The following is a 71,701-nucleotide window of genomic DNA, read 5'->3' on the forward strand; positions in this document are numbered from 1 at the left end:
TCTGAGCCCTCCGGAGTGCAGCATCAGCGCTGCACTCCCACCCTTGTGCCGCCATTCCCGCCAGTGCCTCGCTTCCCGGGGCACAGGCGTCATACTCACCACCGCATCTTCTGTCTATGTTAGGGGGTGGCGGCAGTGCTGAGGGAGCGAGCGGTCGCCTCAGGGGCTTGTGATCGACACCCTCAGGAGCTCAGTGTCCTGTCAGCGGAGGTAGGAGCCATTACCCTCAAGGGTTGGATCCTACTCTCCCCCTAAGTCCCACGAAGCAGGGAGGCTGTTGCCAGCAGCCTCCCTGTACCTAACATCTTAAAAAAAAAAACTAGAAAAGCCCCTAGGAGCTCCCCAAGCTGTGACCGGCTCTACCGGGCACATTTCCTAAACTGAGTCTGGTAGGAGGGGCATAGAGGGAGGAGCCAGCCCACACTATTAAACTCTTAAAGTGCCCACGGCTCCCAAGGGACCCGTCTATACCCTATGGTACTAATGTGGACCCCAGCATCCTCTAGGACGTAAGTGAAAAGAGCAAGTAAATGTGCACCTTGACAAAACCATATTTCACAGCAGGTGGGGTAGATGTAACGTGCAGAGATTTAGATGTAAGAGGGGCGTGTCCTAACTCAGCTCTAAATTGTGTAAGAATAAAGCTGTGCAGCATGTGTGGGCTACATGCAACAGTAGCCAGTATTTAGCCTGCATGCAAAAATAATTAATGTATTTGCACCCCTGGCACTGCAACATGGCTAGTTCCAACTACAAAGTTACTTGCTCGTTTTGCTTTGCTTCCACCTCAGAATCAGTTATGAAAAGAACCGGCAGAATAATCTTCTAAATAGTGTTGTTCCGCAGACTCAGGAATATGTTTTATTCTTAGATAACGTTTTCCTGTTGTTTTCAATATCGTCCTGCTTATCTTTGAGGAGTAAAAGGCCACGATGAAGTTGCTCAATTTCAGGGTCAGCCACATATTGGAATTGCACCATTTCCTCCAATTTGGGTTCTATTTGGTCCATGCAAGTCCCCGTCACGTCTGACTTTAGCGTTGGGATTACTTTTCGGACCACGTATTGGGTTGTTCATATGATGTTCTTGGGTGCATGTACCTTCTCTGGTGAAGAATGCCTCTAATCCAACAATAGGTATTGGTCACATTTTTTGAGAATTAGTTCTGTTAAGCCTGTTGATCTTAATGTAGCTTAATTTCTGTACGAAAGAACACTTAGGGTAGGATGTACTGGAGTCCGAGTTTGCCCTTTGTGCGGGATGCCGGCTGAACTCAGACTTTTTTTTAAAGAGGCAATAATTTACAAGGTAAAGCCATGCCTTGTAAATGACTGCCCCTTTAAAAGACCGTCTGATTTCGGCCAGCATCCCACGCGTCGGGTGAACTCGGACTCGAGTACATCCCGCCCATTTGATGGGGCGTTATATGGAATAGCATGAGATTATAAACTTTAGTGGGTCAAGGTGACAGGAACTCTCATTTCACACAACCAACAGAGGCATCCCGGCCGCCAGTATGTCCAAAGAATCCCCTTGTTGCGCCGGTATTCCGGCTACCGGCATTGCCAGATGTCAGGATTCCGGTGTCGGTATCCTGAACGCCAGGATCCCGACATCCGGTAAATTAAACGTATAGCATAAGGTCCAATCAACCCTCCCTGCCAAGGAAGCGCGACAAAGTGCAGTGTATACAAGACACATCTTGCTGATGGCTACAAGCTGCCTGGTATGGCTACTGCACAAATCACAAGCCCTTATACCATACAAATCTGGAATCACTAATTGTAGTTCGGAAATAGAAGTTGAAGTAGGGAAACCTCATTATATGAGCCAATCCTCTCACTGAATACATGTGTTTTATCAATTAAGTTCCTAAGGGGAAGTTTTACTCTGTGTAATGATCTACGGATGATTTCCAGCCATTGGATCGGGCTCACATATTTTTTCTAATATTAAAAATCGGATTAGCGCACATCTTTGAATCTGGCGACTCTGATCCTGTCTGACCACCCACTTGTTGGGTAAGGTCCATTGTTTACTCTTTCCCTCCTTTGCAGTTTATTGCCTGCTTTTAGTAACCATGGGGGTAATTCAGTTGATCGCAGCAGCAAATTTGTTAGCAGTTGGGCAAAACCATGTGCACTGCAGGTGGGGCAGATATAACATGTGCAGAGAGAATTAGATTTGGGTGGGTTATATTGTTTCTGTGCAGGGTAAATACTGGCTGCTTTATTTTTACCTCAATTTAGATTTCAGTTTCAACATACCACACCCAGATCTAACTCTTTCTGCACATGTTACATCTGCCCCACCTGCAGTGCACATGGTTTTGCCCAACTGTTAACAAATTTGCTGCTACGATCAACTCTGAATTAGGCCCCATAGCAACTCGCTCTACCCTACCCTTCACTTCCTCCTTACCCTCCGCCTCATATTTGGTTGTATTATTATGTTAATAGTTATTCTATATCAGGGGCATAGCCAGAAGTTTGTGGGCCCCATAGCAACATTTTGAAGGGGCCCCTGTCCCAGTGCTACTAGAGAAACACCTCTCCGCAATAGTTGTTCATTTTATGCCCCATAATAGTACCCTGCAATAGTTCATTTTCTAATCCATAGTAGTGCCTTAGATAATGTATTCCCTATAGCAGTGTACTAGTTTATGTTATGAACATTAGTAATGCTCTAGTTCATATTATGTCACATTGTAGCGCTGCCAATTCATATTATGTAACACAGTACCTCCAATTCACATTATGTCATAGAGTCCCCAGTTCATATTACGCCACATTAAAGTGCCCCCAGTTTATATTGTGCCACAGTATAGTGTACCCACTTCCTATTATGCCAAACTATAGTGCCTACACTTTATATTGTGCCACATTACAGTGCCCCAGTTCATATTATGTAACATTATAATGCCCTCCAGTTCATTTTTAGACCACATTACAATGAGCAGGTCCAGGGGCATAACTAGATATATTGTAGGCTTCATGGCAAAAGTTTGTAAGGGCCACTATGTGCCTCCCAATGGTGAGAAATGTATATGACACATGTAACTTTGACAGGGAAGGTGGCCCCTCTCAGCTCTGGGCCCCATATCAGCTGTACCCCCTGCACCTATAGTAGCCATTGTTTTACGTTATCCTTTGTATTGATGTATAGTTTAAGCCCTGTACTATATTGGCCTTATAGAACCATATATTTAAGATAATAATAATAATCAGCATAAACTCATTTATCATTGCAATCATACACCTGTGGTTATGTTCCTGAGACATATGAAGTTTTGTAGAACAGGGGATGGCCAAAAGTTTGAGCTCTGAGGGCTACTCGCCAATAAAAAGTAACTGTTGGAGGTCAACCATGTCATATGGAGGGAATTCAACTGCAGGCAAAGGGTACGAATTGCCGATGCTGTAGTGTTTAAACACCGGCAACAGCAGGCCGATTTTCACCCTTCTGTGGCATATTCGCACCCCTGTTCACCCAACAGTGCTCGATACCATATAGGGTAGTAAACACTTTTCAGCACGGTCCTGTTGGCGGGCGATGTTGTTCGAATTCGGCCAGGCAAGATACTCACTGGCAACTGAATTCCCCCCTAAGCACACATAAACTGTTCCTGTTTGTAGGGAAGTAGCACATTTGGGAGATTACATCCGCCACCTTGTCTGCGCCCATGACACTCCACGAACACGCCCAAAATGCGGGTCTTCTCTGTGCGTGTGCTAACACACCTCCCTGTCCCCACCCACTAAAATTTCAATACCCTTCTCCATGCGTGCGCCCAAAATTAGAACTGCATCTCTACACAGACACATTTGCAACTTATGCGCAGTGCAACTTACACGCATGCTCAGTACCAAATAATTACACCACTATGTCCGACATCGGCAGCGCATCCACCGCTGAAACAGGCCCATTGTCACCTGATTAGATATTAATTGTGCAGAATAATATGTGCCACATATTAGGCGATACCTGCCCAAAAGGTAAAACAACCAAACTGGGATTTGGTATGATATTTTGACAGGTAAAATGTCGACAATTGGGTTGAAACCTGGAATTTGATGCACATAATGCGATTCAAAACATTTTAACAGTGTCGGCACGCCAGCTCCGACCTAACAGTGTCTTTGCTCTGATTATTATTTCAACTGTCGAAATGGGAATTGCATTCCAAATTTTGGGATCTCTGCGGTGTAGCTCTTATTTGGTGGTCAGATGGAACAACCATAGCTGATTGTAACTGGGCATCTACAAATCATATAGAAAAGACCCTGAAAAATTAACATTTAATATGTATATTGTAGCATCACTGCCCATTTTGGAGATAACGCACTTGGCGTGGATAATGTTAACATTAATAAAGGAAGAGGTACTACAAAAATAGCTGAATTATTTTATTATAAAAACTGCACAGTGTTAAACCACTGATGAATAACGGGTTCACGATGGCTAGGTATAAAGGGGGAGGGGGGATTCTAAGGAATAAAGTTCAAGAACAAATTAATGAGCTCAGATCCATATACAAACTTAAAATGTGCGCATCTTCTGGTTATTGATTTCCTGATCTTCTCATTACACGCATATGATATGCTTCTGTCCTTACGAGCTTCTACGTTCAACTAACAAAGCTATACTTCAATCCTTACATGACAATGAAAACAAGCTGTGGAACTGCAATGGCAATATTGGACATGTATTTAGTCCTATTTTCCGAAAACCTTAATAACGCAAGCATTTCCAGATTTATTCCGTTGATCTTCAAGAATGTGAGCCACCAGCACCCTACTGTCCCCTCTCCAGCAGTTGCTAGATAACTACGTTCATCGTCGTTTCTATAAAAAGGATCTTCCATTCTTGGCTCATGTTTTTTGTGATAGACCACTTTGTAGTATTTGATCATCATTTCCAATCACTGGCCGATACTGTTTGATCGTCCATTCCGAGTTCCTGGGTCACCAGCTTCATTGACCGCTGTTGAGTCAACAATCTGGTTTTGTAGGAACTTGCGAACATCTTTGATCATAGGCCGCAGTACCTGAATGAGGGCACTCAGAGCTGCCTGGGTCCCTTCCATGGCCTGTGCCTGACGTTCCTGAGCACTGGCCTGGAGTTCCTGCGACCGGCGAATCATCTGCAAGATGTCATTCTGCTGTTCAAGGTGCTGAGCGATCTCCTTCACATGAAGGTTAGTCACTCGCTGTTCTTGCAGGAGCCGAGCAGAGTTTAGAGCGATTCGGTTCTTCAGTTCCTGAGGTTTCCCCGTGACTTCAGAAGGAGAGATCATTTCGACTGAGGCCTCAGACGTTACGGTCGTGGGAGCCTCGGTCGTGCAATACTCCACTACGTTTTCCTCCAAGGTGTGATAGGTGGTTTCTGCAGGGACTGAAAGAAAGACAAATGTTAGAATATAAACTGACATCTCATCTTCAGTGATGGTGAACAGATGGGATGTAGACAAATGTATTTCGGTGCCGTATGCTTGTGTCTTCGTTCACGGTTCTTTGGAATTCTACTACTGAAATTCTATCCAGGATTAAAATTGGTCAGAGAAATCCACAATCAAGAAAGACACTCTGAATTGTAACCTTGTTAATATTGTGCAATTTATATTCTGAGCGTTTGAACCTTAGGTTTGGGGCTAGTTGTCATCAAACTTGAGCCATTGATGTTCATTTTGTAGGAAATACGCCTATAACTTTGGCAAATTGTATTCATCGCCCAAACTATATTTTTGCTGTGAAGATTATGTTTTAGATGCCAGAATATGGACATATGGTTGCATATGTAAAAGCTTGATACATAAAAGAGTCTTGTTCTGGAATGTATTTGCCAGAAAACCCATTTTACAATTTGGAAGGACGTTTCGGTGACTGTGGCTTGTTTCTTGATCACAGACAGATGGATGAGGCAAATGCTAAAGGTGAAACTTAAGAGAAATATATTTTGTTACTAGAAATTCTGTGTAAAATGTACTTACACCATTTTATACTGAAATGCTAAATATTTGAATCTGCACTAAAATACACTCGAAACGTTAAAACTATTGTATTTATTTTGGCTCGATTATTCCTTCAATTATTGATATTATTTTTTAATGTACTATTTGTTCTGTTTGTTTGTTCCTTGCATTTGAAAGCCAATGGCGCTCAAGCTTGGCATGGTAACAGACTGGGCCCACTCACTTTGTGACAGCGTCACGGTGCCAGGGGAACTGATGGACACTTGGGCTGGTATTTCCGCCGAGCATTCCTGGACGGGCAGGCTGAGGATGGCGCTTTCACCCAGTAAATTGCAAATGCGCTGTTGTAGCGGGGTGAGCATTATGGGTGGGGTGCCCACATCGCCCTCGCCTTCGACTGTAGCGCGCGCCTGCGACATCTTCCTGCGCACCTCGGTCTTTAGGTCAGACCACTTTTTCTTCACCTCTGCCAGCTCGCGGTGGCACGTGCTGATGGCGTTCACCCGCTTCAAGATGTCATACCAGGCGTTGCTTTTGGTCAGCAGTGGAACCCCAGCATTGTAATGGTTAATTAAGATGTGCTTCTGCTTCTCCATCTCGTCCATGATGATCTCCACCTCCTGCTCTGAGAAATTGGTCTTCCTCTTCTTGGCTGGCGTAGCCATTAGCCCCGCCGACGATGTGGAATAGGCCGCAATACGTAAATTGCGTAAGTGGGGCGGCAAGAAACCTACGCAGCGTAACGGCTTCCAGAATCTGCCTCTTTATCGCGTCTGTACGTAAGCACTCTTGCGGAGAGGGAATGCCCTACCCACTCATACGACCCGATCGGTCATTGGTCAATGCTGCTGTCAGTCATAGCAACGCCTCTTTCTTTGTAGGCGTTGAATGGCTAAGCCGCCGCTTGCTGTTGGTGACTGGCCATCATTTACGTCCTTCACTAAATCTGTGTTACAATTGGCTAATACTATTGCTCATTATTATACTGTTTCTTTTCGAATTTCCCTCCTAATCGCGGCGCTGCTATTGGCTGCTGTGCCTGTCCATTATATCATCACAGCCAATGATCTATGCTGCTGGCTCTCCGTGACTGACGGGGCGGTTCCGATTGGTTAGAGGCCCCACAGATGCGTATGTGCTACGTCAGGGAGGTGTGAGGTGATGCATTTCCTGTCACCATATACCGGCTGCGAGCTCCGTGCCAGACCATCAGCTGCTGTCTCCGTCACTCCGTCTATGGCCCGTCCCCGCTCGTTGGTGTCTCCGCTCCTCAGCGGCGTCTTCTGCCAGTGTGACACGAAATCCGGTGCCCCTCACACCCACGACTCACCGTCCCCATCCTCCCTGGCGGCCGCCCTTGCCGCAGATCCATGCGGCGGAGTCCTGTGCGGCGGCCCCGAGCATGAGCGCCGGCTGCAGATCCTCTTCCAGGTGCTGGATGTCAACCAGGACGGGGCCATCTGTATCAATGACCTGACTGTGGGCCTCCAGCGACTCGGGGTGCACCGGACGGAGCTGGAGCTGCTGGTAAGAGCGGGGGAGGCCGTGACGGGGAGCTGGGGCACCAGTGCCATGTCAGTGGGGGCAGATCTGTGGTTAAGCAGCGGCCAGTGGTGGACCGGGTATGCTGGGTTTTGTAGTCCCACCGCAGTAGCAGTTTTATCTTGCTACTGCCCTACCTCTGTGCTCAAATCCCTCTGACAGTCCAGGTTGTGAGGATATCCATGATTGAGCGCAGGTGAATTAACTACTCCCCTCAGTCATGTTTCTTTAACAATCTGTGCCCAAGCATGGATATCCTTAAAGCCTGAACTGTTAGGAGAGGGGGGGGGGGGGGGTTTGGGCCGGGTCTGGGGAACACTGGGTTAAGTTTAACATTTGTCAGAAGTCGCCCCCCCCCCATCCCCTCCAGGAGAGGTTCCCCATGCCCACATATGCAGAGCCTCATGCTGATTGCACTATTCATGTAGCTATCTTATCTGTGACTAATGTATATACTCCTAATTACCCCAGGCATGTATTTGTCAGTGTGCAGTCACTCAGAAGTCGTCCCACATTACATTCCTCAGTGCTGTGCCTATCTTTATTATACATTGTTGGATAGTTGTATATCTGTGTGTGTGTCTATCTATCTATCTATCTATCTATCTATCTATCTCTCTATCTCAGCATAATGGTGTTAAGCCTTCTTGGGGACAACTGGAGGTGTATAAACCAATCAGATTTTATAGCTGTCATGTCACTAGCATTATAGGTACAAGCTGGTTGCTATAGGAAACATCCACACTTGTCATGTTTAGAAGGTTTGAAATATCTCCCATTTAAGTGTGAGATGTTTTGTTTGCACTGATGAGCCACATTCTGCATTTGACGTGATCTCTGGAATGTTTCCTGAGACAACGCTGGCTTTAGGGGTGGCTGTTTCGCACCTATGAACAAACGCAGGATGTGTTACGTTAAGATGGTTAGTGGTGTTATTTTCATTGTTATAGGTGAAAATTTGGTATAAGTACATGTTTTCTCTTGTTCTTGGTGCTTAGATTTGTTTAATGGTCTTGGGGTGGGGATTTACTTCAACATAATGTACCACTGGCTGCGTGCATATCAGCCTATTATAGTAGTGTAGACATCACAAATTTTCCCTCGCACCTCTATGAAGGGCGAGGGGAAAACTTGCAACGCTGCTTGGGCACGATATGCTGTTCCAAAATGGTACAGAATTGAATATCCCTCTTATGGTCCGTACACATTAGACGATGTCGCTCTATGAGCGACATCGTCTAATGTTTCCCCCTCCCGGGCCGGTGGCTGCCTGTACACACTGAGCGATATGACCGCTCATATCGCTCAGTGACGTCACGCCTTCGCCAGCCCTGCATGAAGGTCGTGGACGACAGTCCACATCCTTCATGCATGTCCTACCGACAGCGACGATCGTTGCCGACCCGTGGGCCTGCGCATCGGTCGTCGCTGGCGGCATACACACTTGACAATAAAATGAGCAACGTCGCTCAAGGAGGGGGGAAATGAGCGACGTCGCTCATTTTATTGTTAAGTGTGTATGGACCTTTAGACAAGAAAATTGCACCTTTTGGAATGACAAGTCAGCATGTCATTATCATATTATACATATATTTTTTTTTATATAATCACATATCTATACTTGAAGTGCCTTGGTAGCTGATGTCATGGGGGAACTTGGTGTGGTCAGGTGATTTACTCTATTCAGGCTGCTGTTCATAGCGTATAGTACCACCAGTCCTTATGGATTCTCTTTGCATTTCACATGTGAATCTTATTCCCCTATATTGTGGCAGCCCAGCTAATCGCACAGTAGGTAGAAAGCATATGACATAATACAAATACTATATTAATAGATAGAAAAAAAAGCGTCCCAGAGGCAGCTCTCATTCCAGAGATGCTTGAAATAACTGAGGAATGACTATCATGCCTTGAGAATGCTAAGGACTTTACCATGCACCTCCTTAATCGTTAGGGAAGCAGTTTGTTTTGTGTGTGGTGGGAGGTATAAATATTGGAGACTCCTGGGCTTTCCGTGGAAATAATTGAATAGCTTCTGGAGCAAAAACACAGTTTATTCCCATTGGTAATTGACTCGCACCCTAGGGAATATCCAATTTCCATGGTGTTTACCCTGTGGCTAATTGTTGGCGCTGCCCTATTCAATTAGCTGCAGGATTTTCCCTATCAGCCTCAGAAGCTGCAAGGAAAAATCACATTTAAAATGCATCCTCTGCATTTAATGCAGAATCGGTGGGTTTCTGCGCATTACTACAGAACTTACCGCACAAGGAAATGGCTAAATAACTGAATAGCTCCAGGCGTTAAACCTAGAGCTTTCCCTGTGCTGGAGACCTAATTGAATATGCCCCTATGGTTGCCCCACCTTGGGATCCCTTAGCTAATTGAATAGCGCGCTGACAATTGGCTATGCACCTAGGGGTCTATATTTTAAAAATGTTATTAAATGTGATACTAGTCCGTTCTGACAGTGTGGTACTTATTGGTTCACATTTGCTAATAACCCCTTTGACGCTGAGTCTTTCATCACGCAGATGCTCAGCCTATTTTGACACTTCTTGAGCTGGTCACATTCCAACACCAGTTTCTGTAAAAAAAAAAAAAAAAAAAAAATTGTATGCCATAGCCACAGAAAGTATTCCTCCTTTTTTGGGAAGCTGCTTAAAATTATCTTGTTTATTGCTTTTAGATGGCTTACTTCCAGTTTCAAATGCAATCCACCTTTCCTAAACTGCAAAAACACAGGGAGGGTGTGAGAATCAGAAAGACAGAGATTTTGCTGTGTTTATGTTCACTGGCAATGGTTACATGATGGACAATCCTGTTGTGCCATTCCCCCGTTTGCCCCTCCCCTTTAGAATTTAAGCCTTTATGAACAGAACCCGCTTTCCCTAATACTATCATCTACTCCATATGATCACTGATGTGGAAATGTTTATACAGGTTGAGTATCCCTTATCCAAAACGCTTGGGACCAGAGGTATTTTGGATATTGGATTTTTCCGTATTTTGGAATAATTGCATACCATAATGAGATATGGCGATGGGACATAAGTCTAAGCACAGAATACATTTATGTTTCATATACACCTTATACACACAGCCTGAAGGTAATTTTAGCCAATATTTTTAATAACTTTATGCATGAAACAAAGTGTGTCTACATTCACACAATTCATTTATGTTTCATATACACCTTATACACACAGCCTGAAGGTCATTTAATACAATATTTTTAATAACTTTGTGTATTAAACAAAGTTTAAGTACATTGAGCAACAGAAAACAAAGATTTCGCTATCTCACTCTCACTCAAAAAAGTCTGTATTTCGGAATATTCCGTATTTCGGAATATTTGGATATGGGATACTCAACCTGTATACCATTTACTTGTCCTTCATTGTCATGTACTATATGGGCCCTACACACTGGGCGAGAATACTGAAAGATATGAACGATCTCGTTCATTAATGAACGAGATACCGTTCATATCTTTCAGTGTGGAGGCACCAGCGATGAACGATGTGCGGCCCCGCGCTCGTTCATCGCTGGTGCCCCGTTGCTTGTGCATGCAGGCCAATATGGATGAGATCGTCCATATTTGCCTGCACTGCTATGGAGCTGGGTGACGCGGGGAGTGAAGAAACTTCACTCCCCCCCGCCCGGTCGGCCGTCTCCGCCGTCGGGCAGCTCGGCGGCGGTGTGTAGGGCCCATAAGTCACAATTTTGTTGTGCTCCCTTGTTTATGTACTTTGTAAGGTGCTGTAGAACCCTTGTGACACCTTATAAATACAGGATAACAATTCACAGAAGCTTAATTCTTTCTATCTCCTGACTGAAACCAAGCAGAGAGAAGACCTTATTCATGCCGTGTCCTCTGACCAGCTCTGCTACATAGGGTGAATCCAGTAAAGCTGTGGAAATCTTTCTTTTCACTTCCTCCATGCAAAGCTTGTACTTTTTTCTCACATGGTACTCCTTATTTCTCTATCGTCCTAAGTGGATGCTGGGGTTCCTGAAAGGACCATGGGGAATAGCGGCTCCGCAGGAGACAGGGCACAAAAAAGTAAAGCTTTACTAGGTCAGGTGGTGTGCACTGGCTCCTCCCCCTATGACCCTCCTCCAGACTCCAGTTAGATTTTGTGCCCGAACGAGAAGGGTGCAATCTAGGTGGCTCTCCTAAAGAGCTGCTTAGAGAAAGTTTAGTTTAGGTTTTTTTCTTTACAGTGAGTCCTGCTGGCAACAGGATCACTGCAACGTGGGACTTAGGGGGAAAGTAGTAAACTCACCTGCATGCAGAGTGGATTTGCTGCTTGGCTACTGGACACCATTAGCTCCAGAGGGATCGAACACAGGCCCAGCCGTGGAGTCCGGTCCCGGAGCCGCGCCGCCGACCCCCTTGCAGATGCTGAAGCGTGAAGAGGTCCGGAAACCGGCGGCTGAAGACTCCTCAGTCTTCATAAGGTAGCGCACAGCACTGCAGCTGTGCGCCATTTTCCTCTCAGCACACTTCACTGGGCAGTCACTGAGGGTGCAGAGCGCTGGGGGGGGGCGCTCTGAGAGGCAAATATAAACCTTATACAAGGCTAAAAATACCTCACATATAGCCCATAGGGGCTATATGGAGATATTTAACCCCTGCCTGACTGGAAAAATAGCGGGAGAAGAACCCGCCGAAAAAGGGGCGGGGCCTATCTCCTCAGCACACGGCGCCATTTTCTGTCACAGCTCCGCTGGTCAGAACGGCTCCCAGGTCTCTCCCCTGCACTGCACTACAGAAACAGGGTAAAACAGAGAGGGGGGGCACATTAATGGCTATATATATATATATTAAAGCAGCTATAAGGGAGCACTTAATATAAGGATATCCCTTGTATATATAGCGCTTTGTGGTGTGTGCTGGCAGACTCTCCCTCTGTCTCCCCAAAAGGGCTAGTGGGTCCTGTCTTCATTAGAGCATTCCCTGTGAGTTTGCGGTGTGTGTCGGTACGTGGTGTCGACATGTATGAGGACGATATTGGTGTGGAGGCGGAGCAATTGCCAAATATGCAGATGTCACCCCCCAGGGGGTCGACACCAGAATGGATGCCTTTATTTGTGGAATTACGTGATGGTTTATCTTCCCTTAAACAGTCAGTTGAGGACATGAGGCGGCCGGACAATCAATTAATGCCTGTCCAGGCGCCTCAAACACCGTCAGGGGCTGTAAAACGCCCTTTGCCTCAGTCGGTCGACACAGACCCAGACACGGGCACTGATTCCAGTGACGACGGTAGAAATTCAAACGTATTTTCCAGTAGGGCCACACGTTATATGATTTTGGCAATGAAGGAGACGTTACATTTAGCTGATACTACAGATACCGTAAAACAGGGTATTATGTATGGTGTGAAAAAACTACAAACAGTTTTTCCTGAATCAGAAGAATTAAATGACGTGTGTGATGAAGCGTGGGTTGCTCCTGATAAAAAGTTGATAATTTCAAAAAAGTTATTGGCATTATACCCTTTCCCGCCAGAGGTTAGGGCGCGCTGGGAAACACCCCCTAAGGTGGACAAGGCGCTCACACGCTTATCCAAACAAGTGGCGTTACCCTCTCCTGAGACGGCCGCACTTAAGGATCCATCAGATAGAAAGATGGAAGTTATTCAAAAGAATATATACACACATGCAGGTGTTATACTACGACCAGCTATAGCAACTGCCTGGATGTGCAGTGCTGGAGTAGTTTGGTCAGAATCCCTGATTGAAAATATTGATACCCTAGATAGGGACAATGTTTTACTGTCGTTAGAACAAATAAAGGATGCATTTATCTATATGCGTGATGCACAGAGGGATATTTGCACACTGGCATCTCGGGTGAGTGCTATGTCCATTTCAGCCAGAAGAGCCTTATGGACACGACAGTGGACAGGCGATGCGGATTCAAAACGTCACATGGAGGTTTTGCCGTATAAAGGGGAGGAGTTATTTGGAGTTGGTCTATCAGACTTGGTGGCCACGGCTACTGCCGGGAAATCCACTTTTTTACCTCAAGTCACTCCCCAACAGAGAAAGGCACCGACCTTTCAACCGCAGCCTTTTCGCTCCTACAAAAATAAGAGAGCAAAGGGCTTGTCGTACCTGCCACGAGGCAGAGGAAGAGGGAAGAGACACCAACAGGCAGCTCCTTCCCAGGAACAGAAGCCCTCCCCGGCTCCTGCAAAAACCTCAGCATGACGCTGGGGCCTCTCAAGCGGACTCGGGGACAGTGGGGGGCCGTCTCAAAAATTACAGCGCGCAGTGGGCTCACTCGCAGGTAGACCCCTGGATCCTGCAGATAATATCTCAGGGGTACAGGTTGGAATTAGAGACGGATCCTCCTCATCGTTTCCTGAAGTCTGCCTTACCAACCGTCTCTTCCGAAAGGGAGAGGGTGTTGGAAGCCATTCACAAGCTGTACGCTCAGCAGGTGATAGTCAAAGTACCCCTATTACAACAAGGAAAGGGGTATTATTCCACTCTATTTGTGGTACCGAAGCCGGATGGCTCGGTAAGGCCTATTCTAAATCTGAAGTCCTTGAACCTCTACATAAAAAAGTTCAAGTTCAAGATGGAGTCACTCAGAGCAGTGATAGCGAACCTGGAAGAAGGGGACTTTATGGTATCCTTGGACATCAAGGATGCGTATCTACACGTTCCGATTTACCCCGCACACCAGGGGTACCTCAGGTTCATTGTTCAAAACTGTCACTATCAGTTTCAGACGCTGCCGTTCGGATTGTCCACGGCGCCTCGGGTCTTTACCAAGGTAATGGCCGAGATGATGATTCTTCTTCGAAGAAAAGGCGTATTAGTTATCCCATACTTGGACGATCTCCTAATAAGGGCAAGGTCCAGAGAACAGCTGGAGACAGCTTTAGCACTATCTCAAGAGGTGCTAAGACAACACGGGTGGATTCTGAATATTCCAAAATCCCATTTAATCCCGACAACTCGTCTGCTGTTCCTAGGAATGATTCTGGACACGGTTCAGAAAAAGGTTTTCCTTCCAGAGGAAAAAGCCAAGGAGTTATCCGATCTGGTCAGGAACCTCCTAAAACCAGGAAAAGTGTCAGTACATCAATGCACAAGAGTCCTGGGAAAAATGGTGGCTTCTTACGAAGCAATTCCATTCGGCAGATTCCATGCAAGAATATTCCAAAGGGATCTGTTGGACAAATGGTCAGGGTCGCATCTGCAGATGCACCTGCGAATAACCCTGTCACCAAAGACAAGGGTGTCACTTCTGTGGTGGTTGCAGAAGGCTCACCTATTAGAAGGCCGCAGATTCGGCATTCAGGATTGGATCCTGGTGACCACGGACGCCAGCCTGAGAGGCTGGGGAGCAGTCACACAAGGAAGAAACTTCCAGGGAGTATGGACGAGTCTGGAAAAGTCTCTTCACATAAACATTCTGGAACTAAGAGCAATCTACAATGCTCTAAGCCAGGCGGAACTTCTCCTGCAAGGAAAGCCGGTGTTGATTCAGTCGGACAACATCACGGCGGTCGCCCATGTAAACAGGCAGGGCGGCACAAGAAGCAGGAGTGCAATGGCAGAAGCTGCCAAGATTCTTCGCTGGGCGGAGAATCACGTGATAGCACTGTCAGCAGTGTTCATCCCGGGCGTGGACAACTGGGAAGCAGACTTCCTCAGCAGACACGATCTTCATCCGGGAGAGTGGGGTCTACATCCAGAAGTCTTCAACATGTTAATAGACCGTTGGGAAAGACCAATTGTAGACATGATGGCGTCTCGCCTCAACAAGAAACTGGACAAATATTGCGCCAGGTCAAGAGATCCACAGGCAATAGCTGTGGACGCACTGGTAACTCCTTGGGTGTACCAGTCAGTGTATGTGTTTCCTCCTCTGCCGCTCATACCAAAGGTATTGAAGATCATACGGCAAAGAAGAGTAAGAACAATACTAGTGGTTCCGGATTGGCCGAGAAGGACTTGGTATCCGGAACTTCAAGAGATGCTCACGGACGAACCGTGGCCTCTACCTCTGAGAAGGGACCTGCTACAGCAGGGTCCCTGTCTTTTTCAAGACTTACCGCGGCTGCGTTTGACGGCATGGCGGTTGAACGCCAGATCCTAAAAGGGAAAGGCATTCCAGAAGAAGTCATTCCTACCTTGATTAAGGCACGGAAGGAAGTCACCGTGAAACATTATCACCGCATTTGGCGAAAATATGTAGCGTGGTGCGAGGATCGGAGGGTTCCGACGGAGGAATTCCAACTGGGTCGTTTCCTACATTTCCTGCAATCAGGATTATCTATGGGTCTCAAATTGGGATCCATTAAGGTTCAAATTTCGGCCCTGTCAATATTCTTCCAAAAAGAATTGGCCTCTGTCCCTGAGGTCCAGACTTTTGTCAAGGGAGTACTGCATATACAGCCTCCTGTGGTGCCTCCGGTGGCACCGTGGGATCTAAATGTAGTTTTAGATTTCCTCAAATCCCATTGGTTTGAACCATTGAAAAAGGTGGATTTGAAATATCTCACATTGAAAGTGACTATGTTACTAGCCCTGGCCTCTGCCAGGAGAGTATCTGAATTGGCGGCTTTATCTTATAAAAGTCCTTATCTAATCTTCCATTCGGATAGGGCAGAACTGCGGACTCGTCCGCATTTTCTCCCTAAAGTGGTATCAGCATTTCATCTGAACCAACCTATTGTGGTGCCTGCGGCCACTAGCGACTTGGAGGACTCCAAGTTGTTGGACGTTGTCAGAGCCTTAAAAATATACATTGCAAGGACGGCTGGAGTCAGAAAATCTGACTCGCTGTTTATATTGTCTGCACCCAACAAGTTGGGCGCACCTGCTTCTAAGCAGTCGATTGCTCGTTGGATTTGTAACACAATTCAACTTGCACATTCTGTGGCAGGCCTGCCACAGCCTAAAACTGTAAAAGCCCACTCCACAAGGAAGGTGGGCTCATCTTGGGCGGCTGCCCGAGGGGTCTCGGCATTACAACTCTGCCGAGCAGCTACGTGGTCGGGGGAGAACACGTTTGTAAAATTTTACAAATTTGATACCCTGGCAAAGGAGGACCTGGAGTTCTCTCATTCGGTGCTGCAGAGTCATCCGCACTCTCCCGCCCGTTTGGGAGCTTTGGTATAATCCCCATGGTCCTTTCAGGAACCCCAGCATCCACTTAGGACGATAGAGAAAATAAGAATTTACTTACCGATAATTCTATTTCTCGGAGTCCGTAGTGGATGCTGGGCGCCCATCCCAAGTGCGGATTATCTGCAATACTTGTACATAGTTATTGTTAACTAATTCGGGTTATTGTTAAGGAGCCATCTTTAAGAGGCCCTTTCTGTTGTCATACTGTTAACTGGGTTTAGATCACAAGTTGTACGGTGTGATTGGTGTGGCTGGTATGAGTCTTACCCGGGATTCAAAATGCCTCCCTTATTGTGTATGCTCGTCCGGGCACAGTACCTAACTGGAGTCTGGAGGAGGGTCATAGGGGGAGGAGCCAGTGCACACCACCTGACCTAGTAAAGCTTTACTTTTTTGTGCCCTGTCTCCTGCGGAGCCGCTATTCCCCATGGTCCTTTCAGGAACCCCAGCATCCACTACGGACTCCGAGAAATAGAATTATCGGTAAGTAAATTCTTATTTTCCCTGGCCTCATAATTGACCAGTAGTGCTCTTCTCTATCCCTGCAGTACCACCCATGTGCCAGGACATATAAGGTGAGCGTAGGGCAGTGAGAAGCAGCAATCCCCTGTAGTTCCCTCTGTCACCTCACAGGCTCACTCTCCATGACTGCTGTATTCCAGCAGAAGATCACAATGTATTGCTTACCGAAGATAAGCCGCCTTAATGTGCTTTGTTCTTCTATTGTTTCTTTAATCTATTTAAGAGTTTAACGCACAATGATATATTTCCCTATTGTTCTAAGCTCTATACTCATTCACCTTGTCTATTGATTTAGCAATCTGCCTCCCTTTTATACAGGATACTCAGTGATCACGTGCATTGCCTTGGTGTCTTCCTTGCCCCCATTTCCCTTGTGTTGCCCACATCCATATCCTGTTACATACATCTGAGAATATACGCATCTAATACAAGATATGGCTAAAACGCTTATAGCATTTCCTTATTACAGGTCATGACAGCTTTTGCTGCGAGCCCTTACATTGGCTGCCTGTACATTTCAGAGTCAACAACCTGGCACCATACATCTCGCTAATCTGCATATAGCTGCAATCCTATCACCTCTTAAATTCTGCATTTCTGATCCACACACACACTACCTGCTCCAATCCTTGGTCCTGGACTCCTCCCTCCCCCCCCCCCCACATATTTGGGAGTAGGCAGGGCTGTTTGTCTTCCTTGGCAATTGATGAATAAACATTAAAGTTACTTCATGTATATAATTAACAGTTAAGAATAAACACTCTATTTTCCCATTCTTTAGCTTGTATTGGTATCAATGTTTTGTGTAGTAAGCGGCATATGTGCTTTTAGTGTTCATGCAGCTTACTGACCCCCTATGATGGTTCACAACCCGTAATACTAATATTCCCAGGAGAAGTGTGGGACATCGAGGTATCTCTGTCCTCAGGCATCACAGCAGAGCCCTGATAACGAAACTGGGATGATTCAGCTGTTTTGGGCACCCGTAGCTCCCATCTAAAGTGATGAGAGCTATTCAATTGTTTGTGCGACCAGCCCCACAGTGGTCACGAAGGCTGTGTGAGTACCCACTGGGCACTCAAAACAATTCAACTTGTGCTGCCAAGCATCGCTGAGATGCCTGTGTACACCCACATCGGCCATATACGCTAGGGCTAATATTTCCCTCGTACCCTGTAGAGGTGAAAGAAGTAATTTATAAAGCGCTCTTTCTCCAATAGCACTCAAGGGTGCCAATTCAACTATAAAAATACCATCTAAAGTGAACTTTTTAGACGCCCAAACAATTGTCACAATTTCTCTATCGTCCTAGTGGATGCTGGGGTTCCTGAAAGGACCATGGGGGAATAGCGGCTCCGCAGGAGACAGGGCACAAAAAGTAAAGCTTTAGGATCAGGTGGTGTGCACTGGCTCCTCCCCCTATGACCCTCCTCCAAGCCTCAGTTAGATTTTTGTGCCCGGCCGAGAAGGGTGCAATCTAGGTGGCTCTCCTAAAGAGCTGCTTAGAAAAGTTTAGCTTAGGTTTTTTATTTTACAGTGAGTCCTGCTGGCAACAGGATCACTGCAACGAGGGACTTAGGGGAGAAGAAGTGAACTCACCTGCGTGCAGGATGGATTGGCTTCTTTGGCTACTGGACATTAGCTCCAGAGGGACGATCACAGGTACAGCCTGGATGGTCACCGGAGCCTCGCCGCCGGCCCCCTTGCAGATGCTGAAACGAGAAGAGGTCCAGAATCGGCGGCAGAAGACTCCTCAGTCTTCTTAAGGTAGCGCACAGCACTGCAGCTGTGCGCCATTTCCTCTCAGCACACTTCACACGGCAGTCACTGAGGGTGCAGGGCGCTGGGAGGGGGGCGCCCTGGGAGGCAAATGAAAACCTTTTTTGGCTAAAAATACCTCACATATAGCCTCCGGGGGCTATATGGAGATATTTAACCCCTGCCAGAATCCATTAAAGAGCGGGAGACGAGCCCGCCGAAAAAGGGGCGGGGCCTATCTCCTCAGCACACAGCGCCATTTTCCCTCACAGAAAGGCTGGAGGGAAGGCTCCCAGGCTCTCCCCTGCACTGCACTACAGAAACAGGGTTAAAACAGAGAGGGGGGGCACTAATTTGGCGTTAGAAATATATAAAAGATGCTATAAGGGAAAACACTTATATACGGTTGTCCCTATATAATTATAGCGTTTTTGGTGTGTGCTGGCAAACTCTCCCTCTGTCTCTCCAAAGGGCTAGTGGGTCCTGTCCTCTATCAGAGCATTCCCTGTGTGTGTGCTGTGTGTCGGTACGTGTGTCGACATGTATGAGGACGATGTTGGTGAGGAGGCGGAGCAATTGCCTGTAATGGTGATGTCACTCTCTAGGGAGTCGACACCGGAATGGATGGCTTATTTAGGGAATTACGTGATAATGTCAACACGCTGCAAGGTCGGTTGACGACATGAGACGGCCGACAAACAATTAGTACCGGTCCAGACGTCTCAAAAACACCGTCAGGGGTTTTAAAACGCCCGTTTACTTTAGTCGGTCGACACAGACCCGGACACTGAATCCAGTGTCGACGGTGAATAAACAAACGTATTCCTTATTAGGGCCACACGTTAAGGGCAATGAAGGAGGTGTTACATATTTCTGATACTACAAGTACCACAAAAGAGGGTATTATGTGGGATGTGAAAACTACCGTAGTTTTTCCTGAATCAGATAAATTAAATGAAGTGTGTGATGATGCGTGGGTTCCCCCCGATAGAAAATTATGGGCGGTATACCCTTTCCCGCCAGAAGTTAGGGCGCGTTGGGAAACACCCCTTAGGGTGGATAAGGCGCTCACACGCTTAGCAAAACAAGTGGCGGTACCGTCTATAGATATGGCCGTCCTCAAGGAGCCAGCTGACAGGAGGCTGGAAAATATCATAAAAAGTATATACACACATACTGGTGTTATACTGCGACCAGCGATCGCCTCAGCCTGGATGTGCAGAGCTGGGGTGGCTTGGTCGGATTCCCTGACTAAAAATATTGATACCCTTGACAGGGACAGTATTTTATTGACTATAGAGCATTTAAAGGATGCATTTTCTATATATGCGAGATGCACAGAGGGATATTTGCACTCTGGCATCAAGAGTAAGTGCGATGTCCATATCTGCCAGAAGATGTTTATGGACACGACAGTGGTCAGGTGATGCAGATTCCAAACGGCACAAAGGTGTATTGCCGTATAAAGGAAGAGGAGTTATTTGGGGTCGGTCCATCGGACCTGGTGGCCACGGCAACTGCTGGAAAATCCACCGTTTTTACCCTAAGTCACATCTCTGCAGAAAAAGACACCGTCTTTTCAGCCTCAGTCCTTTCGTCCCTATAAGAGTCATATCTGCCCAGGGATAGAGGAAAGGGAAGAAGACTGCAGCAGGCAGCCCATTCCCAGGAACAGAAGCGTTCCACCGCTTCTGCCAAGCTCTCAGCATGACGCTGGGACCGTACAGGACCCCTGGATCCTACATGTAGTATCCCAGGGGTACAGATTGGAATGTCGAGACGTTTCCCCTTCGCAGGCTCCTGAAGTCTGGTTTACCAAGGTCTCCCTCCGACAAGGAGGCAGTATGGGAAACAATTCACAAGCTGTATTCCCAGCAGGTGATAATCAAATTACCCCTCCTACAACAAGAAAAGGGGTATTATTCCACATTATATTGTGGTACTGAAGCCAGAAGGCTAGGTGAGACCTATTCTAAATCTAAAAAAATTTGAACACTTACAAAGGTTCAAATCAAGATGGAGTCACTCAGAGCAGTGATAACGAACCAGGAAGAAGGGGACTATATAGTGTCCCGAGACATCAGGGATGCTTACCTCCATGTCCAAAATTTGCCCTTCTCACTAAGGGTACCTCAGGTTCGTGGTACAGAACTATCAGTTTCAGACGCTGCCGTTTGGATTGTCCACGGCACCCCGGGTCTTTACCAAGGTAATGGCCGAAATGATGACTCTTCTTCGAAGAAAAGGCGTCTTAATTATCCCTTACTTGGACGATCTCCTGATAAGGGCAAAGTCCAGGGAACAGTTGGAGGTCGGAGTAGCACTATCTCGGATACTGCTACAACAGCACGGGTGGATTCTAAATATTCCAAAATCGCAGCTGATCCCGACGACAAGTCTGCTGTGCCTAGGGATGATTCTGGACACAGTCCAGAAAAAGGTGTTTCTCCCGGAAGAGAAAGCCAGGGAGTTATCCGAGCTAGTCAGGAACCTCCTAAAATCAGTGCATCATTGCACAAGGGTCCTGGTAAAGATGGTGACTTCCTACGAAGCAATTCCATTCGGCAGATTTCACGCAAGAATTTTTCAGTGGGATCTGCTGGACAAATGGTCCGGATCGCATCTTCAGATGCATCGGCGGATAACCCTATATCCAAGGACAAGGGTGTCTCTCCTGTGGTGGTTAGAGTGCTCATCTTCTAGAGGGCCGCAGATTCGGCATTCAGGATTGGATGCTGGTGACCACGGAGGCCAGCCCGAGAGGCTGGGGAGCAGTCACACAAGGAAAAAATTTCCAGGGAGTGTGATCAAGTCTGGAGACTTTTCTCCACATAAATATACTGGAGCTAAGGGTAAATTTATAATACTCTAAGCTTAGCAAGACCTCTGCTTCAAGGTCAGCCGGTATTGGTCCAGTGGGAAAAACATCACGGCAGTCGCCCACGTAAATAGACAGGGCGGCACAAGAAGCAGGAGGGCAATGGCAAAAACTGCAAGGACTTTTCGCTGGGCGGAAAATCATGTGATAGCACTGTCAGCAGTGTTTCATTCCGGGAATGGAAATTGGGAAGCAGACTTCCTCAGCAGGCACGACCTCCACCCGGCAGAGTGGAAACTTCATCGGGAAGTTTTCCACATGATTGTAAACCGTTGGGAAATACCAAAGGTGGACATGATGGCGTCCCGTCTGAACAAAAAACAGGACAGGTATTGCGCCAGGTTAAGAGACCCTCAGGCAATAGCTGTGGACGTTCTGGTAACACCATGGATGTACCAGTCGGTGTATGTGTTCCATCCTCTGCTTCTCATACCTAAGGTACTGAGACTTATAAGACGTAGAGGAGTAAGAACTATACTCATGGCTCCGGATTGGCCAAGAAGGACTTGGTACCCGGAACTTCAAGAGATGCTCACAGAGGACTTATGGCCTCTGCCGCTAAGAAGGAACTTGTTTCAGCAAGTACCATGTCTGTTCCAAGACTTACCGCAGCTGCGTTTGACGGCATGGCGGTGGAACGCCGGATCCTAAGGGAAAAAGGCATTCCGGAAGAGGTCATTCCTACCCTGGTCAAAGCCAGAAAGGAGGTGACCGCACAACATTATCACCACATGTGGCAAAAATATGTTGCGTGGTGTGAGGCCAGAAAGGCCCCACGAAGAAATTTCAACTCGGTCGATTCCTGCATTTCCTGCAAACAGGAGTGTCTATGGGCCTCAAATTGGGGTCCATTAAGGTTCAAATTTCGGCCCTGTCGATTTTCTTCCAGAAAGAAGTGGCTTCAGTTCCTGGAGTCCAGAAGTTTGTCAAGGGAGTATTGCATATACAACCCCCTTTTGTGCCTCCAGTGGCACTGTGGGATCTCAACGTAGTTCTGGGATTCCTCAAATCACATTGGTTTAAAACCAGTCAAATCTGTGGATTTGAAGCATCTCACATGAAAAGTGACCATGCTCTTGGCCCTGGCCTGGACCAGGCGAGTGTCAAATTGGTGGTTTTTTTCACAAAAAAGCCCATATCTGGTTGTCCATTTGGACAGGGCAGAGCTGCGGACTCGTCCCCAGTTCTCTCCCTAAGGTGGTGTCAGTGTTTCACCTGAACAGCTTATTTTGGTGCCTTGCGCCTACTAGGGACTTGGAGGACTCCAGGTTGCTAGATGTTGTCAGGGCCCTGTAAATATAGGTTCCAGGACGGCTGGAGTCAGGAAAACTGACTTGCTGTTATCCTGTATGCACCCAACAAACTGGGTGCTCTTGCTTCTAAGCAGACTATTGCTAGTTGGATGTGTAATACAATTCAGCTTGCACATTCTGTGGCAGGCCTGCCACAGCCAAAATATGTACCGTATTTGCCGGCGTATAAGACGACTGGGCGTATAAGACGACCCCCAACATTTCCACTCAAAATATAGAGTTTGTATATACTCACCGTATAAGACTACCCCCTTCCACACACCAAATAAAACGTAAAAAAACATCAGATTTGTGACATACTGTATATTATGACCTGATAAGAGATTTGGATAGGGAGTATTTATCAAGGTATGCATAAGAAGGGGGCGAGGAGAAAGTTGTAAAATGTATAAAAGTATACCCCTGTGTGCATTTAGTGTTACCGGTTTCACATGAGTGCCATTAGTATTAGTGCCATTACAGTACCTGTCATTGTCACCATTGTACGGCCACAACGCGACTGCAGCGCCTCCGGCCAGTCCCTGCATCTCCCTGTAATTGGCACTAGTGACCCGCCGCGGCCGCACTGGATATCGCGCGATACTGGATGGTGAGTAGAATGAGGTGGGCGGGCATCGGGAGGCCACTATGGCAGCTATGTCTATCCCAACTGAAGTGCACCCGGCGTATAAGACGACCCCCCCACTTGGAGGCATGTTTTTCAGGGCAAAAAAGTAGTCTTATACGCCAGCAAATACTGTAAATGCCCATTCCACAAGGAAGGTGGGCTTATCTTGGGCGGCTGCCCGAGGGGTCTCGGCTTTACAACTTTGCCGAGCGGCTATTTAGTCAGGGGCAAACACGTTGGTAAAATCCTACAAATTTGATACCCTGGCTAAGGAGGACCTGGAGTTCTCTCATTCGGTGCTGCAGAGTCATCCGCACTCTCCCGCCCGTTTGGGAGCTTTGGTATTATCCCCATGGTCCTTTCAGGAACCCCAGCATCCACTAGGACGATAGAGAAAATAAGAATTTTACTTACCGATAATTCTATTTCTCGGAGTCCGTAGTGGATGCTGGGCGCCCATCCCAAGTGCGGATTATCTGCAATACTTGTACATAGTTACAAAAATCGGGTTATTATTGTTGAGCCATCTTTTCAGAGGCTCCGCTGTTATCATACTGTTAACTGGGTTCAGATCACAGGTTGTACAGTGTGATTGGTGTGGCTGGTATGAGTCTTACCCGGGATTCAAAATCCTTCCTTATTGTGTACGCTCGTCTGGGCACAGTATCCTAACTGAGGCTTGGAGGAGGGTCATAGGGGGAGGAGCCAGTGCACACCACCTGATCCTAAAGCTTTACTTTTTGTGCCCTGTCTCCTGCGGAGCCGCTATTCCCCCATGGTCCTTTCAGGAACCCCAGCATCCACTACGGACTCCGAGAAATAGAATTATCGGTAAGTAAATTCTTATTTTTAATTGTTTTTGGGTGCCTCTGCATGTCGCTCCCAAACAGACTGGGTTTAGCAGCCTAAAACTGCTAAACCCGTCTAAACTCCTGGCTTTGGCCTGAAGTGCCGAGTTTCCATGCCTTTTTTTTTTTTTTTTTTCTTGCAGCTCAGGAGTCTGGGGGAAAAAAAAATTCAGGCCTACTGGGCACCCAAATAGAGCAGCAGTTGAATTGCTCCATTTTGCGCCCTCTGGTGGTAGCCGCGGGTAAAACGATTGAATTGGCTCCAAGGTACGTAACAGAATGTACAGAAAAGCTCTTTATAAAATACAGAGCATGGAGATACTGAAGGGACATTAAAGGAATGTATGAGTAAAGAGGAAAAGCTCAAGTTTTTGAAGGAATCTAGAGTGCGGGCCTCTTAAACTGTACGGGGAAGCCAGTGCCATAGAGTTGGAGCCACATGGTTAAAAGCGCGAATCCCAGATGAAGTACGAGAGATTCTGTGTCCTGCTAAAAGTCCTTCATCAGATTGTAGTAATCGAGAAGGGCATTATGGAATCAGAAGCTGCTTCAGGTACCTAGGGCCCTGGTCATGTAAGGCTTTGAAAGTCAGTAACACTTGCAATGCCACCAGGCTTGATGTAGTGTACCTTTTTGGGGCCGATATGAAATCCTGGCATGCAGGTGACTGACACCGGAATCCCGATAGCGAGTCCCATCGCGGGCTTGCTGTCCTCGCTACGCTTTGGGCCCACTATTCTATTCACCCTCGGGTGGTGGCGTGGACCATTACATGAATGTGAATACCGTGCCTCGGTCGGTATTCCGACAACCGGCATTTCCCCTGTTGTCGGGATTCCGGCAGCGGTATTTCGACCACCAGGATCCCGTCGTTTGGGAAATTAACTGCGTCCCCGCCCCCTTTTTGAACAGCACAGTGCGTCCATCACGCTGAATTTAAACACCTGTCCTCAATTGTGTTCTTGTGTGTGCATATTTTGTATTATTTGATTTCATGGACCTTTAACAATGTATCGCTTGGCAAATGTTGGTGGAACAAACTATGTAAATAGGCCGTCAGGAGGTACCCAGTCGGAAAATGAGTGTGAACCACTGCTGTAACATCACTCCTTAATACATTAGAGTTTTGCTAAACGCTGGTCTACATGACTTGACCCTGGTGTCTGCAATTAGGAGCCGAGTGGGAAAATTCCTGTTGCTGATCAGTGTAAGAATGCCACATGGCTCCTCTGTCAGGAAGATGAGATGACTCATTACTTAGTAAAAATGTAGCAAGGGGGAGGGAAGCCAGTGAAATTCTTGCTGTTTCAGGGAAGTCTTTAGTGTTGCCAGGATATCATACTGACCGTGTATATGTGTTCACGCCACTATTGTTATACTGCTGAGGGGGGAGGATGGAAAGGACAGATGGTTATCTTGCGGAAACCTCCTGAGTTACAGCTGCTTGATCCTCCTCTTTACCTAGCAGAAGTTGCGTTACAGATAGCACTAACTCTGTGATTCTGGTGATGGACCATGAGGGTGGAAGGAATTCCCTTTTTTTTTCGAATTGCTTGCTGCTCACTGGTTTGAACAGGGAACATGTTAATGTCCCTAGCTGTGATTGGCTAGACCCTGCTGCAGTGTGAATGCAGAGTCATGGCAGCCGGCATTTGCAGAGTGAGGGCAAAGCGGAAGCTCCAGGTGTCGGTATGAGATGCCAGCTGCAGTGCAACTACCTAGTCTTATGTCAAGTGTCTTTCATTTCCATATAGAGGCATTGCATCCCTAGCTGCTGTTGCAGAGACTGAGGAGTATAGGGTGTGTTTCAGGTGACACTGCATCATTGTTACAGCTAGATGCGCAAGGAAGGATGCTGCAGTCTGTCAGGGAGTTCCTAGACATGCATATGCCTTGGGCAGCCTGCGAGGGCTCTGATACTGAGGAGAAAGTCAGTTCTTCCAGTGCAGAGGGGTCAGACCTTCAGGAAGATGATGATGCTGCGGATGACGAGAAGATCATTCTTATGTTGGTGGCTCCTAGGAAGCAGCTGCAACAGGTAATGTTTCCGTGGGTCGCCAGCAACTAATCTGGTTACTAGAGAGCGGCTTCATGGAGATTGTAAGGACTTCTGAGCACACAAGCATTGAAATGCTAATTGGACACGTCTGGGTGTGTACTCATTTGGGAAATGTATTTACTGGATCCCCTTTGTGTTGGAGCTGAAAGTTTGTGTACCTAGTATGCTTTGTTGGTAAGGTCTGGTTTTATCACGGATTACTGGCCTGGGGCTTATACTGCTGGTGGCTCACTGTGTAATGTGCAATAGCTAATTATGCCCTGATTCATTTATATTGGAAAGTGCTGAGTGTTACTCATTGTTGCGCTCTTTCTCCAGCCTGCACCTTCTGCCATTTTATAAGGAGCCAATACAATATATTTGCTATTTACCTGCAAGGTTTGCTCTTGTAATATTGAGGTTTGCAGTATTTCCTATTTGTATTGAACCATTCTTCACTCAATCTAGGAGTTTACCATAAAACGTCAGTGTGCTTGTCAAACAATGCGTCTGAGCCTATACATCACTGTTTGGTCATCTTTTGTACTTGTTCCAGCGCTGGAAAATTCCCAGCAGCTGCATTGATGTAACTTGCTGAAGATCAGCTCACGTGTGCTTTCAGAACTTGCAGATCTGTTCCTCTGTCACCTGCCTGATCTTGATAAGCTTACATCTGAGAGCTCCTCCTAATTATTAACCGTCCCTGTATCGCCTGACTCACAGATCCTGTTCCAGTTTTCAATGAAGGTCCTTTGTATTTAGTTTCTGTTGCAAGTGCTGGCAACTAAGTTGACTTCACTGTCCTTGCTCCTTCTTGTGAATAAACCGAGCCTGCCCAGATATCGTCACTCTCTGCTGGTATAGTGAAATAAGCCCCTCCCTTTCAATATGGCGGATTGCTGCAGAGCAGTTAGTGCATGGTGGAAGGAATGATCTAGTTACTAATCTAGCTACCCCTTTTCCACTAGAGTAGCACGGGTCGCAGCCGTGTCGCCTGACACGGCTGCGACCCGTGCTACAGCCCCCTGCAGACAGCGCTCACCAACCCGGCAATTGCCGGGTTGGTGACGCGCTAGTGATGCGGCAGGGGCGGCGCTGGGAGATCACATGATCTCCCAGCGCCGCCCTCCTTATGCACTGTGAATGGGAGCCGTGTCGCCTCGACACGGCTCCCGTTCACACTAGACAGCTAGCCGGGTTGAACACGTGTTCAACCCGGCTAGCTACCAGGGTAGGATTCCCGGATCACTTGATCCGGGAATTTGCCGGGGGACCCGTTTCCACTAGGGAAAAACACGGGTAAATGCGCGCCCCGTGTTTTAAGGAGCTAGTGGAAAAGGGGTATAGCCAGTGGTTTCAAAACTTTTTTGAATCACGGTGCCCTAGAATATCAGCATTTTTTTTCACTGCACCCCTGGGCCAAAAATTTCTTATTGAGAAATTTAGAAAGAAATATTACATTAAGTAGATCGCGTTTATATGTCATCCTTAGGGTCAGTTGTGTGGTGAGGGACAAGATTTGCTTCTGTTTGGCCACATATTTTATAACTGGCAGCCACCAGAACTGGTTTTGCCTATTATATTGACCATGAATAATTTGAAGTGTCCCGAGGCACCCCAGGGAGCCACGGCACACAGTTTGGGAACCTCTGCTCTAAGCAATTGATCGTGTGTATTCAGCTTAATAACACATAACTTATATGTATGTGTGTAAAAGTGTCTTTAACTTCTTTAAGCGGATTGTTTGTACCTCCCTAGTTCATCTGTTTTAGTCATTAATGTAATAAACATTGAGATGGGGCTTGGGTAATCCTCGGCACTCTAATATAATATTACGGTGTCTAGCATGGTTGGTATAACGGTTAGTGCCTCACAGCACTGAGGTCTTGGGTTCGATTCCAAACATTGCCCTGTGTGTAGTATGTATGTTCTCCCCGTGATTGCGTGCGGTTCATACTTCAACCCCAAAACATATGGTTCGCGGTAGGAAACCCAGGAATTGTGCATGCAAAAACAAAAAAGCTTCTTAAAGTGAGTATTCCCTTGCATCTCAATGGCGTGTGAGGGAAAGCTTGCAATGCTGGCAAGCTTGATGTGCCGGTGTGGACTGGCACGTTGCATCCATCCTATAGAACTAATTTCCTCCCCTTAGTTGGTGTTGTATAATTGTGAGTGCATTTTCTGTTCCACATGCTTACTATTAAATGTAATCTCTGTATGGAAGTCTTGCATAATGTTCATACATTGGGGTCAATTCTATTCAGCGACAGTCGAATAGCGCCGGGAGTTAGCTCCCGTCGCTATTCAATTCAGCTCATGGTAAGTTGGTGAAGGCCCGTTCTCGCCGACTTAACAGGTTGCATTGTCGGGAGAACGGGCATTCTCCGACTTAACTCCCCACCGCGATGCTGAATCCCGACAGAATCAGCCTCGCGGCAGCACTTTTGTCGGTTTTTCCCTCTCATCCCCCTGGGGTGAGAGAAGAATTCCCGACAATTGGTGTCACTTGGCGCTGTATTGAATGGTGCTAACTCCCGGCTATATTTAACTGTCGCTGAATAGAATTGACCCCATTGTGTGCATTCAGGGGAGACAGAGGCTCACCTGTCATACTACAGAAGGGATCCGGTCTGAAGATCAACACTGTCTAGGTTGACAATGTGTAGGTGGACCACTATAAGTCGACAGGTCAAAAGGTCGACAGGGTTGGAAGGGTGACATGAGTTTTTCACGCTTTTTTTTTTGTTTGTTTTTTTGTTTGTTTTTTTGTAACTTTTTCATACTTAATGATCCACGTGGACTACGATTGGAACGGTAATCTGTGCTGAGCGGTAGCGGAGCGATTCACCTTGCCGAAGCATAGCGAGCCATACAAGGGGACACGATGCACTAATTCGGCTTCCCGGTCACTGTACGCAGAAAACGACACCAAAAACAACCACAAACACTCATGTCGACCTTTTGACATGTTGACCTAGTGACTGTCGACCTAAACATTGTCGACCTGATGATCCACACCCCTACAGAATACTCCAGAGTTTTAATAAGTTATTAGGATAATAAAGAATATATTTTCTATATAAATGTACATTAGTCTCTGATACTAGCCAGTGCCTCCCCAGCTATTGTGCTCACCGCACGTGACTGGTTCAGTTATACACTGCTCAAAAAAATAAAGGGAACACTTAAACAACACAATGTCAAGTCAATCACACTTCTGTGAAATCAAACTGTCCACTTAGGAAGCAACACTGACAATCAATTTCACATGCTGTTGTGCAAATGGAATAGACAACAGGTGGAAATTATAGGCAATTAGCAAGACACCCCCAATAAAGGAGTTGTTCTGCAGGTGGTGACCACAGACCACTTCTCAGCTCCTATGCTTTCTGGCTGATGTTTTGGTCACTTTTGAAAGCTGGCGGTGCTTTCACTCTAGTGGTAGCATGAGACGGAGTCTACAACCCCCACAAGTGGCTCAGGTAGTGCAGCTCATCCAGGATGGCACATCAATGCGAGCTGTGGCAAGAAGGTTTGCTGTGTCTGTCAGCGTAGTGTCCAGAGCATGGAGGCGCTACCAGGAGGCAGGCCAGTACATCAGGAGACGTGGAGGAGGCCATAGGAGGGCAACAACCCAGCAGCAGGACCGCTACCTCCGCCTTTGTGCAAGGAGGAACAGGAGGAGCAGTGCCAGAGCCCTGCAAAATGACCTCCAGCAAGCCACAAATGTGCTTGTGTCTACTCAAATGATCAGAAACAGACTCCATGAGGGTGGTATGAGGTCCCGACGTCCACAGGTAGGGGTTGTGCTTACAGCCCAACACCATGCAGGACGTTTGGCATTTGCCCCCCTCTCTCTCTCTCTCTCTCTATTTGCAAATTCGCCACTGGCGCCCTGTGCTCTTCACAGATGAAAGCAGGTTCTCACTGAGCACATGTGACAGACGTGACAGAGTCTGGAGACGCCAAGGAGAACGTTCTGCTGCCTGCAACATCCTCCAGCATGACCGGTTTGGCAGTGGGTCAGTAATGGTGTGGGGTGGCATTTCTTTGGGGGGCCGCACAGCCCTCCATGTGCTCGCCAGAGGTAGCCTGACTGCCATTAGGTACCGAGATGAGATCCTCAGACCCCTTGTGAGACCATATGCTGGTGCGGTTGGCCCTGGGTTCCTCCTAATGCAAGACAATGCTAGACCTCATGTGGCTGGAGTGTGTCAGCAGTTCCTGCAAGACGAAGGCATTGATGCTATGGACTGGCCCGCCCGTTCCCCAGACCTGACCTGAATCCAATTAAGCACATCTGGGACATCATGTCTTGCTCCATCCACCAACGCCACGTTGCACCACAGACTGTCCAGGAGTTGGCAGATGCTTTAGTCCAGGTCTGGGAGGAGATCCCTCAGGAGACCAACCGCCACCTCATCAGGAGCATGCCCAGGCGTTGTAGGGAGGTCATACAGGCACGTGGAGGCCACACACACTACTGAGCCTCCTTTTGACTTGTTTTAAGGACGTTACATCAAAGTTGGATCAGCCTGTAGTGTGTTTTTCCACTTTAATTTAGAGTGTGACTCCAAATCCAGACCTCCATGGGTTAATAAATTTGATTTCTCTAACGTCCTAAGTGGATGCTGGGGACTCCGTAAGGACCATGGGGAATAGAGGCTCCGCAGGAGACTGGGCACATCTAAAGAAAGCTTTAGGACTATCTGGTGTGCACTGGCTCCTCCCCCTATGACCCTCCTCCAAGCCTCAGTTAGATCTCTGTGCCCGAACGAGAAGGGTGCACACTAGGGGCTCTCCTGAGCTTCTTAGTGAAAGTTTTAGTTTAGGTTTTTTATTTTCAGTGAGACCTGCTGGCAACAGGCTCACTGCATCGAGGGACTAAGGGGAGAAGAAGCGAACTCACCTGCGTGCAGAGTGGATTGGGCTTCTTAGGCTACTGGACATTAGCTCCAGAGGGATCACAGGCCCAGCCATGGATGGGTCCCAGAGCCGCGCCGCCGGCCCCCTTACAGAGCCAGAAGACAGAAGAGGTCCGGAAAATCGGCGGCAGAAGACATCCTGTCTTCACCAAGGTAGCGCACAGCACTGCAGCTGTGCGCCATTGCTCCTCAGCACACTTCACACTTCGGTCACTGAGGGTGCAGGGCGCTAGGGGGGGGCGCCCTGAGCAGCAATAAAAACACCTTGGCTGGCGAAAATACATCACATATAGCCCCCAGGGCTATATGGATGAATTTTAACCCCTGCCAGAATGCATAAAAAAGCAGGAGAAAAGTCTGCGAAAAAGGGGCGGAGCCTCTCAGCACACTGGCGCCATTTTCCCTCACAGCTCCGTTGGAGGGAAGCTCCCCTGGCTCTCCCCTGCAGTCACTACACTACAGAAAGGGTTAAAAAAGAGAGGGGGGCACTAATTAGGCGCAGTATTAACAATACAGCAGCTATAAGGGGAAAAAACACTTATATAAGGTTATCCCTGTGTGTGTATGTATGTATATATATATATATATATATATATATATATATATATATATATATATATAGCGCTTTGGTGTGTGCTGGCAAACTCTCCCTCTGTCTCCCCAAAGGGCTAGTGGGGTCCTGTCCTCTATCAGAGCATTCCCTGTGTGTGTGCTGTATGTCGGTACGTTTGTGTCGACATGTATGAGGAGAAAAATGATGTGGAGACGGAGCAGAGTGTCTGTAATAGTGATGTCACCCCATAGGGGGTCGACACCTGAGTGGATGAACTGTTGGAAGGAATTACGTGACAGTGTCAGCTCTGTATAAAAGACAGTGGTTGACATGAGACAGCCGGCTACTCAGCTTGTGCCTGTCCAGACGTCTCATAGGCCGTCAGGGGCTCTAAAGCGCCCGTTACCTCAGATGGCAGATATAGACGCCGACACGGATACTGACTCCAGTGTCGACGGTGAAGAGACAAATGTGACTTCCAGTAGGGCCACACGTTACATGATTGAGGCAATGAAAAATGTTTTACACATTTCTGATAATACGAGTACCACCAAAAAGGGGTATTATGTTCGGTGAGGAAAAACTACCTGTAGTTTTCCTGAATCTGAGAAATTAAATGAGGTGTGTGATGATGCGTGGTTTTCCCCCGATAACTGATAATTTCTAAAATGTTATTGGCATTATATCCTTTCCCGCCAGAGGTTAGGGTGCGTTGGGAAACACCCCCTAGGGTGGATAAAGCGCTCACACGCTTGTAAGGGCTCTACCCTCTCCTGAGATGGCCGCCCTTAAGGATCCTGCTGATAGAAAGCAGGAGGGTATCCTAAAATGTATTTACACACATACTGGTGTTATACTGCGACCAGCAATCGCCTCAGCCTGGATGTGCAGTGCTGGGTTGGCGTGGTCTGATTCCCTGACTGAAAATATTGATACACTAGATAGGGACAGTATATTTTTGCCTATAGAGCATTTAAAAGATGCATTTCTATATATGCGTGATGCACAGCGGAATATTTGCCGACTGGCATCAAGTCTAAGTGCGTTGTCCATTTCTACCAGTAGAGGGTTATGGACACGTCAGTGGTCAGGTGATGCGTATTCCAAACGGCATTTGGAAGTATTGCCTTAATAAGGGGAGGAGTTATTTGGGGTCGGTCTTTCAGACCTGGTGGCCACGGCAACAGCTGGGAAATCCACGTTTGTACCCCAGATCGCCTCTCAACATGAGAAGACGCCGTATTATCAGGCGCAGTCTTTTCGTGGACAAGCGGGCAAAATGTTCCTCATTTCTGCCCCGTGACAGAGGGAGAGGAAAAAGGCTGCAGAAATCAGCCAGTTCCCAGGAACAGAAACCCTCTCCCGCCTCTGCCAAGCCCTCAGTATGACGCTGGGGCTTTACAAGCAGAATCAGGCACGGTAGGGGGCCCGTCTCAATGAATTTCAGCGCGCAGTGGGCTCACTCGCAAGTAGACCCCTGGATCCTTCAGGTGATATCTCAGGGGTACAAATTAGAATTCGAGACGTCTCCCCCTCACCGTTTTCCTACAGTCGGCTTTACCGATGTCTCCTTCTGACAGGGAGACAGTTTTGGAAGTTGGGAAAAACTCGACAGGTATTGCGCCAGGTCAAGGGACCCTCAGGCAATAGCTGTAGACGCTCTGGTAACACCGTGGGTGTACCAGTCAGTGTATGTGTTCCCTCCTCTGCCTCTCATACCCAAGGTACTGAGATTGATAAGATGGAGAGGAGTAAGCACTATATTCGTGGCTCCGGATTGGCCAAGAAGGACTTGGTAACCGGAACTTCAAGAGATGCTCACGGAGGATCCGTGGCCTCTACCTCTAAGAAGGGACCTGCTCCAACAAGGACCCTGTCTGTTCCAAGACTTACCGCGGCTGCGTTTGACGGCATGGCGGTTGAACGCCGGATCCTGAAGGAAAAAAGGCATTCCGGATGAAGTCATCCATATCCTGATCAAAGCCAGGAAGGATGTAACCGCAAAACATTATCACCGCATTTGGCGAAAATATGTTGCGTGGTGCGAGGCCAGTAAGGCCCGACGGAGGAAATTCAACTGGGTCGATTCCTACATTTCCTGCAAACAGGAGTGTCTATGGGCCTGAAATTGGGGTCCATTAAGGTTCAAATTTCGGCCCTGTCAATTTTCTTCCAAAAAGAACTAGCTTCAGTCCCTGAAGTTCAGACGTTTGTAAAAGGGGTACTGCATATACAGCCTCCTTTTGGGCCTCCAGTGGCACTTTGGGATCTCAATGTAGTTTTTTGGGTTCCAAAAGTCACATTGGTTTGAACCACTTAAATCTGTGGAGTTAAAATATCTCACATGGAAAGTGGTCATGCTGTTGGCCCTGGCCTGGGCCAGGCGTGTGTCAGAATTGGCGGCTTTATCCTGTAAAAGCCCTTATCTGATTTTCCATTCGGACAGGGCGGAATTGAGGACTCGTCCTCAGTTTCTCCCTAAGGTGGTTTCAGCGTTTCACCTGAACCAACCTATTGTGGTGCCTGCGGCTACTAGGGACTTGGAGGACTCCAAGTTGCTAGACGTTGTCAGGGCCCTGAAAATATATGTTTTCAGGACGGCTGGAGTCAGAAAATCTGACTCGCTGTTTATCCTGTATGCACCCAACAAGCTGGGTGCTCCTGCTTCTAAGCAGACTATTGCTCGTTGGATTTGTAGTACAATTCAGCTTGCACATTCTGTGGCAGGCCTGCCACAGCCAAAAATCTGTAAATGCCCACTCCACAAGGAAGGTGGGCTCATCTTGGGCGGCTGCCCGAGGGGTCTCGGCTTTACAACTTTGCCGAGCAGCTACTTGGTCAGGAGCAAATACGTTTGTAAAATTCTACAAAATTGATACCCTGGCTGAGGAGGACCTGGAGTTCTCTCAATTGGTGCTGCAGAGTCATCCGCACTCTCCCGCCCGTTTGGGAGCTTTGGTATAATCCCCATGGTCCTTACGGAGTCCCCAGCATCCACTTAGGACGTTAGAGAAAATAAGAATTTACTTACCGATAATTCTATTTCTCGTAGTCCGTAGTGGATGCTGGGCGCCCATCCCAAGTGCGGATTGTCTGCAATACTGGTACATAGTTATTGTTACCAAAAAATCGGGTTATTGCTGTAGTGAGCCATCTTTTCTAGAGGCTCCTCTGTTATCATGCTGTTAACTGGGTTCAGATCACAAGTTGTACGGTGTGATTGGTGTGGCTGGTATGAGTCTTACCCGGGATTCAAAATCCTTCCTTATTGTGTACGCTCGTCCGGGCACAGTATCCTAACTGAGGCTTGGAGGAGGGTCATAGGGGGAGGAGCCAGTGCACACCAGATAGTCCTAAAGCTTTCTTTAGATGTGCCCAGTCTCCTGCGGAGCCTCTATTCCCCATGGTCCTTACGGAGTCCCCAGCATCCACTACGGACTACGAGAAATAGAATTATCGGTAAGTAAATTCTTATTTTCCATTGATAATTTTTGTGTGATTTTGTTGTCAGCACATTCAACTATGTAAAGAACAAAGTATTTATTAAGAATTTCATTCATTCAGATCTAGGATGTGTTTAAGTGTTCCCTTTATTTTTTTGAGCAGTGTATATTTATTCCATATGTCATGTATTGTTATGTACTTGGTTGCAACAAGGTGTCTCCTGACCCCATTCATTGAGCCTTCAGCCTGTAGGCTGTAACTGCACTCAGTGACATAGTTGGACAGTTCCTTGTCGCATTCTCAGAGTAGTCTCCACTGGGATTGGCTGGCTGTGGGAGGCTGGTTATACCAGCTGGATGGACTTTTAATGGGCAGGTCTGAGTTGGCCAATAGCAGCTGAGCACAGACTCCTAGGACTTGTGACCGGTAGCCGGTCTCTGCACTTACTGTAGAGAAAGCTGGTGCTGCAGAGGGAGGACAGGTCTGCCACTGGTGTAGGTGTAAGCAGCACCTCTGCAATGCTGTGTCTGAGCCTGTACGTGCCGGTGCTCGATCACTCTCCTGCAGAGTTTCAGTGCTTTGAGTCCGATGGTCTTCCATCAGAGCTGAAGTCTATTTTTAGTCTGAGCGTTTTTATTCCATCTCAGGAGTTCTCTACATATCGTCAGTGGAGACAGGTGAGTTTTATATCCGCTTCCTTTCCATTCTGGTCATAGGGGATCATTGTCACACTACTCTGGCTGCACATTTAATGCAGTGCAAGAGTGGTGCATTTAACTATAGATTGCTTATATTAAAAAAAAAAAAAAAAACTATAGATCTCTATATATATATATATATATATATATATATATATATATATATATATATATATATATATATATATATATATATACACACAGTTTTTGTGTTTTTTTGTATTGTATCAGACTTTGGATTCAGGCTTGTGTAACTTAATGTCAGGATCTGCTCGCTGGTCATGGGGCTGTTGGCTTGCTCTCCTGCCCTAATGTCACACACCCAACTATCTTTAGATTTCGGCACTCTGTGTGCCCTGAGGGATTCGTGTGACAGCAGCTCTCAGACCGTTTACAAAGGTCACCGTAATCTCCCTGCTGATCCCGGTCATCCTCTACTTGGCACAACCATGGTGTCCCTATTAGCCTGTAGGGTGCTTCAGTGTGCACCTACATTGTGGCTCCTTACTGTGGCACACAGTTTGCAGATGTGTGATTTGTGGCTGCAGATATCTACCACCAGGTAGCATGTATTCTGTCTGCAAATTATCAAACTCTACTGCATGTTATAGATTGCCAGATGACTTGTGATGAGTCTTGAGGTGGCACGGTAATGGGAACAGTGATTTTTAAATTGCTGTTCCTTTGTCAGGTGCACATCAGCCGGTGGGTTTTAGGTTTTTTGCTCATTGTTGGTTGTATCCAGACCTGTCCCACACACTACAGATACATTCTGATATTTAGTCACAGCTTCTAGATGCTCCATGGCAGTCTGTCAGTACATTTCCTCTACAATATTAAGTGTTAACGTAATATCTATAATAATCTTCTTGATTTTATAGTTTGAATTTATTTTTTATTTATTTTTTTCCTCTCCAACAGAAAATAGTGAAAGCTGGAGATAAAGATCGGGATGGGCAGCTGGATTTTGAGGAGTTTGTGCATTACCTCCGTGATCACGAGAAAAAACTGAAACTAGTCTTCCGTAGCCTGGACAAGAAGAACGATGGTCAGTGTCTGTTCTGCAGCTGTGGGTTCCTTGTATGGCTGGCTGCGATGTATGTGGCAGATAGTGCCAGCAGCACTGTAACTATAGGGACTCTACCGTATACTCTTAGCTGATCCAACACCTTGTTGTAACCTGAAAACCATTGTTCTCAGGAGCATGTAATATGTGCAAACTGTGCATTCGGAGGACTGTAAAAGTGTCCAGTTCCTCAGTCTATTTTAGTCAGTTTATATATTTTGTTAAAAAAAAATTTTTTTTTATATATATATATATATATATATATATATATATATATATATATATATATATATATATATATATATATATATATATATATATATATATTTTTTTTTTTTTTTTTTTTTTTTTTTTTTTTATATAGTACTCACTATACAATGTAAATCTTGCACAGTGTCTGCACCCCTTTCTACCTTTCTAATAGGAAGTTATGCCCTGGCAGGGTACAGTTTTAATATACAGTTTTCTGCTGCAGTGTATGTTATTTTGTTCCTGCTCTCTTTCTCTAGGACGGATTGACGCCCAGGAGATAATGCAGTCTCTCCGAGACCTTGGCGTGAATATCTCTGAGCAGCAGGCTGTGAAGATCTTGAAGAGGTGAGCATGTGAGAGGAGTTGTGCTGTTGCACGTGTCCTGTGTCTGTGTTCCCTGTCCAGTAGTGTGCCGTCTTCTCCATCTCGTCTCTCTCTCCCCTGGATCATATCCTGCCTAATGCAATAGATGAAACTGACACTGCTACATAACTTCTGGGCCGTAGTCTGTCTTAACATGCATGAACTGATTAAACCTTTTTGGGTATAAATGTGCTTTCCAGTTTCCTTCCCATGCTCTAAGTGGGTTTGGAAATCTGTTCTAAATCTGGCAGGGAGTAACATTCTTGTTGTGCTATTTTTTTCCCCCTTTGCTCCTGTTTATGTGGCTGTCAGAATTAGGAAGGGCCACCGCTGGGGTCCTGTCACCCAGTAAGTATGCCCTTCTCTTGTCTCTCCCGCAGTGTCTTGTGGCTTGTCCTGTTGCGTGTTGTGCATGTCGCCTTGCGCTGGTCTCCTGTCCTTTTGTCTGACTGTATGCTCTTCTCTTTCAGCATGGATAAAAATGGCACCATGACAATAGACTGGAATGAGTGGAGGGATTATCATCTCTTGCATCCTGCAGAGAACATTCCTGAAATCATCCTGTACTGGAAGCACTCTACGGTAGGTTACCCTCTCTATAGTCCGGGATTTTCTGTAAAGTAGGCGGTCTATCCTGAATTAATTAGAAGTGATTTCAAACCTTGAAGCTCTGGCATCAAACTGGTTCCAGTCAGCCTGTGCTGGTTTACACCACCCCTGCAACCATTAGGGTTTTAAATGTTAATAGACAGAAGCTCTTGCCTCAGATGTGTTTGCAAAAATTTGCATTCACATTCTTGGATCAAGTACTTGCAGGAGCAGTCTGTGACAGCAGATCTGTTGCAGCTTCCATTGTGTAGAGAATGGTTTATACATATTGGATGGAATCTGCCAACACTGACAACATTTCTCTTCTCCCCCTGCAGATCTTCGATGTGGGAGAGAATTTGATTGTCCCAGATGAGTTTACAGTTGAAGAGAAGCAGACAGGAATGTGGTGGAGGCATCTGGTGGCTGGTGGTGGAGCTGGCGCAGTGTCGCGGACATGTACGGCCCCCCTGGATCGGCTGAAAGTTCTCATGCAGGTATGTATGGTGTACAGGTGCAGTGACTGTATGACCATGCTTACACTGCATGACTCGCTGACTGAACTAGTTGAAGTCGATAAAGTGCAAAGTCTTTCACAACCGTCATTGCAGTTCCTGCCCTAGGGCAAGGAGCATTGTGTAACCTTTATTACAGAAGCCAGCGGAAGGACTCCTGTACTTTGTTCTGAACAGTGTCAATTAGTTCTTCTAGTATGTGTGTCCTAGAGCACGGAATTACTTTCCTTTATGGCATGTGGCCATAAAAATGCTGAACACCAAAGCCATATTGGCGGGTGGCTGGGATTGGTCTACTGCGTGACGACCAATCGGCTTCACTGTAACTTCTCTGGAAATGCTGCTTGTAATGACCAGCTCCTCTTACTTTATACCGAGAAGTGGTAAACCTGAGAATTGCACAAAATATCTGTGCACCGGTTACCTTGCCCCTTTAGTCTGCAGCCTTGGTACCCTGGTTTATTGGTGACTGGTGGGGGGTGTGCTGCATTAGAGAGGCACATTATTGGTTAGAGTTGTTTACAAGCATTTATGCGCTATTTCTTTAATTGAAATCTGTGTAAACGGCAGTATGAGTAGTATACGCCTGGATAAATGTGCAGTATTGTCCTCACACACTGTGGTCCGCTCCTGTTTGTCTTTGGAAAGTGACCCCACTAATTTTGGAAATGTCATAGTATGTGCATTTAAGCTGATGGTGGTTTTAGTCTTTGGTTCTGTTTTCCATAAAGAAATGGGTCACATATTTGCTGCAGAAAGTTTCTGAAACATCCATAGATTTATCTCCTCTGCATAATGGTGTTTGCTGATGTAATAATCATGCTGCTCATAGTTGCTCCAAGTCCATGTGTTGCAATCTCTAACGACCCTGTTTTTGGAACAAGTATTAGAGCAGTGACGCTTTGGCAGCTGAGTGACGTCCGTCTTTAGCCTGTGCAGCCTGCTAAAGCCGGTATTTGAACATTCTTGTTTGGATTACATGCCACTCGCACGAACAAGCAAGAGCCGTTGTCTCTGGATTAGCCCCCGTTTCTGAGCATTTGTCTCTTGTTCACTTTTCCAGGTCCACGCGTCTCGCAGCAACAACATGTCCATAGTGGGTGGCTTCACGCACATGATCCGGGAAGGAGGCTTCCGCTCCCTCTGGAGGGGGAATGGCATCAATGTCATCAAAATTGCCCCTGAGTCTGCAATAAAGTTTATGGCTTATGAACAGGTGAGACTGGATGCGAACTACTCCACTATACTCCTGGAAGTTTGCAGTGATTGTGGCGTTGTGTACTGATTGCATTGTCCGCGTCTGAATCGTCCCAATTTTCTATATGTTCCGCAGATTAAACGGCTAATTGGTAGCGATCAAGAGACTCTGGGAATTCGTGAGAGACTGGTGGCGGGATCTCTGGCTGGTGTCATTGCGCAGAGCAGCATTTACCCTATGGAGGTGAGGCCTATGTCCTTATGCACTTTTCAGGCTGTCTCTCTTCAGTTTTTCCGGTCTGTAAGACTTACAACGTTTGTAATGGTTGTAGGTGCTGAAGACGCGGATGGCTCTGCGCAAGACTGGCCAATACCAAGGCATGTTGGACTGTGGAAAAAAGATCTTGTGGAAGGAAGGCATGGCTGCTTTCTACAAAGGATATGTCCCCAATATGCTGGGGATCATCCCATATGCTGGCATCGACCTGGCAGTGTATGAGGTGAGGTTCCAGGTTAAATACATTAACTGTAATACTGCAAGTGTTGCTGGCTTCTGATGTTACATTGATGATCTGTCCAACCTTCATGTTGCTGATGGTTTTCCTGGCTAATAGTCCTTGCTTTCTCTTATAGACACTGAAGAACGCCTGGTTGAGTAGATATGCCACAAGTAGTGCTGACCCTGGAGTCTTTGTGTTACTGGCCTGTGGAACCATGTCCAGTACATGTGGGCAGCTCGCCAGCTATCCCCTGGCTCTGGTCAGGACTCGCATGCAAGGGCAGGGTAGGTTCCTAATGCTTATTCTGGCTGTTGCGTGTTGGAGGGGGTCCTAGATCAGGCTTTGCATTCCAGATCTTTACAGGCAGTTATCGGCGTGTTCTTGAATGATTGTGATTGACAGTCTGCCTTTTGGTTTCTTTCTAGCTTCTGTTGAAGGTGCCCCGCAGAGAACAATGTGTAACCTCTTCAAGCATATCCTAAAGACAGAGGGAGCATTTGGACTGTACCGGGGCCTGGCCCCTAATTTCATGAAGGTGATCCCTGCGGTCAGTATCAGCTATGTGGTGTACGAGAACCTGAAGCTCACACTGGGAGTGACTTCTCGGTGAGGTGCTACGTGGGTGCTGGACATTAGACTACAGTTTTGGGGTCTCACTCCCTGGATGTGAACGGCCCCGTCTTCATTCTGTGAATGTGTTTAACACTAAAAGCAACGGTGTAAAGTTGTGAGAAGCCCAGAAACAGAAGGATGTGAGACTTCCGCCTCGGCATGCCAGGAACTCTTGACCCAATGTCAATGCTTAATCTCATTCCGTCCCCTGTTTGGGGATCCGTAGCATCTTCCAAGCTGGCCCTGTTTACATTTGTCTAATTTATTGATATTTTATTTTGGTTTCTCAAACTTTTTTGGTTATCTTTATATATGAAGCTTATCAAAGTGTAGCATGTCTCCTGAGTGTATGTAAAATCCTGACATGCGGCATGCATATCCACAAAGTGCAATTGATGAACCGGAGAGGTGGGGCATCTTATGCGTAGCTCCGTGTCAGTCGCTGTCTGTCTTCTGTTGCGGAACTGCAGTGATTGTGTATTTCTTTAGAATATCTGGTTTTCTGGGTTCCACATCAACTAGAAACCTTGAAGCCTGGAACTACTTAATATATTGATGTTGGCACCGAAATGGATTTTCCATTTATTGCTTAAATAGTACTGTGAGACTCCCGTAGCACTCTGGTCGCTGAAGCCCAGCAGTATGCGCTCCTGGGTTATATGCCCACGTCACCTGTACAAAATGAAGGTAGTCATTTGTAGTGGCCTGAACACCCGTTTAGCAAGACTATCAGTGCAATGGGATCTAGTGACCTCAGGTGTGCAGCTCTTTGTGCCTCATGCCTCAGTTTTGACTAGTTCCTGATGATAGGATATGTATAGGTCAAGTAAAAATGGCCATCTGAGCACTGTGTAAGTGATTTGGTGTTACAAAAGGTGAAGTCCGTCCACCCTAGGCTTTTACGATATGTATGTCAATTACTATTGCCTGGTTCCTTAGCACAGCAGTGTTGTCTGGTTACCTAGCAACAGCAGTGTCTTAAGCTCCCCTACCCCCTTCCCATATCTCCTTGAATACTGCTAACCATACATGGGATCATTACCTCTGTCCATCCAGGACAGTGTTGCACATTCCTCTTTTATTTGTTATGTTTTGACTGCCGAGCTTGTATATTTATTATATATTTATTTTAAAACAAATTAATGCTGAGCTGTTTTTTTTTACAAATGTTAAGAACTAGAGTTTTATGGCTTTATATGTGTATATATTATATATTTTTGGTTTTTTTTTTTCCCCTTTAATTTCACTAACTTGAGTTTTTTGTGCCTAGCATACAAGCGTCAGGCCAGATGGTAGGCAGTAGTTACTTTGGTCAAATGTGTGGTAACCTGCTCTGAGCTATGTTCTTGCTGAAATGAGGCGCTAAGAACAGTGGTCTGTAGTCGATGGATGGGTTTTGCTGGAGATCAGTGATTGTTGGGGATAAGGATTCATAAATGGAATAGTATTTGTTCAGACCTCATAAAGAAACTTTGCACTTTACATAGAAGGATGTTTTGAGAGTTGAACGTGGGTGGTTTGGTACGTTACACATTTCTCTCAGTTGCAACATTTTCTCCTGTTTTTATATATGCCCCTTACTAATACCTTGATCTAAGGGCAGCAGTTGTAAGCATTGACTGACTAACTTAATAGAGTACCTCTCAATTTTGTAAATAACTTGCAGCTTTGGGAGATGTAGTTTGAGCTGGTGAGGTGGCTGCTTGTTATCATGTATAACTACTAGTTTCTTTAAAATGCATTTTCCTACACACACACACACACACACACACACACACACACACACACACACGCGCTCCTTTTGCTTTGTAGTGTTTTTTGCATTGCTGCTTGTCCCTCCTTATGTCATTAACACTTTGGGAAGCTTGCAGTGACTTGTAAATGCCAGTATGTGTATTAAGCATGTAAGCTGCTTTGGTGGAATTTTAGAAGGGGAAAGAAAAAAGAAAGACTCTGTGTTGGGGCACGCTTTGAAATATATAGTAAATTTATTAAGACTTAGCTTTTAATACAATGAAGTATAAAATAAAGGAGAGAATTTGATACCAAAAATTGTTCAAAATAAACAAAATATACATATAGTAATAAGCAAAATAAATAGAATAAACACACAATATTTAGGTTGTATATGGTATACAAGTGAATTGGAAACAGAATTCCACACGGAGAAAAAATAATCATATACTGTTTTTAGAATCAAACTCAATTAGCAAAGTCACTAACGAAAATCAGATTAGACTGATAAAGAGTTAGGAGCACCTGTGGTGAAAAAAATATATATTAAGAACAATTTATATGCCTGAGCTGATCAGAAAATGAGGGGCACCAATCAAAACCATACAAATATAATCACAATGGTGATAATTATGGGTAGGTACCGAATTATTAATCTAATGAAACCAGGATAACAGGCATAAAAGAGTATAATTTATAATTGAAGAGTCAATTAGCATATGTTAATCCCCTGGTAGGACTTAGTGACTTTGCTAATTGAGTTTGATTCTAAACAGTATATGATTATTATTTTTTTCTCCCTGTGTGGAATTCTGTTTCCAATTCACTTGTATACCATATACAACCTAAATATTGTGTTTATTCTATTTATTTTGCTTATTACTATATGTATATTTTGTTTATTTTGAACAATTTTTGGTATCAAATTCTCTCCTTTATTTTATACTTCATTGTATTAAAAGCTAAGTCTTAATAAATTTACTATATATTTCAAAGCGTGCCCCAACACAGTCTTTCTTTTCTTTCCTTTGTACTATTATTACTGACTCTGGGAGCACCACCAACCACTAATAATTTTCGAGATACCTTCACTAAGGATCTTTTAGCTCGGTATTGTTGGTTTCTTGAACAGTTTTCTACAATTTCTGTACAAATCTATGTTCATTACCTTCATATTTTTCCTGTGCGGATCCAAACCAAATCCCCCTGTTAATTTTAGAAGGGGGTAAGGAACTTAAAACAGTAAAGATGTCTAAAGAGACAGCATATCATGAGGGCAAAGTCTTGTGCTGTGTGTCTGATAAAACACTGGGGCAGATGTATTAAGCCTGGAGAAGTGATAAGTGCAAGGTGATAACGCACCAACCAAAGCATCTATTTAGGATCTTCTGCCCTACACACCCTGAAAAGGATTTTTCGGTGGCCACAGAATTTGAAGCAAGAATCAATGCAAAAAAAGATACAATGTTGTTAAACCTGCCTGTTGTAAACGGAATGCTGCACCTGCCAAGAGTGCTTGTTCTAGAGTCCGTTAAATAAAGTTCTTTATATTGTGATAAATGTCATTGTGTGTGTTTTCTTTTAATATGTATTGCCCCCTAAATTCCCAGTAGTGCGGGTCAAGTACAGTACACGCCCCAAGTCATTGCCTGACCAGTCAGTCCTGCATAAAACTGGAAAGGCCAAAACGAAGATCTAGAAGTCTCAGACGTAGCTGGAAGGAGCAGCCTGTTAATCTGTAACCTGCACAGAGCGGAGTTTTCATTGTAAACATGAATACAATATATCCATAGACAATAGCTGCTCCTATAACATCCGTCCTAAGTCGTGTGACAACTCCTGCCTTGATTTATAGGGGTCAGTCCAGTTATGTGCGAGTTGCCATTTTCATACAAAATTAGCAATGCGACTGTATTGTGCAATTCAATTACAGACTCTCATTGCCACAGAGTAAACTCAGTTTTCTCTAACGTCCTAAGTGGATGCTGGGGACTCCGTAAGGACCATGGGGATAGACTGGCTCCGCAGGAGACATGGGCACTTTAAGAAAGACTTTAGGATTTGGGTGTGCACTGGCTCCTCCCTCTATGCCCCTCCTCCAGACCTCAGTTGATTACTGTGCCCAGAGGAGACTGGGTGCTTTTCAGGGTTCCGGTATGAATGGTCGACAGTCATTAGGTCGACCACTATTGGTTGACATGGACACATGGACGACACATGAAAATGGTCGACACATGAAAAGTTCGACATGAGGTTTTTTTTTTAACTTTTTTTGGTGTCGTTTTTTGCGGAAAGTGACTGGGAACCCCAATTAGTGCACCGCGTCCCCTCGCATGGCTCGCTTCGCTCGCCATGCTTCGGGCATGGTGCCTTTGCTTAGCTCGGCACAGATTACCGTTCCAATCGTAGTCCACGTGGATCGTAAAGTATGAAAAGTTCCCCAAAAGAAAAAAAAAGTTTAACTCATGTCGACCTTTTCATCTGTGGACCTCTCGTGTCGACCATTTTCATGTGTCCATGTCGACTATGTCAATGTTGACCAATAGTGGTCGACCTAATGACTGTCGACCATCTGAACGGATACCGCTTTTCAGAGGCTCTCCTGAGTTTCTGACAGAGTATTTTGTTAGGTTTTTTATTTCCAGGGAGCTCTGCTGGCAACAGACTCCCTGCATCGTGGGACTGAGGGGAGAGAAGCAGACCTACTTCTGTGAGTTGAAAGGCTCTGCTTCTTAGGCTACTGGACACCATTAGCTCCAGAGGGATCGGTACGCAGGTCTCATCCTCGCCGTCCATCCCGGAGTCGCGCCGCCCTCCTCACAGAGCTGAAGGTAGAAGCCACGTGAGTATGAGAAGTTAGAAGACATCAGAGGCGGCAGAAGACTTCAATGTTCTTCACTGAGGTAACGCACTGCAGCTGTGCGCCATTGCTCCCATTCACCTCACATACTGTGTCACTGTAAGGGTGCAGGGTGCGGGGGGGGGGCGCCCTGGGCAGCAAATAAACCGCTCCTGGCAAAAGATGGGTATATACAGCCGGCCACTGTATATACCTACGAGCCCCCGCCAAAGTTGTGTATTTTAGAGCGGGACAGAAGCCTGCCGCCGAGGGGGCGGGGCTTCTCCCTCAGCACTCACCAGTGCCATTTTTTTCTCCACAGCACCGCTGAGAGGAAGCTCCCCGGACTCTCCCCTGCTTAGATCACGGTGACGAGGGTTTTAAAGTAGAGGGGGGGGGGCACATAATTGGCGAATTGAGTATAAAAGCGCTATCTGGGTAAACATAAATATTGTTTTTGTCCTGGGTTATTATAGCGCTGGGTGTGTGCTGGCATACTCTCTCTCTGTCTCTCCTAAGGGCCTTGTGGGGGAACTGTCCTCAGATAAGAGGGTTCCCTGAGTGTGTGGTGTCGGTACGTGTGTGTCGACATGTCTGAGGTAGAAGGCTTTTCGAGGGAGGAGGAGGAGCAAATGAATGTGGTGTCGCAGTCGACGGCGCCGACACCTTACTGGATGGATATGTGGAATGTTTTAAGTGCCAATGTAAATTTATTGCACAAAAGATTGGATAAAGCTGAAGCAAGGAACCCATGCCTGTACCTATGTCGCAGGGACCTTCGGGGTCCCAAAAGCGCCCACTATCCCAAATAGTTGACACGGATACCGACACGGATTCTGACTCCAGTGTCGAATATGATGATGCAAAATTACAGCCAAAGGTGGCTAAATGTATTCGATATGATTATTGCAATCAAAGATGTTTGCATATCACAGAGGAACCCCCTGTCCCTGACACAAGGGTACACATGTATAAGGGAAAGATAAGAGATAAATTTTCCCCCGTCACATGAGCTGTACGAGTTATGTAAAAAAGCTTGGGAATCTCCAGACAAGAAACTGCAGATTCCCAAAAGGATTCTTATGGCGTATCCTTTCCCGCCAACGGACAGGATACGGTGGGAATCATCCCCTAGGGCTGACAAAGCTTTGACACGCTTTTTCAAAAAGGTAGCGCTGCCTTCTCAAGATACGGCTACCCTCAGGGATCCTGCTGATCGCAAGCAGGAGGTTACCCTGAAGTCCATTTATACACATTCAGGTACCTTACTCAGACCGGCTATTGCAGTGTGTAGTGCTGTAGCAGCATGGACAGATACCTTATCAGCAAAATTTGATAACCCTGGATAAGGATACCATCCTATTGACCCTAGGACATATAAAAGATGCTGTCTTATATATGAGAGATGCACAAAGAGACATTGGTCTATTGGGTTCGAGAATCAACGCTATGTCGATCTCGGCTAGAAGAGTCCTTTGGACCCGACAATGGACAGGTGATGCCGACTCAAAAAAGGCATATGGAGGTTTTACCTTACAAGGGTAAGGAATTGTTTGGGGAAGGTCTCTCGGACCTGGTCTCCACTGCTACGGCAGGCAAATCTAATTTTTTACCTTATATTCCCTCACAACCTAAAATAAGCACCGCATTATCAAATGCAGTCCCTTCGATCAAATAGAAACAAGAAAGGCCGTGGATCGTCCTTTCTTGCCAGAGGTAAGGGCAGAGGGAAAAAGCTACACAACACAGCTAGTTCCCAGGAACAGAAGTCCTCCCCGGCCTCTGCAAAATCCACCGCATGACGCTGGGGCTCCACTAAGGGAGTCCGCCCCAGTGGGGGCACGTCTTCGAATTTTCAGCCACATCTAGGCCCACTCACAGGTAGATCCCTGGGCAATAGAAATTTTCCTTAGGTTACGAACTGGAATTCGAAGAGGTGCCTCCTCACCGGTTTTTCAAATCGGCTCTGCCAACGTCTCCTCAAGAACGGGAGATAGTGTTAAATGCAATCGACAAATTGTATCTTCAACAGGTGGTGGTCAAGGTTCCCCCGCTTCAACAGGGCAGGGGATATTACTCAACCCTGTTTGTGGACCCGAAACCGGATGGTTCGGTCAGACCTATTTTAAATTTAAAATCCCTGAACCTATACTTGAAAAGGTTCAAATTCAAGATGGAATCGCTCAGGGCAGTCATCGCCAGCCTGGAAGGGGGAGTTTTTATGGTATCTCTGGACATAAAGGATACATAACCTTAATGTTCCCATATATCCACCTCCATCAGGCGTACCTGAGATTTGCGGTACAGGATTGTCATTACCAATTTCAGACGTTGCCGTTTAGGCTTTCCACGGCCCCGAGAATTTTCACCAAGGTAATGGCGGAAATGATGGTGCTCCTGCGCAAGCAAGGTGTCACAATTATCCCGTACTTGGACGATCTCCTCATAAAAGCGAGATCAAGAGAACAATTACTGAACAGCGTGTCACTTTCACTGATGGTGTTACAGCAACACGGCTGGATTCTCAATATCCCGAAGTCGCAGCTGGTTCCTACGACTCGTCTACCCTTCTTGGGCATGATTCTGGATACGGACCAGAAAATAGGATTTTGGTACTCGCCGTTAAATCCTTTTCTCCTAGTCCGTAGAGGATGCTGGGGACTCCAAAAGGACCATGGGGGATAGACTGGATCCGCAGGAGCTTGGGCACACTAAAAAGACTTAAGACTGGATGTGAACTGGCTCCTCCCTCTATGCCCCTCCTCCAGACCTCAGTTATAGGAACTGTGCCCAGGAGAGACTGACATTACAAGGAAAGATTTTTGTCTTAACTAAGGGCTACCAACTTACCAGCCCACACCATAAACATACCGTACAACCAGAATAACGCCAAACCAGATAACAGTATGCATAAAACTCCAGCAACCAGCTGTAACAAACCAATACACAAGTCGTGTATAACTAACTTAACCATTAAGAAAATATATATATATAATGCAAGTAATAGTCTGCACTGGGACGGGCGCCCAGCATCCTCTACGGACTAGGAGAAAAGGATTTAACGGTGAGTACCAAAATCCTATTTCTCTGACGTCCTAGTGGATGCTGGGAACTCCGAAAGGACCATGGGGAATAGCGGCTCCGCAGGAGACTCGGCACAAAAGTAAAAGCTTTAGGACTACCTGGTGTGCACTGGCTCCTCCCACTATGACCCTCCTCCAAGCCTCAGTTAGATTTTTGTGCCCGAACGAGAAGGGTGCACACTAGGTGGCTCTCCTGAGCTGCTTAGTGAAAAAGTTTAAGTATAGGTTTTTTATTTTCAGTGAGTCCTGCTGGCAACAGGTTCACTGCACCGAGGGACTAAGGGGAGAAGAAGCGAACTCACCTGCGTGCAGAGTGGATTGGGCTTCTTAGGCTACTGGACATTAGCTCCAGAGGGACGATCACAGGCCCAGCCATGGATGGGTCCCAGAGCCGCGCCGCCGGCCCCCTTACAGAGCCAGAAGACAGAAGAGGTCCGGGAAATCGGCGGCAGAAGACGTCCTGTCTTCAATAAGGTAGCGCACAGCACCGCAGCTGTGCGCCATTGCTCTCAGCACACTTCACACTCCGGTCACTGAGGGTGCAGGGCGCTGGGGGGGGGCGCCCTGAGACGCAATAAAAACACCTTAGATGGCGAAAAATACATCACATATAGCTCCTGGGCTATATGGATGCATTTAACCCCGGCCAGTTTTTCCTTAAAAAAGCGGGAGAAAGGCTCCGCCCCCTTCTTGGCGGCCTATCTCCTCAGCACACAAGCGCCATTTTCCCTCACAGCTCCGCTGGAAGGACGTCTCCCTGACTCTCCCCTGCAGTCCTGCACTACAGAAACAGGGTAAAACAAGAGAGGGGGGGCACTAATTTGGCAGATTAATCAATACAGCAGCTATATAAGGGAAAAACACTTATAGAAGGTTATCCCTATATATATATCGCTCTGGTGTGTGCTGGCAAACTCTCCCTCTGTCTCCCCAAAGGGCTAGTGGGGTCCTGTCCTCTATCAGAGCATTCCCTGTGTGTGTGCTGTGTGTCGGTACGTTGTGTCGACATGTATGAGGAGGAAAATGGTATGGAGGCGGAGCAATTGCCTGTAATAGTGATGTCACCCCCTAGGGAGTCGACACCTGACTGGATGGTCTTATGGAAGGAATTACGTGATAGCGTCAGCACTTAACAAAAGACTGTTGACGACATGAGACAGCCGGCAAATCAGTTATTACCTGTACAGGCGTCTCAAACACCGTCAGGGGCTCTAAAGCGCCCGTTACCTCAGATGGTCGACACAGACCCAGACACGGACACTGACTCCAGTGTCGACGGTGAGGAAACAAACGTGTTTTCCAGTAGGGCCACACGTTACATGATCACGGCAATGAAGGAGGTTTTGAACATTTCTGATACTACAAGTACCACAAAAAAGGGTATTATGTGGGGTGTGAAAAAACTACCCGTAGTTTTTCCTGAATCAGATGAATTAAATGAGGTGTGTGATGAAGCGTGGGTTTCCCCCGATAAAAAACTGCTAATTTCTAAAAAATTATTGGCATTATACCCTTTCCCGCCAGAGGTTAGGGCGCGTTGGGAAACACCCCCTAGGGTAGATAAGGCGCTCACACGCTTATCAAAACAAGTGGCGTTACCGTCTCCTGATACGGCCGCCCTCAAGGAGCCAGCTGATAGGAAGCTGGAAAATATCCTAAAAAGTATATACACACATACTGGTGTTATACTGCGACCAGCAATCGCCTCAGCCTGGATGTGCAGTGCTGGGGTGGCTTGGTCGGATTCCCTGACTGAAAATATTGATACCCTGGACAGGGACAGTATATTATTGACTATAGAGCATTTAAAGGATGCATTTCTATATATGCGAGATGCACAGAGGGATATTTGCACTCTGGCATCAAGAGTAAGTGCGCTGTCCATTTCTGCCAGAAGAGGGTTATGGACGCGACAGTGGTCAGGTGATGCGGATTCCAAACGGCATATGGAAGTATTGCCGTATAAAGGGGAGGAGTTATTTGGGGTCGGTCTATCGGACCTGGTGGCCACGGCAACGGCTGGGAAATCCACCTTTTTACCCCAGGTCACCTCTCAGCAGAAAAAGACACCATCTTTTCAGGCTCAGTCCTTTCGTCCCCATAAGGGCAAGCGGGCAAAAGGCCACTCATATCTGCCCCGGGGCAGAGGAAGGGGAAAAAGACTGCAGCAGGCAGCCTCTTCCCAGGAACAGAAGCCCTCCCCCGCTTCTGCCAAGTCCTCAGCATGACGCTGGGGCCTTACAAGCGGACTCAGGTATGGTGGGGGGTCGTCTCAAAAATTTCAGCGCGCAGTGGGCTCACTCGCAAGTGGACCCCTGGATCCTGCAGGTAGTATCTCAGGGGTACAAATTGGAATTCGAGACGTCTCCCCCTCGCCGGTTCCTGAAGTCTGCTTTACCAACGTCTCCCTCCGACAGGGAGGCGGTATTGGAAGCCATTCACAAGCTGTATTCCCAGCAGGTGATAATCAAGGTACCCCTCCTACAACAGGGAAAGGGGTATTATTCCACGCTGTTTGTGGTACCGAAGCCGGACGGCTCGGTGAGACCTATTTTAAATCTGAAATCCTTGAACACTTACATACAAAGGTTCAAATTCAAGATGGAGTCACTCAGAGCAGTGATAGCGAACCTGGAAGAAGGGGACTATATGGTGTCTCTGGACATCAAGGATGCTTACCTCCATGTCCCAATTTGCCCTTCTCACCAAGGGTACCTCAGGTTTGTGGTACAGAACTGTCACTATCAGTTTCAGACGCTGCCGTTTGGATTGTCCATGGCACCCCGGGTCTTTACCAAGGTAATGGCCGAAATGATGATTCTTCTTCGAAGAAAAGGCGTCTTAATTATCCCTTACTTGGACGATCTCCTGATAAGGGCAAGGTCCAGGGAACAGTTAGAGGTCGGAGTAGCACTATCTCAAGTAGTACTACGACGGCACGGGTGGATTCTAAATATTCCAAAATCGCAGCTGATTCCGACGACACGTCTGCTGTTCCTAGGGATGATTCTGGACACAGTCCAGAAAAAGGTGTTTCTCCCGGAGGAGAAAGCCAGGGAGTTATCCGAGCTAGTCAGGAACCTCCTAAAACCAGGCCAAGTGTCAGTGCATCAATGCACAAGGGTCTTGGGAAAAATGGTGGCTTCTTACGAAGCGATTCCATTCGGCAGATTCCACGCAAGAACTTTTCAGTGGGATCTGCTGGACAAATGGTCCGGATCGCATCTTCAGATGCATCAGCGGATAACCCTGTCTCCAAGGACAAGGGTGTCTCTCCTGTGGTGGATGCAGAGTGCTCATCTTCTAGAGGGCCGCAGATTCGGCATTCAGGACTGGGTCCTGGTGACCACGGATGCCAGCCTGAGAGGCTGGGGAGCAGTCACACAGGGAAGAAATTTCCAGGGCTTGTGGTCAAGCATGGAAACGTCATTTCACATAAATATCCTGGAACTAAGGGCCATTTACAATGCCCTAAGTCAAGCAAGGCCTCTGCTTCAGGGTCAGCCGGTGTTGATCCAGTCGGACAACATCACGGCAGTCGCCCACGTAAACAGACAGGGCGGCACAAGAAGCAGGAGGGCAATGGCAGAAGTTGCAAGGATTCTTCGCTGGGCGGAAAATCATGTGATAGCACTGTCAGCAGTGTTCATTCCGGGAGTGGACAACTGGGAAGCAGACTTCCTCAGCAGACACGACCTCCACCCGGGGGAGTGGGGACTTCACCCAGAAGTCTTCCACATGATTGTGAACCGTTGGGAAAAACCAAAGGTGGACATGATGGCGTCCCGCCTCAACAAAAAACTAGACAGATATTGCGCCAGGTCAAGGGACCCTCAGGCAATAGCTGTGGACGCTCTGGTAACACCGTGGGTGTACCAGTCAGTGTATGTGTTCCCTCCTCTGCCTCTCATACCCAAGGTACTGAGAATCATAAGAAGGAGAGGAGTAAGGTCTATACTCGTGGCTCCGGATTGGCCAAGAAGGACTTGGTACCCAGAACTTCAAGAGATGCTCACGGAGGACCCGTGGCCTCTACCTCTAAGAAAGGACCTGCTCCAGCAGGGACCCTGTCTGTTCCAAGACTTACCGCGGCTGCGTTTGACGGCATGGCGGTTGAACGCCGGATCCTGAAGGAAAAAGGCATTCCGGATGAAGTCATCCCTACCCTGATCAAAGCCAGGAAGGATGTAACCGTGCAACATTATCACCGTATTTGGCGTAAATATGTTGCGTGGTGTGAGGCCAGGAAGGCCCCTACAGAGGAATTTCAACTGGGTCGTTTCCTGCATTTCCTGCAAACAGGACTGTCTATGGGCCTAAAATTAGGGTCCATTAAGGTTCAAATTTCGGCACTGTCGATTTTCTTCCAGAAAGAACTGGCTTCAGTTCCTGAAGTTCAGACGTTTGTCAAGGGGGTACTGCATATACAGCCTCCTTTTGTGCCTCCAGTGGCACCTTGGGATCTCAATGTAGTTTTGGGGTTCCTAAAATCACATTGGTTTGAACCACTCACCACTGTGGACTTAAAATATCTCACATGGAAAGTGGTAATGCTGTTAGCCCTGGCTTCAGCCAGGCGTGTTTCAGAATTGGCGGCTTTATCCTATAAAAGCCCTTACCTAATTTTTCATACGGACAGGGCAGAATTGAGGACTCGTCCTCAATTTCTCCCTAAGGTGGTTTCAGCGTTTCACTTAAACCAGCCTATTGTGGTACCTGCGGCTACTAGGGACTTGGAGGACTCCAAGTTGCTGGACGTAGTCAGGGCCCTGAAAATATATGTTTCCAGGACGGCTGGAGTCCGAAAATCTGACTCGCTGTTTATCCTGTATGCACCCAACAAGCTGGGTGCTCCTGCTTCTAAGCAGACTATTGCTCGTTGGATTTGTAGTACAATTCAGCTTGCACATTCTGTGGCAGGCCTGCCACAGCCAAAATCTGTAAAAGCCTATTCCACAAGGAAAGTGGGCTCATCTTGGGCGGCTGCCCGAGGGGTCTCGGCTTTACAACTTTGCCGAGCAGCTACTTGGTCAGGGGCAAACACGTTTGCTAAATTCTACAAATTTGATACCCTGGCTGAGGAGGACCTGGAGTTCTCTCATTCGGTGCTGCAGAGTCATCCGCACTCTCCCGCCCGTTTGGGAGCTTTGGTATAATCCCCATGGTCCTTTCGGAGTTCCCAGCATCCACTAGGACGTCAGAGAAAATAAGAATTTACTTACCGATAATTCGATTTCTCGTAGTCCGTAGTGGATGCTGGGCGCCCATCCCAAGTGCGGATTGTCTGCAATACTTGTACATAGTTAATGTTACAAAAATCGGGTTATTATTGTTGTGAGCCATCTTTTCAGAGGCTCCTCTGTTATCATGCTGTTAACTGGGTTCAGATCACAGGTTGTACGGTGTGATTGGTGTGGCTGGTATGAGTCTTACCCGGGATTCAAAATCCTTACTTATTGTGTACGCTCGTCCGGGCACAGTATCCTAACTGAGGCTTGGAGGAGGGTCATAGGGAGAGGAGCCAGTGCACACCAGGTAGTCCTAAAGCTTTTACTTTTGTGCCCAGTCTCCTGCGGAGCCGCTATTCCCCATGGTCCTTTCGGAGTTCCCAGCATCCACTACGGACTACGAGAAATAGAATTATCGGTAAGTAAATTCTTATTTTTCTCTTACGTCCTAGAAGATGCTGGGGACTCCAAAAGGACCATGGGGATTATACCAAAGCTCCAGAACGGGCGGGAGAGTGCGGACGACTCTGCAGCACCGACTGAGCAAACGCCAGGTCCTCCTCGGCCAGGGTATCGAACTTACAGAATTTAGCAAAAGTGTTCGAACCCGACCAAGTAGCCGCTCGGCAAAGCTGTAGTGCCGAAACACCTCAGGCAGCCGCCAAAGATGAGCCCACCTTTCTGGTAGAATGGGCTTTAACCGACAACGGCACCGGTAACCCCACCGAAGAATGAGCCTGATGGATCGTACTACAAATCCAGCGTGCAATAGTCTGTTTTGACGCGGTATGACCAACCGTGTTGGCCGCATACAAAACAAACAACGCTTCAGTTTTCCTAGTAACAGCTGTCCTAGAAACGTAAACTTTTAACGCTCTTACAACATCCAGAGATTTTGGAATCGCCACTGCTTCCGAAGCTACCGGAACCACAATAGGTTGGTTAATGTGAAATGACGAAACCACCTTTGGTAGAAATTGTTGACGAGTCCTCAATTCCGCCCTATCCGCATGAAAAATCAAGTACGGACTCTTATGAGATAAAGCTGCCAATTCCGATACTCGCCTGGCAGATGCCAGCGCCAAAAGCATAACCACCTTCCAAGTGAGAAATTTTAATTCAACCTTCCGCAAAGGCTCAAACCAGGAAGACATGAGGAACCGCAAGACGACATCAAGGTCCCATGGCGCTACAGGCGGTACAAACGGTGGATTGATATGCATTACACCCTTCACAAAAGTCTGAACCTCTGGGAGGGCAGCTAACTCTTTTTGAAAGATTATAGACAAAGCCGAAATTTGCACTTTGATGGAACCCAATTTCAGGCCTGCATCTACACCCGCCTGTAAAAAGTGGAGAAAACGACCCAAGTGAAAATCCTCCGCAGGAGCCTTTTTAACCTCACACCAGGAAACATATTTCCTCCAGATACGGTGATAGTGTATCTTTCGTAGGCTTAATGAGTTGGAATGACCTCCCTGGGAATACCCTTACGAGCTAAGATCTGGCGCTCAACCTCCATGCCGTCAAACGCAGCCGCGGTAAGTCCGGAAACACGCATGGACCCTGTAACAACAGATCCTCCCTTAGAGGAAGCGGCCAAGGATCTTCCACCAGCAAGTCCTGAAGATCCGGGTACCAGGCCCTTCTTGGCCAGTCTGGAACGACGAGAATCGCCTGAACCCTTGCTCGACGAATGATCCCCAGCACCTTTGGAATGAGAGGAAGAGGAGGGAACACATACACCGACTGGAAGACCCACGGAGACACCAGGGCGTCCACCGCCGTGGCTTGTGGGTCCCTTGTCCTGGAACAATACCTCGGGAGCTTCTTGTTGAGCCGAGACGCCATCATGTCTATTAACAGAATTCCCCAGCGTCTTGTCACTTCTGCAAAAACCTCTTGGTGCAGAGCCCACTCTGCCGGATGAAGGTCGTGTCTGCTGAGGAAATCTGCTTTCCAGTTGTCCACCCCTGGTAGGAAAACTGCTGACAGTGCGCTGACGTGTTGTTCCGCCCAGCGAAGTATCTTTGTGGCCTCCGCCATTGCCGCTCTGCTCCTTGTTCCGCCTTGCCGGTTTATATGGGCCACCGCTGTGATGTTGTCTGACTGTACCAGGACCGGTCGACCCTGGAGAAGACTTCTTGCTTGGAGCAGGCCGTTGTAAATGGCTTTTAACTCTAGAATATTTGTGGAGACAGGCTTCCTGGAGCGACCATTTTCCCTGGAAATTTCTTTGGGTGACTGCGCCCCAGCCCCGGAGACTTGCATCTGTTGTGAGAAGTACCCACTCCTAGATACCGAATCGGCGTCCCCCCAGGAGGTGATTCACTTGTAGCCACCACAGGAGAGAAATTCTGGCTCTGGGAGAAACTTATCTTCCGGTGAATGTGTAGATGAGACCCGGACCATTTGGTCAGCAAGTCCCACTGAAACACGCGGGTGTGAAATCTGCCGTATGGAATGGCTTCGTACGCCGCAACCATCTTCCCCAGAACCCGAGTACAATGATGTATCGACACACTCGACGGCTTCAGAAGTTCTCTGACCATCGTCTGCAATTCCAGAGCCTTTTCTTCTGGAAGGAATACCTTCTGTACCTCCAGAATCATGCCCAGAAACGTAAGCCGAGTGATCGGAATCAACTGGGATTTCGGCAAATTGAGGACTCATCCGTGTTGTCGCAGGACCGATAGAGACAACTCCACACTTTTCAGTAATTGTTCCTTGGACCTCGCCTTTAGCAGGAGATCGTCCAAGTACGGGATAATTGAAACCCCTTGTCTGCGAAGAAGAACCATCATTTCCGCCATGACCTTGGTGAAAATCCTCGGAGCCGTGGAAAGCCCAAACGGCAACGTCTGAAATTGGTAATGAGAATCCTGTATCGCAAACCTGAGGAAAGCCTGATGCGGAGGATATATCGGGACATGTAAGTAGGCATCCTTTATGTCGACTGACGCCATAAAATCCCCCCCCCCCCCCCCTTCTAGGCTGGAGATCACAGCTCGAAGGGATTCCATCTTGAACTTGAAAACTTTCAAGTATGGATTGAGGGATTTTAAATTTAGAATTGGTCTGACCGAACCGTCCGGTTTCGGCACAACAAAGAGGCTCGAGTAGAACCCCTTTCCCCGCTGAGACGAGGGAACGGGAATAATGACCCTCTGTAGACATAGTTTTTTGAATCGCTGCTAGCACCACCTCCCTGTCCGGAAGAACTACTGGTAATGCCGAAATGAAGAACCGGTGAGGGGGCATCTCCTGAAACTCCAGTTTGTATCCCTGAGACACGATCTCTAGTACCCAAGGATCCAGGCCTGATTGAATCCAGACCTGACTGAAACTTCGTAGACGGCCCCCCACCGGTTCGAACTCCCCCAGGGAAGCCCCAGCGTCATGCGGTGGACTTGGTAGCAGCAGGTGAGGACTTTTGGTCCTGGGCGCCTAAACCTGCAGAAGGTTTCCTTCCCCTTCCTTCTGAAGCGAGGAAGGACGAGCCTTTCCCCCCCTGTATTTATTGTGACGAAAGGACTGCATCTGTTGATGTGGTACCTTTTTCTGTTGTGTGGGAACATAAGGAAGAAAAGAGGACTTACCCGCAGTCGCGGTCGAGACCAGGTCAGCCAAGCCGTCCCCAAACAAGACAATACCTTTGAAGGGTAGTGCTTCCATAGCCCTCTTGGAGTCGGCATCAGCGTTCCATTGATGGATCCACAGGGCCCTCCTGGCTGATATCGACATGGCATTGGTTCTTGAACCCAAGAGACAAACGTCCCTCACTGCATCTTTTATGTAATCTGCAGCGTCCTTAATATAACCAAGAGCTAGAAGGACATTATCTTTATCCAGAGTATCCATATCATTAGCTAAATTCTCAGCCCATTTAGCAATACCACTACTCACCCATACCGACGCCACAGCGGGTCTGAGCAATGCACCCGAATTAACGAAAATGGACTTCAAAGACGTCTCCAGCTTGCGATCCGCCGGATCTTTGAGAGCTGCCGTGTCAGGAGACGGAAGTGCCACTTTCTTAGACAAATGAGATAAAGCTTTGTCAACAGTTTGAGATGCCTCCCATTTTTCCCTGTCATCAGAGGGGAAAGGATACGCCATGTAAATTCTCTTGGGAATCTGCCATTTCTTATCCGGCGAATCCTAAGCCTTTGCACAAAGAGTATTCAATTCATGAGAAGGGGGAAATTTCACCTAAGGTTTTTTTTTTTCCTTGAACAAGCAAATCCTAGTTTCCTGTACCGCAGGTTCATCAGAAATGTGTAAAACATCTTTTATAGCCACAATCATGTACTGAATACTCTTAACTAAACGTGGATGTAATGCTGCCTCAGTGAAATCAACGTCGGAATCAGAGTCCGTGTCGGTATCAGTATCTACCACCTGAGTAAATGGCCGCTTTTGCGACCCAGATGGGGTCTGAACCTGAGACAAAGCCTCTTCCATGGACTTTTTCCACACCTGGGTCTGTGCCTCAGACTTATCTAATCTCTTTGATAAGGAAGCTACATTCGAGTTCATCGTACTGAGCAATGCTAGCAAATCGGGTGTCGGCTGCGTCGACAGTCCCAACTCTAGCCCAGCATCCGCTCCCCCAATAACCTCCGGTGAATAAGCTTCAGCCTCAGACATGCCGACACACCACAACACACAGAACGTCCCTGCTAGGTGACAGGCCTACCAAAAAAGCCCAGATGGAGGACACAGGGAGTATGCCAGCTCACACCTCAGCGCCCATATATTGCAAAAATGATATATGTACCTAGCGCTGCCTTATCCCACTATTAAGCACCACACTGCGGCCCTCCTCTTAAAAAGCCCCCCCCCCCCCCCGTTACTTGGAGAAGCGTGGAGGTCCCCGCAGCGTCTCTATCCCTCAGCCGTGTGTTGCAGGGAAAATGGCGCCCGTGAGCTGCGGGACGAAGCTCCGCCCCCTTCCCGGCACGCTTCGGCCCGCCAAATTCAAAATTGTTTAAAAATGCCGGCGGGGGTCTGTACACGGTGCCGAGGCACCCACAATCTTTGTGCCGCCCTAAGAAGCTCCAGTAACATGCTGCCCAGCCCCCCCCCCCCCAGCGCCCTGCACCCAGTGAAATACCGTAGGTGATGTGTGTGGGAGCATGGAGCACAGCGTTGCCGCTGTGCTGTACCTTCCGTCACTGAAGTCTTCTGCCGTCCTGAAGTCTTCTGATCTTCTCAAACTCACCCGACTTCTGGCTTCTGTGAGGGGATTGACGGCGTGGCTCCGGGAACAAGCAGCTAGGTGTACCAAGTGATCGAACCCTCTGGAGCTAATTGTGTCCAGTAGCCGAGAAGCAGAGCCTTGAAACTCACAGAAGTAGGTCCTGCTTCTCTCCCCTCACTCCCACGCTGCAGGGAGCCTGTAGCCAGCAGGGCTCCCTGAAAATAAAAAACCTAACAAAAAGTATTTTCTAGAGAAACTCAGGAGAGCTCCCCTAGTGTGCATCCAGTCCCTCCTGGGCACAAAGTCTAACTGAGGTCTGGAGGAGGGGCATAGAGGGAGGAGCCAGTTCACACCCAGTCTTAAGTCTTTTTAGTGTGCCCAAGCTCCTGCGGATCCCGTCTATACCCCATGGTCCTTTTGGAGTCCCCAGCATCCTCTAGGACGTAAGAGAAAAGGGTGTATCTGCCGATAGAAAAGGCTCAAGAACTCGTAACTTTGGTCAGGAACCTATTGAAACCAAAACAGGTGTCAGTGCATCACTGCACGCGAGTCCTGGGAAAGATGGTGGCATCTTACGAGGCCATTCCATTCGCAGGTTCCATGCACGGACCCAATGGGACCTACTGGACAAATGGTCCGGGTCGCATCTACAAATGCATCGGTTGATCACCCTGTCCCCCAGGGCCAGGGTGTCTCTCCTGTGGTGGCTGCAGAGTGCTCACCTTCTAGAGGGCCGCAGAATTGGCATTCAGGACTGGGTCCTGGTGACCACGGACGCGAGCCTCCGAGGTTGGGGTGCAGTCACACAAGGAAGGAACTTCCAGGGTCTTTGGTCAAGTCAAGAGACTTGTCTTCACATCAACGTCCTGGAGCTAAGGGCCATATTCAACGTCCTTCGTCAAGCGGAGACTTTGCTTCGCGACTTACCAGTTCTGATCCAGTCAGACAACATCACCGCAGTAGCTCATGTAAACCGCCAGGGCGGCACAAAGAGCAGAGTGGCAATGGCGGAAGCCACAAAGATTCTACGCTGTGCAGAAAACCATGTAAGCGCCCTATCAGCAGTGTTCATTCCGGGAGTGGACAACTGGGAAGCAGACTTCCTCAGCAGGCACGACCTGCATCCGGGAGAGTGGGGACTTCATTAGGAAGTCTTCACACAGATTGCAAGCCAGTGAGGCCTGCCCCAGATAGACATGATGGCGTCCCGCCTAAACAAAAAACTGCAAAGGTATTGCGCCAGGTCAAGAGACTCTCAGGCGGTAGCGGTGGACGCACTAGTGACACCGTGGGTGTTCCACTCAGTATATGTTTTTCCTCCTCTTCCTCTCATACCAAAGGTGTTGAGAATAACAAGAAAAGGAGGAGTTCGGACAATTCTCATTGTTCCAGATTGGCCACGAAGGGCCTGGTACCCGGAATTGCAGGAGATGCTCACAGAAGATCCGTGGCCTCTTCCTCTAAGATAGGACCTGTTGCAACAGGGGCCCTGTCTGTTCTAAGACTTACCGCGGCTGCATTTGACGGCATGGCGGTTGAACGCCGGATCCTAGCGGAAAAGGGCATTCCGGAGGAGGTCATTCCTGCTCTGATAAAGGCTAGGAAGGATGTGACAGCTAAACATTATCACCGTATATGGCGTAAATATGTTGCTTGGTGTGAGGCCAGGAATGCTCCTACGGAAGAATTCCATCTGGGCCGTTTCCTTCACTTTCTACTAACTGGAGTGAATTTGGGCCTAATATTAGGCTCCATTAAGGTTCAGATTTCGGCATTGTCCATTTTCTTTCAAAAAGAATTGGCTTCACTTCCAGAAATACAAACTTTTGTAAAGGGAATGCTTCATATTCAGCCTCCTTTTGTACCTCCGGTGGCGCCTTGGGACCTAAACATGGTTTTGTGTTTCCTTAAGTCGCACTGGTTTGAACCACTTCAGACAGTAGAGTTAAAATATCTCACTTGGAAGGTGGTCATGTTGTTGGCCTTCGCTTCGGCTAGGCGAGTGTCAGAATTGGCGGCTTTGTCTCACAAAAGCCCCTATCTAGTTTTCCATATGGATAGGGCGGAATTGCGGACCCGTCCTCAATTCTTGCCTAAGGTGGTGTCATCCTTTCATATGAACCAACCTATTGTGGTGCCGGTGGCTACACGAGACTTGGAGGATTCCGAGTATCTGGATGTAGTCAAGGCTTTGAAAATGTACGTGGCCGGGACGGCCAAAGTCGGGAAAACTGAAGCGCTGTTTATCCTGTATGCAGCCAACAAGGTTGGCGCTCCTGCGTCAAAGCAGACTATTGCTCGCTGGATCTGTACCACGATTCAGCAGGCGCATACGACGGCTAGATTGCCGTTACCTAAATCCGTCAAGGCCCATTCCACTAGGAAAGTGGGCTCTTCTTGGGCGGCTGCCCGAGGGGTCTTGGCACTACAGCTGTGCCGAGCGGCTACTTGGTCAGGGGCAAACACGTTTGCGAAATTCTACACATTTGATACCCTGGCTGAGGAGGACCTCCTGTTTGCTCAATCGGTGCTGCAGAGTCATCCGCACTCTCCCGCCCGTTTGGGAGCTTTGGTATAATCCCCATGGTCCTTACTGAGTCCCCAGCATCCTCTAGGACGTAAGAGAAAATAAGATTTTAAACCTACCGGTAAATCTTTTTCTCGTAGTCCGTAGTGGATGCTGGGCGCCCGTCCCAAGTGCGGATTACTTCTGCAAGACTTGTATATAGTTTTGCTTACATAAGGGTTATATTATGGTTGCTTTCAGTTTCCGACTGAAGCTATGTTGAATTTCATACTGTTAACTGGTTAGTTTATCACGAGTTATACGGTGTGATTGGTGTGGACTGGTATGAATCTTGCCCTTGGTTTAACAAAAATCCTTTCCTTGTACTGTCCGTGTCCTCTGGGCACAGTTTCTCTAACTGAGGTCTGGAGGAGGGGCATAGAGGGAGGAGCCAGTGCACACCCAAATCCTAAATTCTTTCTTAAAGTGCCCATGTCTCCTGCGGAGCCCGTCTATCCCCATGGTCCTTACGGAGTCCCCAGCATCCTCTACGAACTACGAGAAAAAGATTTACCGGTAGGTTTAAAATCTTTTCTTTTTTTTTTTGTTCGCTAACCCTCAAGTGTCAGAGATATTAGGGAAATCTTTATTTTAAGATAATGTCCCGGCTTTCTTCATTCCTCCCTCTATATGACTGACTAGGCATTTAGAAGATTTCAATTCGCTTAATTGGCCCAGTAATTGCCATTTTTGGGGGTTAAAAAAAGCCTCAAATTACCCCAAAATCAACTTTTTAATTAGATTATGCACCCATAAATTAATGAGTATTTATTTCAGGCCAAAATAATTGCTTTGGATTTTTTTATTTTTATTCAAAATGGAGACAAATTACCCCAGAATCCTTTTTTCTCATACGTCCTAGAGGATGCTGGGGACACCCCAAGAACCATGGGGTATAAACGGGATCCGCAGGAGATATGGGCACCCCAAGACTTTAAAATGGTGTGACCTGGCTTCTCCCTCCATGCCCCTCCTCCAGACCCCAGTTTAGGTCTGTGCCCAGGCAGACTGGATGCACTGCAGGGGAGCTCTACTGAGTGTCTCGGAAAAGACTTATGTTTTCTGTAAAAATAATTTTGTTTTTTATTTTCAGGGAGCTCTGCTGGCAACAGACTCCCTGCATTGTGGGACTGAGGGTAGAGAAGCAGACCCACTTCTTAAGAGTTAAGGGCTCTGCTTCTTAGGCTACTGAACACCATTAGCTCCAGAGGGAGTCGGAACACGGGTCTCACCCTGGGCTTCGTCCCGGAGCCGCGCCGCCATCCTCACAGATGCCGGAAAAAAGAAGCCGGGTGAGTATGTCAGACATAAGAAGACATCAGGCGGCAGAAGACTTCAGATCTTCATGAGGTAAGTGTGCAGCAGGAAGCTGCGTGCCATTGCTCCCACACTTACACACATACATGGCACTGATGGGTGGAGGGGGGGGGGGGCGCGCGCCGCGCCTTGGGCAGCAATAAACCTTGTTTTAGGCAAAAAAGTATGTAGTTAGGCTGCGGAGGCAGTAAACTACGGATCCCCGCCATTTTTTTCAAATTCACGAGCGGGACCGAAGCTTGCCGCGTGAGGGGGCGGAGCTTGATCCCTCAGCACTAACCAGCGCCATTTTCTCCACAGAGGCTGCAGAGAACGCTGGCTCCCCGGACTCTCCCCTGCTGAGCACCAGAGGGCTGAAAAAAAGAGAGGGGTGCACATAATTAAGGCGCAGTGAATGGGGAAATCTATATACATTTATATATATATATATATATATATATATATATATATAAAAGCGCTATCTGGGGGTTTTTTTTTTTCCTGGGTCAGTTGGCGCTGGTGTGTGCTGGCATACTCTCTCTCTGACTCTCCAAAGGGCCTTTAGGGAATTGTCCCCTTATAGTTATATCCCAGTGTGTGTGGGGTGTCGGTACGTGTGTCGGCATGTCTGAAACGGAAGGCTTATCCAAAGAAGAGGTGGAACAGATGAGTGGTGTGTCTCAGTCGGCGGTGCCGACTCAGGATTGGATGGATATGTGGCATATGTTAAATGCTAGTGTAGCTTCACTGCATAAAAGACTGGACAAAGCAGAGTCTAGTGCGTCGGCAGGTAATCAATCTACGGATTATATCGACTCACAGGACCCGTCGGGGTCTCAGAAACGTCCCTTCTCACAAATAAGGGACACAGATACCGACATGGACTTTGATTCCAGTGTCGACTATGATGAAGCAAGATTGCACCCCAGGGTGACAAAAAGTATTCAGTGCATGATTATTGCAATAAAAGATGTGTTACATATCACTGATGAGCCCTCGGTGCCCGACACGAGGATACACATGTTTAAGGGAAAGAAACAAGTTCTAAACTTTCCATGAAATTAATGAGTTATGCGAAAAAGCATGGGAAACTCCAGATAAGAAACTGCAGATTCCCAAAAGGGTTCTTATGGCGTACCCTTTCCCTACACAGGACAGGGTACGTTGGGAATCCTCTCCCACAGTGGACAAAGCCTTAACACGCCTTTCCAAGAAGGTGGCGCTACCGTCCCCTGACACAGCGGCCCTCAAGGATCCTGCGGACCGCAGGCAAGAGACTACACTAAAGTCTATCTACACTCATACTGGTACTTTGCTTAGACCGGCAATTGCGTCGGCATGGGTATGTAGTGCAGTAGCAGCTTGGACGGATACACTGTCAGCTGACCTTGATACCCTAGATAGGGATACAATTTTGTTAACATTAGCTCATATTAAGGACGCAGTCTTATATATGAGGGACGCTCAAAGAGACATTGGTTTACTGGGTTCAAGAGCCAATGCTATGGCTATTTCGGCAAGAAGAGCCTTATGGATCCGCCAATGGACGGGGGATGCAGACTCAAAAAGGCATATGGAGGTTTTACCTTACAAAGGTGATGTATTGTTTGGGGACGGCCTCGCGGACCTGATCTCTACAGCTACCGCGGGTAAGTCGACCTTTTTACCTTTTGTTCCCCAACAGCAAAAGAAACCCCCACAATATCAGATGCAGTCCTTTCGGTCGCATAGATCCAGAAGAGGTCGGGGCTCCTCTTTCCTTGCCAGAGGTAAGGGTTAGAGGCAAGAGGACACCTGCTGCACCTGGTTCCCAAGAGCAGAAGTCCTCCCCGGCTTCCGCTAAGTCTACCGCATGACGCTGGGTTCAGTCAGACATGGACCCTTGGGTGATAGAAATAGTCTACCAGGGCTACAAGCTGGAATTCGAAGAGGCCCCCACGCTGATTTTTCAAGTCGGCCTTACCAGCTTCTACCCCAGAGCGGGAAGTAGTGCTAGCTGCAATTCAAATTCTGTGTCAACAGCGAGTGATTATCAGGGTTCCCCTGAGCCAACAGGGAAAAGGGTATTATTCAAACCTATTTGTGGTTCCGAAGCCGGATGGTTCGGTAAGGCCCATTTTAAACCTAAAATCCCTGAACCTGTACCTGAAAAGATTTAAATTCAAGATTGAATCGCTCCGAGCGGTGATAGCCTGCCTGGAAGGGGGGGGGGATTTTATGGTGTCACTGGACATAAAGGATGCTTACCTTCATGTCTCCATATATCCCTCTCATCAGGAGTACCTGAGATTCGCGGTACAGGATTGTCATCAGTTTCAGACGTTGCCGTTTGGGCTGTCCATGGCCCCGAGGATTTTCACCAAGATAATGGCGGAAATTATGGTGATCCTGCGCAAGCGAGGAGTCACAATTATCCCATACTTGGACGATCTCCTGATAAAAGCGAGATCAAGAGAGCAATTACTGGAGAACGTGTCACTCTCTCAGAGAGTGCTTCAACAACATGGGTGGATTCTCAATCTACCAAAGTCACAGTTGGTTCCAACAACTCGACTACCATTCCTAGGCATGATACTGGACACGGAACAAAAGAAAGTTTTCTTCCCGTTGGAAAAAGTCCAGGACCTCCAGAACATGGTCCGAGAACTACTAAAAACGAAAAGAGTGTCAGCTCATCAATGCACTCGGGTTCTGGGGAAAATGGTGGCAACTTACGAGGCCATTCCCTTCGGCAGGTTCCATGCAAGGACGTTTCAATGGGATCTTCTGGACAAATGGTCCGGGTCCCATCTACAATTACATCAAAAAATAACACTGTCCCCCAGGGCCAGGGTGTCTCTTCTATGGTGGCTACAAAGTGCTCACCTTCTAGAGGGTCGCAGGTTCGGCATTCAGGACTGGATCCTGGTAACCACGGAAGCGAGCCTCTGAGGATGGGGAGCAGTCGCCCAAGGAAGAAATTTTCAGGGACTATGGTCAGACCAGGAGTCCTGTCTACACATCAACGTGTTGGAGCTAAGGGCCATATACAACGGCCTTCGACAAGCGGAGAATCTTCTTCGCAACCTACCGATTCTGATTCAATCAGACAATGTCACAGCAGTAGCTCATGTGAACCGCCAAGGCGGGACAAGAAGCAGAGTCGCGATGGCGGAAGCTACCAGGATTCTTCGCTGGGCGGAAAATCACGTAAGCGCTCTGTCAGCTGTCTTCCTTCCGGGAGTGGACAACTGGGAAGCAGACTTCCTCAGCAGACACGATCTCCATCCAGGAGAGTGGGGACTTCATCAAGAAGTCTTTGCAGAGATAACGGGTCTCTGGGGAGTTCCTCAAATAGACATGATGGCGTCACGCCTCAACAAGAAGCTTTGGAGGTATTGTGCCAGGTCCCGGGACCCTCAGGCAATAGCAGTAGACGCTCTGGTAACGCCATGGGTGTTCCAGTCGGTATATGTGTTTCTTCCGCTTCCTCTCATTACAAAAGTGTTGAGGATCATAAGACGAAAAAGAGTACAGACAATACTCATTGTTCCAGACTGGCCTCGAAGGGCCTGGTACTCAGATCTTCAGGAGATGCTCACAGAAGATCCTTGGCCTCTTCCTCTAAGTGAGGACCTGTTACAGCAGGGTCCCTGTCTGTTCCAAGACTTACCGCGGTTACGTTTTACGGCATGGCGGTTGAACGCCGGATCCTAGCGGAGAAGGGTATTCCGGAGGAGGTCATACCTACTCTAATAAAGGCTAGGAAGGAGGTGACGTCAAAACATTATCACCGTATCTGGCAGAAATATGTCTCTTGGTGTGAAACCAAGAATGCTCCTACGGAAGATTTCCATCTGGGTCGTTTTCTCCACTTCCTACAGACAGGAGTGGATATGGGCCTAAAGTTAGGCTCTGTCAAAGTACAGATTTCAGCTTTGTCAATATTCTTTCAGAAGGAATTGGCTTTTCTTCCAGAAGTCCAGACTTTTGTAAAAGGAGTACTGCACATCCAGCCTCCTTTTGTGCCCCCAGTGGCACCATGGGACCTGAACGTGGTGTTGCAGTTCCTGAAATCACACTGGTTTGAACCCCTTAAAACGGTGGAGTTAAAATTTCTCACCTGGAAGGTGGTCATGTTGTTAGCCTTGGCATCTGTGAGGCGTGTGTTAGAACTGGCGGCCTTGTCTTACAAGAGCCCTTACTTGATTTTTCATGTGGATAGAGCGGAATTGAGGACTCGTCCTCAATTTTTAACCAAGGTGGTGTCTTAATTTCATATGAACCAACCTATAGTGGTGCCTGTGGCTACGAGTGACTTGGAGGATCCCATGTCCCTGGATGTAGTCAGGGCCTTAAAAATGTATGTAGCCAGGATGGCTACAATTAGGAAAACAGAAGAATTGTTTGTCCTGTATGCTGCCAACAAGATTGGCGCGCCTGCTTCGAAGCAGACTATTGCTCGCTGGATCTGTAACACGATTCAGCAGGCTTATGTTACGGCTGGATTGCCGTTACCGCATTCAGTAAAGGCCCATTCCACTAGGAAGGTGGGCTCTTCTTGGGCGGCTGCCCGGGGCGTCTCGGCATTACAGCTTTGCCGAGCAGCAACTTGGTCGGGGTCAAACACTTTTGCAAAATTCTACAAGTTTGATACCCTGGCTGATGAGGACCTAGCATTTGCTCAGTCGGTACTGCAGAGTCATCCGCAATCTCCCGCCCGATTGGGAGCTTTGGTATAAACCCCATGGTCCTTACGGAGTCCCCAGCATCCTCTAGGACGTAAGAGAAAATAAGATTTTAAACCTACCGGTAAATCTTTTTCTCCTAGTCCATAGAGGATGCTGGGCGCCCGTCCCAGTGCGGAAAATCTGCAAGACTTGTATATAGTTATTGCTTACATAAGGGTTATGTTACAGTTAGAATCGGTCTTGGACCGATACTGTTGTTTGTTCATACTGTTAACTGGTTAGGTGTATTCCAGGTTATATGGTATGATTGGTGTGGGCTGGTATGAATCTTGCCCTTAGATTAACAAAATCCTTTCCTCGTATTGTCCATCTCCTCTGGGCACAGTTCTCTAACTGAGGTCTGGGCAGCAATAATAAACCTCAAGGGACACTGGCTGACATATATATACTGCGGAGGCAGTATATTAAGTAAACCCCCGCCAGTATAAATAATTTGAGCGGGACCGAAGCCCGCCGCTGAGGGGGCGGAGCTTGATCCTCCAACACTAACCAGCGCTATTTTCTCCACAGCACGCTGCAGAGAGGCTGCTCCCCGGACTCTCCGCTGCTGAACACAAGTACAGAGGGCAAAAAGGAGGGGGAGGGGGGGGGCACATATATTTGGCGCAGTGAGTGTATTATTGATATATAAAAGCGCTGTACAGACTGGGATTTTGTCCCAGTGTCCAGTGGCGCTGGGTGTGTGCTGGCATACTCTCTCTCTGTCTCTCCAAAGGGCCTTATTGGGGGACTGTCTCCATATATATATATATATATATATATATATATATCCCAGTGTGTGTGGGGGTGTCGGTACGTGTGTGTCGGCATGTCTGAAGCGGAAGGCTTGTCTAAGGAGGAGGTAGAGCAGATGATTGTGGTGTCTCCGTTGGCACAGTCGACACCTGATTGGATGGATATGTGGAATGTTTTAAATGCAAATGTGTCTTTATTACATAAAAGATTGGACAAAGCAGAGTCCAGAGAAAAAGCAGGGAGTCAATCCATGGCTTTGACTGTGTCACAAGGCCCTTCAGGGTCTCATAAACGTCCCCTGTCCCAGGTAGCAGACACTGATACCGACACGGATTCTGACTCCAGTGTCGACTACGATGATGCGAGGTTACACCCAAGGGTGGCCAAAAGTATTCATTATATGATTATTGCAATAAAAGATGTTTTGCATATCACAGAGGACCCCTCGGTGCCTGACACGAGGGTATGCATGTTTAAGGAGAAGAAACCTGAGGTAACCTTTCCCCCATCTCATGAGCTGAACGCTTTATTTGAAAAAGGTTGGTAAACTCCAGACAAACTGCAGATTCCCAAGAGAATTCTTATGGCGTATCTTTTCCCCGCACAGGACAGGTTACGGTGGGAATCCTCGCCCAGGGTGGACAAGGCTTTGACGCGCTTGTCCAAAAAGGTGGCGCTACCATCTCCAGACACGGCAGCCCTCAAGGATCCTGCTGATCGCAGACAGGAGACTACCTTAAAATCAATTTATACACATGCGGGGGCCTTGCTCAGACCGGCAGTAGCGTCGGCATGGGTATGTAGCGCAATCAGTAGCGGATCTTGCCACGGGCAAGCAGGACATTTGCCCGGGGCGCCGCCTTCCGGAGGGCGCCGCACCAGGGCAAGATCCGCTGCTGCTGTGTGCCCCCTGCTGCCGCTGGCCGCTGCCCCCCCGCTGCCGCTGGGAAGGGAAACTAGACGCGTACGCGTCTAGTTTCCCTTCGTGGAGAGGTCCTTTACTGTGCGGTGCGCGATGACGTCATCGCGCACCGCACATCATTTCAGTCTGTACAGGGGGCGTAAATGACCACACCCCCTGTACGAAGCCACGCCCCCTAATGCCGCCCGGGACGCCAGAAGCCCCGGAACCGGCCCTGAGCGCAATAGCAGCATGGGCAGATAACTTGTCATCTGACATTGACACCCTAGATAAGGATAGCATTTTATTGACCTTGGGTCATATAAAAGACGCAGCGTTATATATGAGAGACGCTGCGAGAGACGTTGGGCTGTTGGGTTCAAGAGCCAATGCCATGGCAATTTCTGCTAGGCGAGCCCTGTGGACCCGCCAATGGACGGGTGATGCCGATTCAAAGAGACATTTGGAAACTTTGCCTTACAAGGGTGAAGTTTTATTTGGGGAGGGCCTCGCGGACCTGGTTTCCACAGCTACCGCGGGTAAATCTTCTTTTTTGCCTTATGTTCCCCCACAGCAAAAGAAAACACCTCAATATCAGATGCAGTCCTTTCGGTCGCATAAGTCCAGAAGGGGCCGGGGCTCTTCCTTCCTCGCCAGAGGTAAGGGTAGAGGGAAAAGAATGCCTGCTACGGCTAGTTCCCAGGAACAGAAGTCCTCCCCGGCTTCTACAAGATCCACCGCATGGCGCTGGGGCTCCACTATGGGAGTCCGCGCCGGTGGGGGCACGTCTTCGACTCTTCAGCCAGATCTGGGTTCTGTCAGATTTGGATCCTTGGGCGATAGAAATTGTATCCCAAGGCTACAAACTGGAATTCGAAGAAGTGGCTCCTCGACGATTTTTCAAGTCTGCTTTGCCAGCTTCTCCCCCAGAGAGGGAAATAGTTTTAGCTGCGATACAAAAGTTGTGTCAACAGCAAGTGATTATCAAGGTTCCCCTAGTGCAGGGCTGGCCAAACTGGTCCTCGAGATCTACCAACAGTTCATGTTTTCCAGGCCTCCTGGAGATCTGTAGAATTGTCAGTTAGGAATGAATGCAGCACATCCTAATTAGTAATGACTACACCTGTGCACCAGCTAGGTGGTCTGGAAAATGTGAACTGTTGGTAGATCTCGAGGACTGGTTTGGCCAGCCCTGCCCTAGTGCAAGAGGGGAAGGGGTACTATTCAACTCTATTTGCGGCCCCGAAACCGGATGGCTCGGTCAGACCCATTCTGAATCTAAAATCCCTAAACCTGTATCTAAAAAAGTTCAAATTCAAGATGGAATCTCTCCGGGCAGTGATCTCCAGCCTGCAAGGGGGGGATTTTATGGTGTCACTAGACATAATGGATGCATACCTTCATGTCCCCATTTATCCTCATCAGGCGTACCTGAGATTCGCTGTACAGGACTGTCATTACCAGTTTCAGACGTTGCCGTTTGGGCTGTCCACGGCCCCGAGGATTTTCACCAAGGTAATGGCGGAAATGATGGTGCTCCTACGCAGGCAAGTCACAATTATCCCATACTTGGACGATCTCCTGATAAAAGCGAGATCGAGAGATCAGTTGCTGAAAAGCGTGTCACTCTCCCTGAGAGTGCTGCAGCAACACGGCTGGATCCTATATCTGCCAAAATCACAGTTGATTCCAACGACTCGGCTATCATTTTTAGGCATGATTCTGGACACGGAAAAGAAGAGGGTTTTTCTCCCAACGGAAAAAGCCCAGGAACTCCAGAGCATGGTCAGAGACCTGTTAAAGCCAAAAAGAGTGTCAGTTCATCAATGCACTCGAGTACTGGGAAAAATGGTAGCGGACCACGAGGCCATACCCTTCGGCAGGTTCCATGCGAGGACATTTCAGTGGGACCTTCTGGACAAATGGTCGGGGTCCCATCTACAAATACATCAGAAAATAAGCCTGTCCCCCAGGGCAAGGGTGTCTCTCCTGTGGTGGCTGCAGAGTGCTCACCTTCTAGAGGGTCGCAGGTTCGGC

The 71,701-nt window shown here is 47.5% G+C and overlaps 2 protein-coding genes across 6 annotated transcripts; one reads left to right on the plus strand and one right to left on the minus strand.

Annotated features, from left to right (window-relative positions):
• Positions 1–4,393: 4,393 nt before the first annotated feature.
• NAIF1 (nuclear apoptosis inducing factor 1) lies at positions 4,394–6,797 on the minus strand. The gene is made up of 2 exons (XM_063936675.1): positions 6,195–6,797; positions 4,394–5,394 (listed from the first exon to the last, which is right to left on the minus strand). Exons 1-2 carry the CDS (start codon positions 6,634–6,636, stop codon positions 4,922–4,924), a joined length of 915 nt encoding a protein of 304 aa, XP_063792745.1. The 5' UTR covers positions 6,637–6,797; the 3' UTR covers positions 4,394–4,921.
• Positions 6,798–7,072: 275 nt separating this feature from the next.
• SLC25A25 (solute carrier family 25 member 25) lies at positions 7,073–42,488 on the plus strand. 5 transcript variants are annotated; one of them, XM_063936670.1, is made up of 11 exons: positions 7,073–7,498; positions 37,178–37,304; positions 37,832–37,919; positions 38,250–38,285; positions 38,408–38,519; positions 38,864–39,022; positions 40,104–40,256; positions 40,374–40,481; positions 40,570–40,737; positions 40,871–41,021; positions 41,163–42,488. In XM_063936670.1, the coding sequence occupies exons 1-11, from the start codon at positions 7,133–7,135 to the stop codon at positions 41,345–41,347; spliced, it is 1,653 nt and encodes a 550-aa protein (XP_063792740.1). In that variant the 5' UTR covers positions 7,073–7,132; the 3' UTR covers positions 41,348–42,488. The 5 variants fall into 5 exon arrangements, with proteins under 5 accessions (XP_063792740.1, XP_063792741.1, XP_063792742.1 ...); XM_063936672.1 differs by lacking the exon at positions 7,073–7,498 and adding an exon at positions 26,296–26,636; XM_063936673.1 differs by lacking the exon at positions 7,073–7,498 and adding an exon at positions 36,024–36,235.
• Positions 42,489–71,701: the final 29,213 nt, after the last annotated feature.

The sequence above is a fragment of the Pseudophryne corroboree genome, chromosome 8 (assembly GCF_028390025.1).
Source record: "Pseudophryne corroboree isolate aPseCor3 chromosome 8, aPseCor3.hap2, whole genome shotgun sequence".
In the NCBI taxonomy this organism is placed as follows: Eukaryota; Metazoa; Chordata; class Amphibia; order Anura; family Myobatrachidae; genus Pseudophryne; species Pseudophryne corroboree.

Coding starts and splice junctions, on each gene's coding strand:
- NAIF1 (XM_063936675.1), bottom strand. CDS start 6,636: ATGGCTACGCCAGCCAAGAAGAGGAAGACCAATTTCTCAGAGCAGGAG. Junction 5,395..6,194: donor CACCGTGACGCTGTCACAAA/GTGAGTGGGCCC, acceptor TCTTTCTTTCAG/TCCCTGCAGAAACCACCTAT.
- SLC25A25 (XM_063936670.1), top strand. CDS start 7,133: ATGCATTTCCTGTCACCATATACCGGCTGCGAGCTCCGTGCCAGACCA. Junction 38,286..38,407: donor CGCTGGGGTCCTGTCACCCA/GTAAGTATGCCC, acceptor CTTCTCTTTCAG/CATGGATAAAAATGGCACCA. Junction 41,022..41,162: donor GACTCGCATGCAAGGGCAGG/GTAGGTTCCTAA, acceptor GTTTCTTTCTAG/CTTCTGTTGAAGGTGCCCCG.